This window comes from Myotis yumanensis, unplaced genomic scaffold (assembly GCF_028538775.1).
Source record: "Myotis yumanensis isolate MYYU_CA2020_CCGP unplaced genomic scaffold, mMyoYum1.0.hap1 SCAF_4, whole genome shotgun sequence".
Classification (NCBI taxonomy): Eukaryota; Metazoa; Chordata; class Mammalia; order Chiroptera; family Vespertilionidae; genus Myotis; species Myotis yumanensis.
In genome coordinates this window covers 9,891,913-9,949,667 of record NW_027223755.1, presented here as the reverse complement: position 1 = coordinate 9,949,667, position 57,755 = coordinate 9,891,913, and the positions used below count along the sequence as shown (strand labels likewise).

Here is a 57,755-nt window from a genome sequence, read left to right as displayed (position 1 = left end):
GCTGCCTCCGACAACAACTTCAAAAATACAACTAAAAGACAGAACGGTCATCATCCAGAACCACAGGAAGGCTGGCTGAGTGGAAATTCTACAACTAGAAGGAAAGAGAAGAGCACACAGACTCAGAGGAGCTACGAAAGTAAAGTGCAGAGGTACGGAGGCTCTGGCGCGTGGGGAAAGGGGCTGGCACCTGAGGACGCGGCTGTCTTTTTGAATCGGGAGGGAGTCACAAGCTCCCGACTGCTCTGAACTCCGGTTCCGGGAAATCTCTGGGGTCCCAGGGCTCATACGGGGAGAAACTGGACGGTCTGGCAGCAGGCAGAACTCAGAACTTGAGGGCGGCTTTCCCTCAGAGGTGCTGGCAGCAATTACCGGGACACTGAGACTCGCAGCCCCTTAGGGCAGGGCTGAGAATCAGCCATAGCTGCTTGCTCCGCCCTGTTGATTCTGAGACCCCGCCCTATCCAGGCTGCTGCAAAGCCTTTTGCATATGAATGCCTGGGTCCTTTGCAACCTGAAAATTACCTAACAAATTGCAGCTGGGCCAGACAGACCCAGAACTTCCAAGAGAAGGCCCAAGGCCCCACAGCAGCTTGCATTGCTTCACAGCTGGGCCTCATCTGGGCACCCCCAAACCCCATAAAAAGGAAGGGGAATCTGCATATCTCTTTGTAGCTCCTGCTGGGTAACCTCAGGAAGAGGCTTAATTAGCACCTCCTTAGATCCAAGAGCCAGTGTACCCAGTGGTCAGAGTGGGACCATCCAGATTACAACTCCTCAGATTCATAAGGGACACACTCAGGGGGCAGACTCAGCACCAAAGCCCCACTGAAGCAAGTCTTGCCCCAGAAGGGTGTCTTCAGCACAGAAGTTCTCCCACTGCAGACACAGCTGATTCTCACAGCCAATTGGCCTGGAGGTCAATTCCTCCCAGTGACACCTAAAACAAGGCATAACTACAAGACTGTGCACAAAGCCCACAAGGGGGTGCACCAAGAGTGTCCACCTCAGGTAACTGGGGAGGCTGAGCCACTGGGCCCTGTAGGACACCTAGCACACAAAACCACTCCACCAACACAGGGAAGCAGACAAAATGCGAAGACAAGTCACAAATGACAGAAATGGAGGAAAGCAAATGACTGGATATAGAATTCAAAACCATGTTTCTAAGATTTTTCAAGAATTTTATGGAAACCGCCGATAAATGTAGTGAGATCCTCAAGAAATCTAGTGATACCCTCAATGTTGTGATAAAGGACCAACTACAAATTAAGCATACACTGACTGAAATAAAGAATATTATACAGACTCCCAACAGCAGACCAGAGGATCGCAAGAATCAAGTCAAAGATTTGAAATACGAAGAAGCAAAAAACACCCAACTGGAAAAGCAAAATGAAAAAAGAATCCAAAAATACGAAGATAGTGTAAGGAGCCTCTGGGACAACTTCAAGCGTACCAACATCAGAATTATAAGGGTACCAGAAGAAGAGAGAGGGCAAGATATTGAAAACCTATTTGAAGAAATAATGACAGAAAACTTCCCCCACCTGGTGAAAGAAATAGACTTCCAAGTCCAGGAAGCGCAGAGAACCCCAAACAAAAGGAATCCAAAGAGGACCACACCAAGACACATCATAATTAAAATGCCAAGAGCAAAAGACAAAGAGAGAATCTTAAAAGCAGCAAGAGAAAAAAAGTCAGTTACCTACAAGGGAGTACCCATACGACTGTCAGCTGATTTCTCAACAGAAAACATACAGGCCAGAAGAGAGTGGCAAGAAATATTCAAAGTGATGAATAGCAAGAACCTACAACCAAGATTACTTTATCCAGCAAAGCTATCATTCAGAATTGAAGGTCAGATAAAGAGCTTCACAGATAAGAAAAAGCTAAAGGAGTTCATCACCACCAAACCAGCATTATATGAAATGCTGAAAGGTATTCTTTAAGAATAGGAAGAAGAAAAAGGAACTCTTACCATTTGCCACAGCATGGATGGAACTAGAGAGCATTATGCTAAGTCAAATAAGCCAGTCAGAGAAGGATAAATACCACATGATCAGCCGAAACCAGTTTGGCTCAGTGGATAGAGCGTCAGCCTGCGGACTAGAAGGTCCCAGGTTCGATTCCGGTCAGGGGCATGTACCTGGGTTGTGGGCACATCCCCAGTAGGGGGTGTGCAGGAGGCAGCTGATTGATGTTTCTCTCTCATCGATGTTTCTAGCTCTCTATCTCTCTCCCTTCCTCTCTGTAAAAAACAAAACAAAAACAAAAACAAAATAAATACCACATGATCTCACTCATTTGTGGAATATAATGAACATCATAAACTGATGAACAGGGACTGATCCAGAGACGGAGAGGCATTGATTGGACTGTCGGGCCTTGGAGGGAAGGTAGGGGAGGGTGGGGGTAAGGGGAAAAGATCAACCAAAGGACTTACATGCAAGCATATAGGTCTAACCAATGGACACGGACAACAGGGGGGGGGGGGGGCGGTGAGGGCATGAGCGCGGGGGGGGGGGGGGAGTAGGGGGTAATGTGGGTATAAGGACACATATGTAATATCTTAATAAAAAATATATTAAAAATGCCGAAACCGGTTTGGCTCGGTGGATAGAGCATCGGCTTGCGGACTGAGGGGTCCCGGGTTCGATTCCGGTCAGGGGCATGTACCTGGGTTGCGGGCACATCCCCAGTAGGAGATGTGCAGGAGGCAGCTGATCGATGTTTCTCTCCCATCGATGTTTCTGACTCTCTGTCTCTCTCCCTTCCTCTCTGTAAAGAATCAATAAAATATATTTAAAAAAAAAAAATATATATATATATATATATATTAAAAATAAATAAAATAAAATTTAAAAAAATCTTATTGGGGGACAGATAGGTATAGGTTAAATTGTAATTTGTTCCTTAAAAATAGTCACATTTAGCAAGAGAGGAGGATGCTTGGCTTGGTATGAAAGTGAGAAGTCCAGGATGGAAGGACTGAAATTTGGCTCAAACTGAAGAAAAAAAGAAAAGCCCTGCTGTTAACCAGGCTGGGAGGGCAGACACAGAGTTAGCAGAAATGCTGTCTCTCCCAAGGTCATGCAACAACGATGAAATGTCATGACCCCTTCTTTCTTTGTGTGACCTCTGTTACGTTGACAATGACACCTCCAGACTTAGTAGCTACCCGCACCCACCTATTACTGAGGACTGCAGTTGCTAAACTGCCCTCGCTCATGAGAATATCCAGCCTCCTCTTAGTCCTGCTGCAGAAACCGCATCCAGCCCACAACTGGTCTCCCTCAGAGCTGCTCAGCATCCTGCAGCAGGAACCCAGACCTCACCCAGAGGTGGAGTGCTAATCATGGCTCCTTTAGAGCGAGCCCTTGCTTGCAAGTCAGTCAATATGATTTTGTCAAACTGCAGGCTTGAGCCTAGGGGTCTTTGGCTGACTTTAGCAGATGTAAATAATTTAAGGTCATGTACACTACTGCCATTCGCATCAGCCTGGCAAGACGCCAAACCTGGATGAACCCTACACTGTGATGAGGCAGACAGCTGGAGGTCATATTTCTGGTAGGTTTGTACCCCTGTAAACTCACAGTCATGGGCTATCAGCACTGCCATTATCTTACTGTTACTCCTCTTTTCAACCCTCTCCACTCGATCCGCCCCTAACTGATGACTTGCTTCACAGGGAAAAAAAGCACAAATACATAAATACCTGTTTTTAACTCCTACCCTCCCCCTCAAACACTCATTCAATCATTACCAAGATTATATAGTTTATCTAAACATTTCTTGGAGCTGTGATCTCCATTCTTACTGCCCAGTCTGAATTTTCATCCCTTGTTTGTTTTTCAAAAGCGTTCTCTTGGGTTCCCACATATGCTCTTGCATCCTACAATCCATTCTTCACTCAGCAGTTCCAGGAATATTTCTAAAGTACAAATGGCATCACAAACCCCTCCGTTGTAAGCAATTCATATATGGGAGTTTCTAAGATAACGGAGAGGGAAAAGGTGGAAGAGGGATAGGACCTATTAGCCCCGTGTAATACAAACCGAAGTCACAGATCAATGAAAACAGGATTGTCTAAGGATGCCCTTGTTATACTTTACATAAGGCAGAGGTCAGTTTGCATATCAGTCTTTTAAAAATGGAGATGAATTTAAGGAGTTAGATTTCTCATCCCTTGGTCCTGCCAACTTTGCTCAAAGCCCTTAGAATAGTTTACTGTTGCTTTTAACATAAAGTCCATCATCCATAAATTCCTACTGATCTTGCCGCTGCCTACCTCCTAGCTGCATTTCAGGCTTCTCTGCCCTGAAGGCCTCTCTTTTCTCTCTCAACATCCTTAAACCAAACTGGTGTTCTGGCCTCAGAGCCTTAACACAGGCTGTTACCTCAGCTTGGAACACTGTTCTCCACCTGGCTAGTACTGAACGGGTTAGCTCGCTAGTTTAACTAGGCAGGTTTAGAAAGTTTTAGGAATAAGAAGGGGTCTATGGGGGAAGGAATACATAATGGAGACTTGAAGACACCAGGGTGTGTATCTTGTATAGAGAGTAGAGAAATGGAATAGGCAAATAGAAATATATCCTAAACCAAAAGGCATCGCGGGCCTGAGCCAATAAAGTGACCATAAGTTAGGCCCAAAGTAGCCCTGACCTGAGTTGCTTGGCGGGCCATGAGAGAGGCCTTCTCTCCACACAACTGGCAGAGCTGAGAGATGCATCAAAGGGACTCCAGCCAACAGGGGAAGAGGGGACGGGGGGGGGGGGGGGGGGGGGGGGGGCACGTGGGCTCTGAGCTCGGAACTAACTGTAGCACCATGACCAGTAAGAAGGGGTCGGGTTCAGACGAAGAGCTGCAGCCTATTTAATGCCAAAGACAGAGAGCAGCGGTCACCCTTCCCAGGGGCCTCTGTCCGTGCAGCGGGGACGGAGTCTCCGGCTCCGAACTTAGAATCGGGGTTTGGAGGCAGTGTCTGCCAGCAACAAAGCGTCTGTGCTTTTCACCGACCACCTTTCGCTCGTGGCTTCCTGCTTCGAAACCATCGAGACAAGAACCGGGAATCCAGGGCGGTCCAGTTCCACGTTCGCGTTTCAGTACCTACTTATCCTTTGTATGTCAGCGGGAGTATTTCCTCCGCCCAGGCTGGGTCTACCCATTATCCGCGGTCAGACCTCCGCGTTTTATTTCAGGAACACTTACCACCACTTGATCAAGTTATTGTCGGGTCGCCTCCTGCCGTTACTCTAGTTGCCATCCTCGACCTGGCTCCGTCCCGCCTCCCCCCCGCGCGCCTCGCACCAGCCCGTCGCTGGGGACCCTACCACCCGTGTAGTGACATAAATGGGCAGTCCAGTCTACTCGCTGTTAGATAAAGGCGCTGAGACAAATTCCCTGACACCAACTTAGAAGGAAAGGCCTCCGCCTTTGACCAGGTTCTTCCTCAACAGCTGCACTGAGGTGTAACTGTCGTTCAATGACTTAAACAAGCGTCACTGCGCCAACACCCCCGCGCGGGGAACTCGCCGGACCCTCACGACGCTCGAGCCACGGGTTTCACCACAGCCGGTCGGGCCGGGTCTGTGTCGGGCACCGGAAGTAAACTCGAAAGAAGAGAGGACCAGATTCTGGGTCGGGACCCTCTCCCCCTAAACGCCTTCCCCACTTCCGGTTCCTCCCTTCTCCGAGAGCGGCAGGGGCGGGACTTCCGGCCTGGCTGGTCCCGCGGGGGCGGGAAGGTTTGAATCGCTGTTGTTTGCCTGTGTTTTCCTCCGGGGTCTTCGCTGGCGCTCCCCGTGCTCAGCTACTGAGACCCGGGTCCTCATGGGCCTGCGGTTGTGATTGTTTTCCATCGAGCAGCTTCACTTGTTAAAATTAAGAACAATTCCTCGAGAAGCAGTCGTGGGCAGGCGCAGCGCTGCGGTTCGAGCCACTTGGCAAATCAAAGCGCAAGGGCGGTTGATAGGCCTCGTTTCCACGACTTTTCAGCTCAGAACTGCTGTGAGTTCAAACGTTGGTTGCTTTGGTGAATTTGTTATTGCAACTAGATACGGCATTTTGGAAAAGTCAGGTTCCCGCTGATGTCAAGAACAGACTTAAGGCTTTTTGATCGTTAAACAGACATAATGTGCTGAGTGTTGAAAACAAACAGTAAGACAGTTGTGGCTGGGAAAGTGGACTGGGGCGATTTTTGATGTGTCAGAAACTTTATACATTCTACTGTCTCTTGTGTATGCTTTTAATTTTTTTTAAAAAATCACACCTGATTAAGCTGTTGATAAAAAATAAATAAATAACTAGGCCAAAAATAGAGACATTTTCCCAGTTGTTACCAGAAAATGTTTTCTTCCTTTTTTATAAGCATCTGTTTATTTGGTTTTTTGTTTCCTGAAATAGCAAGTAGACATCATATATATAGGGTGTCCCCCCAAAAAATGTATACACACCTTAACCGCTGATGGCTCACTTTTGAAACTGAAATGTATTTTAATAAGCACTGCCTTTATAATCATTCAGTGTTTGTGTACATGCTGGGGGACACCCTATATATGGCTATGAATATTTATTGCCATTTAACAAGTATGTAGACAAGCGATGTAAAGTGGTTGGTATGGGCTGGGTTGTGAAAGTTACCTATGAGAGCAATACTAGAAATGGATTGGAGGGGGAAAAGGCTGGAAAAAAAGGTCCCAGATAGTTACAGGAATTGAGGGGAGAGTTGATGGCCTGAAGCAGAAAACGAGGAGCCAGGTTCATGAGAGACGAAATCAACAGGACTTGTTACAAGAGTGTAGAGGGAAAGAGAGTGAGATATCAAATATTGCTAACATTGAGATACCATTCACTCAAACTGCACATTCAAGAAAAGCAAGATTTCTAAAATTTACTTATTCTTTCATCATTAAGTAAATCTTTGTTCCGCCCTTATTATTTGCCAAGTATATATGCCAGGGGTACAACTGTGAATCAAACAAAGTCTCTGTTCTGATGTAAGTTTATATCCTAGTGGGAAAAGACCAAAAAAAAAATAATAATAATAAATAAATAAAATCAGTTCTGACAGCGGTTAGATGCCATGAAGGAAGAAGATGACATGGATAAAAAATGACTGGGAGCTCTAACCGGTTTGGCTCAATGGATAGAGCGTCCGCCTGCGGACTCAAGGGTCCCAGGTTCGATTCCAGTCAGGGGCATGTACCTTGGTTGCAGGCACATCCCCAGTGGGGAATGTGCAGGAGGCAGCTGATCAATGTTTCTCATCAATGTTTCTGACTCTCTATCCCTCTCCCTTTCTCTCTGTAAAAAAAAACAATAAAACATATATATATATTTTAAAAGTGACGGGGAGATGGTTGGGAGCAACTTTTATTGAAATTCTACAAAGTTACATTCATAATACTAGGTAGTGTCATATGTGTTGTCTCATTTGATCCTTACAGCAATCCTGTCACTATTCCCATTTTACAGATAAGGAAACAAAGGACCTAGCTTATAGCTAGTAAATGGTGGGTATGAATGGAACCCATCCTCTAATTCCATTTCCATCATACCTACATGGAAAGCATAGCTGAAGACACAGAGTCACTTTAGAAGTGGAGGAGAGGAAATTGAAATGAGTGAGATGAGGGTGAAACTAAGACCTGGGAGGTTAATTAGCGTTTTCAGTAGTGACATGACGATACTTCTTTTTAAAAATATATATATTTTTATTGATTTCAGAGAGGAAGGAAGAGGGAGAGAGAGAGAGAGAAATATCAATGATGAGAGAGAATCATCGATCAGCTGCCTCCTGCACACCCCCTACTGGGGATGGAGCCCATAACCCGGGCATGTGCCCTTGACCAGAATCGAACCTGGGACCCTTCAATCTGCAGGCCCACGCTCTTTCCACTGAGCCAAACCGGCTAGGGCTGGCCCTAACCGGTTTGGCTCAGTGGATAGAGCGTCGGCCTGCGGACTCAAGGGTCCCAGGTTCGATTCCGGTCAAGGGCATGTACCTTGGTTGCGGGCGCATCCATCCCCAGTGGGGAGTGTGCAGGAGGCAGCTGATCGATGTTTCTCTCTCATCGATGTTTCTAGCTCGCTATCCCTCTCCCTTCCTCTCTGTAAAAAAATCAATAAAATATATTAAAAAAAAAAAAAACTGGCTAGGGCTGAAGATACTTCTTTAATGCCGGGCTAGGGACAAGAATCCAGATATGTATGCTTTTCTTTTAGACCTAATCGTTACTTTTGGTCTGCCCTTTCCATGTATTACAAGTGATTTGCTGTATTCTTATTTCAAAGGTGGAATTTGCTTGTTATTTGAAATGAGATACTAAAGATAATTTTCTGACATTGAACCTCAGGAGAAGTAAAGCCACAGGCAGTTATAACTTGGACTGTCTTCTACCTCTCTGTTATGTTTCCACCCTGGAGTAAAAGCCTTAGGGGTTCCTCAAGGCACTCTGTCAGGAATGTTAATTTCAAATCATTTAAGTGTGTCCAGTAAGATACATTTTCCTCCAACAAAAGTAAATGCAATGGCAGTATGTTTTACTTATGTTCTCAGAAAACACACCAGCTTATTTGGGTAGAACTTTTGTACGTTAAGAGAACTATCGGTGCTGCTGTTCCCTGTTTCCGTCAGTCTTTGCCTTGGGAGGACATTACCCATCGTCATCGTGATGGCGGCTGAAGTGCGAATGGTGCTTTATGAAGACGATTCTGTGCAGGTACAGTACGCTGATGGCTCCAGACTGCAGCTTTCTCCCTGTGGCTCTGAATTTTCATTTGAGAAGGCACCTCCTGTTTCAGCACATCCTTTAGAACAACCGGAAAGAATTCGTCAGAGGACACACTTTGCTATTAGCACTTACCGAGTAAGTAAAGAGGACGCAAACATTGCTCGTTCAGTGTTGGGGGGGGGGGGGGAGGGCGGAATATGGAAGTCATTAGCATGCAGGATTGCTTCATACTAAATGGATTTTCAGTCATTTTCCTAAAATTACATTCGTATCTTTTTGTAGGAGCAACTACAGAGAGCCCTAGATTTTCGAAACGCTTTCGCCACTTGCCCTTTTTTATCTGAAAGCATTATACCTCCTGAAAGAAAAAAGGTAATTTTTTTAAAAAAATAATTTTTGTGAGTAAGATTTGAGGGCAAGCAATTAGAAATAGGTCATTTAATAATTGGCCTTTTTCTTCATGACACTTGGGAATAGACATGTTGCTGTAGAATGAATGCATAGTCACTCAGCATTCACCACACTAGAGTTCTCATGTTTTGTATATATTGACTGAGACACAGAAGTTACATAATTCATTACCCTGTCTTTTTCTTTGTAGCCAAAGATTCTATGTAGAGCTTTTCAGGTTGGTGACTTTTTGATTTTTGGAGGTGTGAAAATGAAGAGATTATATGGATATTTTTAGTAGCTTATGTATATTTATCTGTTAATGTGTAATAGAGATATGCAATTACTTATGGGTATGCAAATTTTATTCTTTTTGCTTTCACTCTATTTTGAACTTTTAGGAATAATAATCACTATCATTTATTGAGGGTTTACTGTGTGCCACGAACGGGGAGTGATATTAAAAATATTTGCTAGCACCAGCATGCCTTGAGTCCCTGGTGGTCAAAATGGGAGTCTGACCAGTCAGAAAAGGCATATTGGCTGGATACGCTCCTTTTGACAGGAACTAACTTGTCCATAGAAAGTTTCTTAGTGGCAAAGTCAGGATTTGAACCCAGTCTGTGTGTCTATTAACCACTTTCTGCTACTGTCATGATGCTTGCCTGCCTGTGGAGTGGTTTTCTATTTTACATTGTCTCATGACAAAGAAGCCTTGAAAAATTGTAAGCTGGGACTTGGTCTACAAGGCTGTTTTCCCACTGTATCTATTGGAGTGACTATTCATTGAAAATGGGTATTTTGTTGGATTATCAGACAGTCTAGTTCTAGAAGATGGAACTTTTTGAACCATCATCCTTATAGACCAGCTTGACCATTAATGAATAATGCCCTTAACTTTAGTGTACTGACATAGCACTATAAATTTAAGAGGCTTTCCGACAATGGTTTTTATAAATTTCAAGTTTTATATAAATGGAAGTTGAAATGGATAGCTGTTGGCAAGATTAACTAATTACAAGACTTTCGTGATACCTGTTGTTTCTACCTTACATGAAAAGATGCATGAGGCACGGTTACTGTTACACGTCTGTTTGCTATTGATCATCCATTTACCTTTGAGTAATTCAGTTTTTTAAAAAGTTACTCTTGCCCAGCCCATGTGGCTTAGTGGGTGAGCGTCAGCCTATGAACCAGGAGGTCATGGTTTGATTCCCTATCAGGGCACATGCCTGTGTTGTGGGCTCGATCCCCAGTATGGGGCGTGCAGGAGGCAGTCAGTCAATGATTCTCTTTCATCATTGATGTTTCTCTCTCTCCCTTCCTTTCTGAAATCAAAAAATATATATATTTTAACAAGTTACTCTTTAAGTCACATGATATTTATTTTAGGGTCTGATGTATCTAGGACAGGTACTTTAGTCCAGGTCATAACCCTTTGAGAGAACATATCCCTAGTGCTGTTCAATCATTCAGTACCATTTCTTAAATAACTCTCTCCTCCCCCTTGTTTTGAAACCTTATGTTGTCACATGTAACATTTTAAGATATATTGAGTCTGTTTCTGTAATCTCTGGGTGGTTCTGTCAATGATTTTTATGCTAGTTTCATACCATTTGAGTTAATACATGCATTATAGTGCTATAGACGTCGATAGCCTTTTTGAGAGTAGAATTTTGGGAGGGACTCAAAATCTAATTATCTCTGATTCATTGTACATTAAAAAAATATGTCTAACACTAGATATAATCAGGATGATTTTTTTTTCTCATTTTTTTTCAGTGTGTGTGTGTGTGTGTGTGTGTGTGTGTGTTTGTTTTATCTCTCTAAAGAGATAATCTTAACAATATCAAATATTCTCTGAAAAGCCATATATTAGGCTGACACCTGACTCTGTCTTTTTCATTCTGTCTAGGTAGTAAAATATAAAACTTTAAGAGCATTCTTACACAATATGTAGGTATCAGATGTATGGAAAATTTGGTCTGTTAACAGAAAATACTGACCATCTCTTTTCCCTCCCCTCAACTCAGCGTATCCTCATTGACATCCCAGAGGTGAGATGGCCCAGTCTTGATACTGATGGTGGCATGATATGCATGCAGAGCGGCGCCGTGAAGGTACCATCTGTAGATGGTCATGCATACCTCTGTCTGCCCAAGTCTCAGCAGGAATTTACAGTACATTTTTTGTGTAAAGTGAGCCAGAAGCCAGGCTCATCTGTAGTATTGTCAGAAAAAAATAATCAGGCCCCAAAAGAACAAGTAGGAAAAATGGACAAAACCCGTGCACATGGAAGTTTACCAGGACAGAGACGGAAGAATAAAGAAAACGAACTTCACTGTCAGATCGTGAAACCCAAAGGACCTTCAGAGAAGAAGCCTTGTGGGAACAGAACTGAGGGGGAGGAGGCACTGCCTTTGCCTGGTCCCAAGCACAGCTGTGTCCACGCGTGGGTAGAGCAGCGCTGCTCTGTGGCCTCCTGTCCAGAGGAATGGAAATACCCTCTGTCTTTAGCACTTCGCTTTCATAATAAAATCAGCAATATGTCTGGAACTGATGGGACTATCCCCCAGAGTACAATGTTAACGTCTGCTGCTGCAGAGGAGAGAGGAAAAGAGGTTTCTGTTCTTCCCAGGGCCCTGCTGCTCAGCTGTCCTGTCCCACACCTGCACAGGTAATGGAAGAACGACCTTCTTGTCAGAACCAGTCCTCCTATAGATAATGTGTCTTTCTAAGTCATCTGATACCAGTCATAAGGAAAGTTCATTCGGTTCATCCAAACCTTGTTTAAAACGGATAGTAAATAATTTGCCTAGCAAATGTGTTGCTTGTTTCTTAACTCTGTGTCCATGGAATGAATGTTTATGGGAGGCCGACTGTACTAGATACATCGTTAAGCACAGAGACTACAGAGATGACTGAGACACAGTCCCTGCTTTCTAGGAGCTTAGAGTCTAGTGAGGGTCACTGTTACTGAAAAGATGATTATTAAAGTGTGGTAAGGGATGGCCCAGGCACCTGTACAGACCCCTGGGGAGCATCTGCTGCCACTCAGTGGAGCCTGTTACCATGGTTGCTGGAGTGTAGATCTGACAAGTTTATGATCATGGGTTCTTTCTTTCACGCTTGGCCTCCGAGGCCGTCTCTATCTTTGGTTGACGTAAATATGTCCATGGTCAAAGGGGTAGGCATGGATGGCTAGGTAAAAACCTTTGACCTCCACTAACAGATGAATAACCTAATGATGATAGATTTGTAACAGGAACTTTGCATAAGTAGTGCAATAATAACAATAATAGCTAACGCCAAGCATTCAGTATGTGCTAGGCATGCTGTTTCATCCCCATAGTAACCCATGAGGTAAGTACTGTCTCTTATCTTCCCATTTTGTGGAGGAACTTGAGCCACAGAGATGTTAAATAACCTGAGCAAAGTCTCACACTTGTACTTGGAGAATTAGGGTCTGATCCCAGGTAGTCTCTAAGTACATACCTGTTACTCAAATAAAATATGGGAATGGTTTTCAGGCGTGTCATGATTATCTGTTTAAGATAGGAAAATCCAGTATTATAAGTATGCATCAAAAGAGATTGATGCTTCTAAATCAACAATTTTTCAATAACTTGCCACTGGCTTTAGATTGAAATCCATTACCCTTAAACATGGCTTAACAGGCCTTGCATTTTCTGGTCCCTTCCCATGTCTGCAGTCCTCCCCTCACCACTCTACTCTTGCCGGCCCTGGAAAGTTTGCCCAAGCTATCATTTGCCACCGCGCCCGCTCTGTCTTCTGCCAGGAGCACTCCTGCTAACTCATGTTCATGTCCAGGTCTCCGAGTCAGCCTTCCTTCCTGAGAACAGTGATCCCCAAGTCCCTAGACAGGATGAGGTTCTTACACAATCCTATAGTGTTCAGCAAGTCCCCTTTCTTTATGTCAACGTTTACTGTCTAACATCACAGTGACCATGTTTGCTTTTTTTGGGTGTTATATCCCCAGTGTATTTACAGTGCCTGGCCACCATAGGAACATTAGTAAATATTTGTTGTTCAAATCCTAAATTTTAAAGATTACTCAATTGTTAATTTAGGTAATTCTGCTGAGATTCAATAGTGAGATTATTGAAAATGCATGGAAAATAAGACTCATTTTAAAATGTAATGTACTTTCATATTTTTACTTTTTTGATCTAATTAATTAAGCAAGGAATAAATCTTACTACAGTCACACTATTTTGTTGACTTCTCAAGGTAATTTTGTTGAGCAACCAGAATCCATAACTTGTATTTTATCCTTCACAGGTGGACTTTCTGTGATTCACTTTCACAGGGGCAGTCTGATGAAGAAGAATATTCCTACTCTGAACTAGTGAAAGTGGTCTGGCACAAGGGTATTACGTACAGGTAAGGCACCTGTGTTGGAGTTGGAGCTGTGAAGTGATGTCACAGGGGACGGGACTAGCCTTGCAGATAAAGTACAAGAGAATACAGTTTTGCAGCGCCACCATGCTCCTGTGCTTGGCTGTGAGGTTTCAGGTCTCAACACCCTAATTATATTTGGACACACAGGGTTCTTGTTACTAATTCACATTAATCATATTCGCAAGATTTTTGTGACAGCTCCAAAGCCATCGAGGGATTAGTTTTGCTAGTGAATGAGAGACGCATGGCAGCTATTTAAGCCACGCCTTCCAAGCATGGGGGATCTAGTTGTCTGTATTAGTCACATCAGAAGGTGTGCCTGGTGAGCATGGAATCGAGACATTAGATTCCTAAGGGAGATTTCAGCCTGCATTCACTCAGCAGATATTAGCCGAGCGGCTGCTCTGTGCTGCACTATTCCATGGAATAGCCCTACCTCTCTAGGGACTGGAATACTGGTGCTGGCCAGATGAGAGGTTCACTCTGTACACAGTGCTGACGAGTACTGGGAACTTTGTTCTTGGGCTCTCCTTTTCCTGCACGAGGACCCACTTGTTACTGACAACATACTAGTATTTTCCATACATGTTTCAATAAAATTGACTTGGCTTATATCTTTATTCATTATATACCCAATACCTTGATTGTACGTGGCTACTCAGGTACAACGAGTAACCTCCTCTTAGGGATAGCTCCTTCTACACATGGCTAATCTCATCATCAGGTATTAATTCTGCTAGTTTTATTATTAAAGAATAATCTTATTTTCAGGTTGTAGAGTTGTTATATTTAACTCTTATGCAATGAGTACTGCTTTGGTGACCATTATAGACCAGCCACTGTGATTGGCTGGGCGGATACCAGGGTAATAAGGGAAGATGCCTCACTTCTAGAAGCTGAGCTTAGTTACTGAAGCAGAGAGATCCACCAATTCTGGGTGTTCTATTCATTTTATTGCCAAAAAATAATAATTTAGCTGGCTGGAGGAACAGAGTATGAAATTATCCATTTGCTAGATAGGTTAAAAAATTATACTTCTTTGCCTTTTTTTCTTTCTGTTCTTGTATTTTTTTTCCATAGACTTACCCATAAAAATGTGAACTCAATAGAGATTTATCCTGGAGATGGATCTGTTTTCAAATCAGAAGGAGCTTATTTTGGGAACTATTTTACATACTATTCCATTCGAGAAGGATCAGAAGAGGTAGGCGGACAATGAGATCTCCACTCAAGATTTTTGGTCTATAGCTGTTTCTAAATAATTGTGAATATATATATATTTTTTTAAATATATTTTATTGATTTTTCACAGAGAGGAAGGGAGAGAGACAGAGAGTTAGAAACATCGATGAGAGAAACATCGATCAGCTGCCTCCCGCACATCCCCCACTGGGGATGTGCCTGCAACCCAGGTACATGCCCTTGACCGGAATCGAACCTGGGACCCTTCAGTCCGCAGGCCGACGCTCTATCCACTGAGCCAAACCGGTTTCGGCAATTGTGAATATATTTGGAAAATTTGATCTCTGTATAACATTGCTTGCTATTACTTAGTCTGAACAATCAGTATAACCTTACTGCCAGGATTGGCACAATAACTATTAACCACCTTATTTTTACTGTATTATCATCCTGTATTCTGTCTTCCATTCACCTAAGCAATTATGTTTAAATCAGAAGTTACATTTCTTCTGTCATAGAATGTGTCAATAAGAAATACTAAAACCAGCAGCATTACTTTGAATCAATATACTTCTTTGAATTAATATTTGTCAATTAAAAAGCACATTCTTTTTTCTCTAGCATGTATTTATTGTTTGCATATTTTAAATACCTCCTAACTCCTAAATCTTTATATTCAACTAAAAAGTTGAACAAGATTGTTTTCTGGTGTTGAAAATAGTGAAACATAACATTTAACATATCATATCAAAATGTAATAATGTGGATAATTTGTTAATAACTCTTAATTTGCTCAGTCTGACATTTGCCATCACCCATTCAAAGGCATCACCATAGTATCACGTGGCTTTGCTTTGCAGGATGAAATACAATAAAAGCGTTGTCTTTCTCTATTACAGAGTAGGGCATGTAAGTGATAAGATTATCAGAGATACTATGGCCTGGGGTGAATGTGGAATATTGAAAGTAATGAAAGTGCTATTGTTCAGTAGTTAGAACAGAAATAGAAAATCGGGAGGGGGTGTGTCCAGATTGGGACCTATCGGGGAGCCGGCCAGCAGGGGAGAAGGGACCACGGGAAGTTGACCAGCTAGGGGGAGGGACCACAGAATGTTTGCTGTGAGAGTGCACTGACCACCAGGGGGCAGCTCCTGCGTCGAGCGTCTGCCCCCTGGTGGTCAGTGCGTCGTCATAGCAACTGGTCATTCGGTCGACCAGTCGTAATGGTTGCTTAGGCTTTTATATATATAGATAGACTAGAGGCCCAGTGCACAAATTCATGCACAGGGGAGGTTCCTCGGCCTGGCCAGCAATTGGGGCTGATCAAGGCAGGCTGGCTGGGGGGAGGGGCCCGGGAGGTTGGCTGTGGGAGCGCACTGACCACCAGGGAGCAGCTCCTGCGTCGAGTGTCTACCCCCTGGTGGTCAGTGTGTCGTATAGCAACCAGTCATTCGGTCGACCGGTCATAATGGTTGTTTAGGCTTTTATATATATAGACTAGAGGCCTGGTGCAACAGTGGGGTCCTTCGGCCTGGCCTGTGCCCTCTTGTAATCCGGTCCCTCGGGGGATGTCGGAGAGCCAGTTCAAGCTGGGGGACCACCAGGTCAGGCTGGGGGACCACCAGTGCACGAGTCCGTGCACCGGACCTCTAGTAGTGATTATAAGACACTCTTAATTATAAGATGATTCCAAATTTCAGAGAGATTAAATTGTAAAAATAAGTATTTTAGAACTGATGCAATAGTTAGGATAGCTGAAAGAGAAGAACACTTAGGGAACTCAGTGTCCAGTAGAGAAAGACATAAATAATTAAAATGTGATATTTTGAGTGCCTGCCATGTGCTAAGCACTCTACTAACAAATGCTGGGGATACTAAGGTAAGCAAAACAAATACAATCCCTACCTTCATGAAGCTATCTCTATTCTGGAAGGGAAGACAGACATGAAATAAAAACTAAATGAAAACCAAGAAACAGGAGAGCGGGCACTGTGCTTATGGACATAACTAGGGGATTTCACCCTGTCTGTGGGACCTCCACATGGCTTTCCTGAGACTGAAGGGAAAGTAGGAGTTAGTCAGACACAAGGAGTTCATGGAGGAGGGAACCGAGTAGAGGGAACAGCATGTGATAATTGACATACCAGAGGTAGATACAATGTAGAGAAGAAAATGCAAATTTTGAAATGAAGATAATTCCATTTCTGACTTGTTAAAATTGAGATGTCTGTGATATTCAAGTACACAGTCCAGGATAAAAGGATAAAGATTACTTTTGAGTACCTGCTATACACTAAATTGTGATGGTAAAGTATGGGCTGTTCTCTCTTGTGGTTCAAAACAGATCTCTGCTACTTTTTAGCCCTCAAGCCTTATTTTCCTCATCTAAAAATAGGCACCTAGCACAGATCTATTCAATAAATATTAGCCATTGCTATTATAATTATTATGAAGGAGCTTTGAACCTTGTGGAAATAACCCAAGAAGAAATCAGGAAGTCAGAGGAGAAGGCTGAAGACAGAGTCCTGGCAAACACTGGCATTACAGAGTCTGAGAAAGACGAAATGCAGAAAGGATAAGTTTTTAAAATTCAAGAAACCAAGACAATAAATAATATCTTCCATAAATTGTAGTAATAGTTATTCCATTGGTAAAGTATAACAAAATGATAGATTCATTCAAGTAAAATAATTTTTTGATGTTTAGGTTTTGGGTTTTTTTGGTCAAAAAGGAAAAGCTTATGTGATGTTTCCTGATAATAAGTAGGAAAATTCATTTGTAACCATGTTAATTTTTAAAAATATATTTTTATTGATTTCAGAGAGGAAGGAAGAAGGAAAGATAGAAACATTAGTGATGAGAGAGAATCACTGCTCCCAGACCCCCTACTGGGGATTAAGCCTGCAACCCGGACATGTGCCCTGACTGGGAATTGAACTGTGATCTCCTGGTTCCTAGGTTGACACTCAAGCACTGAGCCACACCAGCTGAGCTTATAACCATGTTAGTTCAAGTATACCAAGATTTAAATTGGACAGTCAGTTATAGGCTGTAAGAAAGTGACTGTTGAATAGAGAGGAAAAATGGAAAAGCATCATGAAATACCTTTAGATTATACCTATTACGGCCTTTAAGTTAAAATAACTGCTTCCTTTGTCGCTATGTAAATATGTAAATACAAAATAGCTGAGTAATAATGGCCAATGTTTATTATTAATGAGATTTTTCACTTTAAACTAATTTTCAGAGGGAAGAGAAAATGTATTCAGTAAATAATCTGCCTCCAGAGAGACCGGGATGTCTGTTCTCTGTGTGTTCTCTATTTAAACAGGCCACCAGGTAAGTCCTTCACATTCAACTGAATCAAGTGTTATGTCTGAGAACCTTGATACCTTTTCTGATGGTTAGGATAAGATTAAGACTTTGTAATTAAAAGAATACTCCCATCTTTGAAACGTAAAATGAAATATGGAGAAACATTTCTATGTGGCAAGCAAGTGCTGGAAATAGGTGACTTCTCTGGGTAAATTTCGCATCATTATTGCTCCCTGGAATCAAGTTGAGGATTTGATGATACATTTAAAATTTTCATACTTCTTTATTATCTTCACAGTAATAAAGGTTTCTGCATGTGTACAGAAGAGAAGTGTTGTTTGGTTCCTTGGTTCCTATGTTTTTTAGTTCTCCTAGCTAATTAATCTGTAGCACTCAGAAGAATGAAAGTGAATGGTTGGAGTCAATGATTTATTTGTATAAACTATGTCTAAGCCAGTTCCAAAGTAGATTTGAAGGAGCAGATCGGTAATATGATTTCTAGGACAGTTTATTTACAACCCACTACTTAGACTATGCTAACCCTTTGAGGCACTGTGAATCGATCACCTCATAAAAAGGAGCACCTGAAAATTCTATTTGGAGTCATTTCATTGCCACAAATTAGAGAAATAACCTTAAGTGGGTAAGATTAGCCAAAGGGAAACAGTAGTAGTTCCCTTGTAAGGGCTTACTATTTTCTGGAAGGAAATAGGTCTGGACATATTTCAGTGGAAATGAACTTCTTGGCTGAGATGTCGTACAGCAGTTAGGATGGTTGCTAGAATTGGAAAATGCCATAATAATTTGCAAATGTTTAAGTTGTGTATTTCATGTTCACAGGATTCTTCAGCACTGTGCCAAGATGAGGCTTTCTTTAAGCCATAACTATCGTATATGCTGCTGGAAAATGGTATCTTAAAATTCTTTCAAAAGCAAGATAATTTTGTCTATATTCCTAAATTCAAATTACTTTCATCTAAGTCATGCAAGAAATTCTTTGTAACATTAATTTATTCAGAAAAATATCCACTTAATAGATAAATGCTGCAAAATGAGGCTTTTATTTATATTTTATTGTATATAGTTTGGTTTAGCTTCTTTTTTAAAAAATATATTTTATTGATTTTTTACAGAGAGGAAGGGAGAGGGATAGAGAGTTAGAAACATCAATGAGAGAGAAACATCGATCAGCTGCCTCCTGCACACCCTCCACTGGGGATGTGCCTGCAACCAAGGTACAGGCCCTTGACCGAAATCGAACCTGGGACCCTTCAGTCTGCAGGCCAACGCTCTATCCACTGAGCCAAACTGGTCAGGGCTACTTCTTTTAAATGGAATGGGAAGGCCATAGGAATTAGTTGAATTTGTATATAAAAACATAGTTATTGTAAACACTGCAGTCTTCTCTCTTTCCATACTGTAAAAGTACATTCTTTAATGCTGACTTGGAGGAAGTTATTCTCAGACTTTGATTTCTGTATCTGTACTAATTTGGTTATAAATTTATATGTTGCTGTAGTTCCTAAGTCTTGTCAGTGTTCTTTGTAAAGTTCAGAGCAAATGGGGGTTTAATCTGCTTGTAATCGACTGTTTTGGGCATCCACTTGTGGAAAAGTTAAACATACATAAGGATTCTACAATATTCGACTTCTGCATAGGAATCTGAAAGTTTCCTCAGAGTTCATTAATCATTTAAATCTTATGAATGGATAACTCTACTTCCTGCTATTTTTACTTAACTTGGTTTTAGGTACCTGGGATAAAAGAGAATATGCTGCCTTTGCTTTTGAGAGAATCGTTCATACCCAGTGTGGGAAGATTTCTTGCTTATTCTGATGACAAAGTACATGTCATCTTTATAGATGGCGTTACTCTAACCCTAAATTGGAATTTTGGCTCTTTTAATGAAAAAAGACAGGTGAGTATACTTCAGGCTAAAATCTATTTTGTATTGTTTTTTGTTTTATCTATGGAAATACTGTGGCACTTTTTTTGTTGTCGTTCTATCTCAATTTCTTTTTTTTAATCCTCACCTATGGACAGAGAGAGAGAGAGAAACATCAATCTATGTATCTATACTAATTTGGTTATAAATTTATATGTTGCCTATTATATGTGCCCTGACCGGGAATCAAATCGACAACCCTTCGGGGCAAGGATGACGATCAACCTACTGAGCCACCCAGCCAGGTCCATTTGTTTTTTGAAGTATGACATCTTTCAAGAGGCTTATTGATCTCGTTAGATTTCCTAGAAAAAGTGAAATAGGTGTGGCAAATATTTATTTTTATTAAGTAACTCACTACAGAGAGAGGGACTAGTATTTTTTAAATTGTTAAGTTAGAAGAGGGTTTTGTTTGGGTTTTGGGAGTGGTTTTGTGTTGTTGTTGTTTTAGTTTTGGAATGATAAAACTTAACTTTCCTCCATGTTTCTTAAGATAAATCAAGGTCTCAACTTAGGTTGGTGTAAGTTAACTTTTCCTGATGGACACGATCAGTTAATTCAGATTGAACACCCCGGACCATATGAAAGGTACTGAAAAGCAATTTAAAAATTATTTTCATTTTAGTAAAAAACTTTTAATTGACAGAGCAGAAACATAAACAGTATCTGCATATTTTGTTTTAGTTTTTACATGTGGATGTGAATGAAGTCATTTCAACAGGTTTCAGAGTTTACTGTTATATTGGCATCTAGAATAACAAAAAAGATGAAGTCAGCTTTAATCATTTCCATTTGTATTAAAGTGATTTTTCGCCAAAATGAATATGTTAGATCTAACTGGCTTGCTGGAGAAGTTATTGTCAGATGTGTTAACCAATTAATCCCCTAACCAATTTGAAGTAAGATTGGCAACCACAAATAAGTACACTTCTGGATATTTCTATAAAATAGAAAAAATAAACTAATGATTATTCTTAAAATGGAGATTCTTGAAATCAGGTTTTTATGACTGTGCTTTCTTTTGGTTTATGTAATACATTTTGTTATAATCGTTGTATTTGGGATGTTCTTAACATTTTAGTGATTTTACTTTGAGAATGTTCACAAAAGAATTGCTTTGTTTTAGCTCAAATTTATTTTTCTGTTGAGCTTTATTGCATTTTATTCTAAATGCTCCAACACTCATTGCTGGTTTGAATAATTTGCCTCAAAAAGACAGAGTGTATTTAGCAAACATTGCTATTTGTTTTAGCCAGTCACTTCAGAATAATCATTTTATTAAACTTGATACTTGTTTTGCATATTCAGGGAGTTAATATGTAATTATACATATAGGTGTGTGTGTGTGTGTATACATTAATGGGTGTTTTCTAGTTTAAATTTTAAAAAGCAGATGCTCACTTAGTCTTATATGTAAACACATTCACATGATAAAATTTAATGAAATTCATTTTTCTTTGAATATCTAAAAGGAGAATTTAGACATTTGAATTTGAACTTTGTTCTGACTCTTAAATCTCATCATTATTAATCATGAATGTGAGCAAATCATTTTCTCCTTGATGAATAATGAAAAAAGTGCTTATTTCCAATGAAGCCCTAGCTGGTTTGGCTCAGTGGATAGAGCATTGGCCTGTGGACTGAAGGCTCCTTGGTTCGATTCTAGTCCAGGGCACATGCCCAGGTTTCGGGCTTGATCCCCAGTAGGGGGCCTGCAGAAGGTTTTCTCTCATTGATGTTTCTCTGTCTCCCTCTCCCTTCCTCTCAGAAATCAATAAAAAAAATTTTTTTGAATAAAAAAGATTCAGAGAATTTCCCAGTAAATGCCTTACTTTAAAATATTCTCTTTGCCCTTTTTCCCAAATTGCCTTGATTTTTCAGTCATTTTTGAAATTTTTATAAATAGAATACAAGTTCATTTTTTAAATATTTCTTTTAATGTATTTAATCTAGATATGTATCAACAGTAATATCATGGTGCAGAAGACTGACACAGACTAGTCAGAGAGAGATGCCCACTTGTTCTGTTCTTGAAGAAAATTGGTATGTGTATTTCTTTTAAGTTTAATCTGTGTAGAAGAGCCAACTAATACTCAAAATTAAAATGTCAAATGGTAAGGGAGAAAGGAGGGGGGAATAAAACATTTCCCCTTTTGATTAAAAAATAAATAAAACTGGGGGGAAAAAAGTCAAATGGTTAACTCTAAGACTTTTTTCCCCAAGAAAATCTTTTCTTAGTTAAATATATTTAACTCTATGTTTTTGATAGCTTACGATTAAAAATAATTTTTCTGTAATTAGATATCTAATTTATTAGGTTTTTTTGTTTAAAATTCTAACCTTTGCGAAAACAGTCAAGTATGCTTATTTGAAATATTGTGTATAAAAAAGAATCAGATAACTAGCATGAACTTACTTTTCTTTTCCCCACAGGTGTGTGGCTTCTGAACTTGAAAAGATACAGAAGTTTAACTGTATCCTTTAAACATAATGTATTGTCCTACATAATTACTTCCTTTCCATTCTAGGTTTAATTCATGACCCTATAGATTATATTAATCCACACCTATATTGTGGAGCTTCAATGAATACTTAAGATATTTGAGAAGTAGCTTCTCTGTAGAAGGTACATGACACTGAATATTTTTGCATGTTCATTGGCGATATTGACATGTATTTTTGTTTTCTTGTAGTGTCTTTGTCTGGTTATGGTTGTCAGGGTAATGCTGGCCTTATACTTTGAAAGTGTTCCCTCCTTGTATTTTTTGAAAGAGTTTGAGAAGGATTGGTATTAATTCCTCTTTAAATATTTGGTATAATTCACCATTAAAACTGTCTGATCCAGGGCTCTTGTTTGTTGGGAGGTTTTGATTCCTGACTCAGTCTCCTTCTTACTAGTATTCCATCTGTTCAGGCTTTGTTTGATTTAGTCTTGGTAGATTGTATGTTTTTGGAATTTATCCATTTCTTCTAGATTGTCCAATATATTGGTATATAATTATAATAGTCTCTTACGATCCTTTGTATTGTGTTGTATCAGTTGTCATTTCCTCTTTCATTTATAATTTTATTTATTTGACTTCTCTTTTTTTCTTGGTAAATCCGGCTTCAAGTTTTACTGAGATTTTTATTTCCTCCCTTTCACCAAACCTCCATCCAAACACACACCTACATACTCTTCCCCTCCCCCTTTTACTCTGGTTTCTTCATCTATGAGGAACAGACTTGGTAAGTTCTGAAGTACCAACTCTATTATGAATCCAAAAGATCTTCCTCCCAATGGAGAAATCCTATTTTAATATGAAGTCAGGCTTTCTGAAATTAAAAACACTTGTATAATGAAAAATGTGGGCAAAACTCCTTGACTAAGCAACTTAGTGTTACTGGAGAATAGTGGTGTCCTAAACCAGATTTCTAACAAGAAAAATGAACAGTCTTTTGATTGTAAACCAAACTATTCAGAAAGCTTACTAGAAGAAGTTAATGATAAGAGAGTATCAGTGGCATTGAAAAGAACCTCTGAAATTATTCAGGATATTGATTGTCTTCTATCAAGCTCTAAAAAGTGAAAAATGAAATTATTACAATATATTATTAAATCTTAAGGATGTTTCAAATCACTGGTATAAAATTACTAGAAAACAAAAGAATTGTATATATGACTTCTGTACAGTAATCTGAGAAGTGACATTTAACTTTGGATGTATTTTACCTAACATGTAAATTTAAAATGTGTATTTATAAAATGCTTTATTAATAAAGAACTATTTTTGAAATTTTGAACTGTTTCTTATTTCAGGTTTATGAGAAAAAATTATAAACATAGTTTTATCTTGTGAAGCATTGACTATTAATCAAGGATTTTTTTTAAAAAATGCAGTATTGTGTGCATTTGTCATTTGCTATTTAGTCTCTCTATTCCAAACATTTTTTCAAAAGAACTATGAGAAGAGAATTAGATCTTAAAAAAGAAAAGTAGGTAATATTGCTCCAAGCTAAGAACCAAGTACTTCGGCAATGACTAAATTTCATCTGAACTGTTGTGAACCAGATGTGTTCATTTCTTTTGAACAGCTGAAAAGACTTATTTTACTAAGTGTGTGAAACTAAATGAGAAATAAGCTCACCAAAAGTGATATTATTATACCTTTTCTATTGGGAAAGAATAAAATCATACATCTAAAAAGACTTCAAGAGCCTGGCCAGTGTGGTACAATGGATAGTGTCCACCTATGAACCAGGAGGTCATGGTTCAATTCCTGTCAGGTCATATGCCCAGGTTGCAGGCTCAATCAATCCCCAATAGGGAGTGTGCAAGAGGCAGCCAATTAATGATTCTCTCTCACCATTGATGTTTATCCCTCTCCCTTCCTCTCTGAGATCAATAAAAACATTAAATAAAACTAAAAAGACTTCAAGATTATACCAAATATAACTAGAAATGCTCTACTTCCCATTTCTAGAAAAAAAAAAAAACCACGAGCCTTTTCACATAAAAGGGGAAAAATAACAGAGAAAACAAGGAGAAATGTAGAGAGCGAAACAAGGCAAACAGAGGGAAGTGCATTAGGAGTGGTAACGTCAGCGACATGAATGGGCACAATGCTCTCTCCTTAGGTTCTTTCTTGCTGGGTTCCTTGCCACCTTCAGGTCTCATCCCAAATATTTCAGAGGGGCCTTCCGGTTACTCTATTACATCTCCCTAGTCATTTCCTTTACAGCATATACTGTACTTCAGTTGTCCAATTTCTTTGTGGTGTCTACCCTCTGCTAGAATTTGAAAAGTTATTCTGTAACCAGGCATAGTTCCTGGCATATTGAGAGCACTCAAGTCTGTTTTGTGCAAATGAATCAGTGCCTTTGGGCAGTAGACTGACTACAGGAAAGAGCTATGGGTCCTGTTTTGGAAACGGGGAGCCATCTATGTTGTTCCTCAGCTCTAGAAAGCCTAGGCTACAGTAAGAAATGTACCATGCTAGCCCTAGCTGGTTTGGCTCAGTGGATAGAGCGTCGGCCTGCGGACTGAAGGGTCCCAGGTTTGATTCCAGTCAAGGGCACATGCCTGGGTTGTGGGTTCGATCCCCAGTAGGGGGTGTGCAGGAGGCAACCAATCAATGATTCTCATCATTGATGTTTCTCTCTCTCCCTCTCCCTTCCTCTCTGAAATCAATAAAAAAAAATACATTAAAAAAAAAGAAATGTCCCTTGCTAAATTGATACTGTATTCAGACAGAAAAAACTTGAGTGCATCTGTCATTTGCTCAAAGCACTCACTATTGTGGTTAATGGGTTTGGTGTTGAGGGATGTTTAATGAACTGAAGACACAGAGGTAAGACGAGCACACAGGATGATTGATGCCGGACAGAGGGCTACAGCTCACTCAGGCATGTAGCAAACTCTGCACTCTCACCATCGCTTTTATTGGGGTTTGGTACACGGTTAGTGTGTCAGCAGTTAATCAACTAAATCTTGTTTTGTTCGATATTATTACAATAGCGTATTAAAGACAACTTGCAGCTGTGCTCTCCCTTTCTGCTCTACACCCACGACTATTTAATCTTATCCTTTCTCAGGGAGGTAAATGTTCTGAGAACTCAAGATTGTGTGCAATTTTTTTTTCCTCTAATGAACACAGCTTTATTATTTTCATTATAAACATAATATAAGCTTATTCCTAAAAATTAAACCGTAAGAGACGTGTAATAGAAAAAGTGCATATTCTATTATACAAAGGCAGTCCCCTGTTAAGATTTTGGCAGTAGTTTAAAAATATGGAACGCTTCACGAATTTGCGTGTCATCCTTGCGCAGGGGCCATGCTAATCTTCTCTGTATCGTTCCAATTTGAGTATATGTGCTGCTGAAGCAAGCACTTGTGTGCAATCTTGACCCAGCGTGACTCGCAAGTCACGCGGTGCTCCTGATAGAACATTCACTTCTTCTTGGCAGGACTTCAGATCCTTGTTTACAAATGTCCAGCTACAAATCCCTTTTTTCTTGCTTCATTTGATGGAGCATTAGAGATAACACAGCTGCTTTTCTATTAGCTAGTTGCTTGGTTTTCCTGAGTCTTCGGCAGACTAAATATAAAATGATACAGAGACAGATTATTAATCATAGTATTCCAGTAGAAGCTCCTAAAGCGGCTTGTAAATGGGGTATAGGATTTAATTGTTGCAATCCCCCAACCATATCTTTTAACACATTTTGCCCAGTTAATCTATGCAGTTCCTTCTGAAATGTTTCTTGTATATGAGATTGTAAATCTAGAATTTCTTTTGTTAGATTCTTATGATTGAACAAATGTTTTTCAACCTTTTCCTATGGAAGCAAACTTTTATTATAAGGTACAGGGGTAATGCAAAATGTTGAATAATTCCAGTCACATTTCATATGCATTTGTCTTTGCAGACTTACAATTTGACCTCCTATCATTAATACAGCTTGTTGCAGATCAGCAATTTCTGCATGCATTTCGGTATCGATTTGTCTTTGGACGGACCATAATTGTTCTGACTCCTTATGCCAACCAGCTACAAAATCAGTAGTCTGACTCCTGCAACAACTGCACTGGCTGTAATCGCTATATGTCCCAAAATTACTGTAATTAACATTCCAATAAACCTTTTTCCTCTTTTAAGCAAATCTTCTGCAATATACTGTAACATAGCAGTAGCTGGAGAATCCTGCCATCTATGATGCATTTGTACTGGCAGCCATACTCCAGGTCTCGCTTTCAAAACATAAATGCTGTCAGATGATTGGTTAAATGCAATAGAACAATTTAGACAAGTATAGAAAGCCTTTCATTAATAAAAATGGTAATTGAACACAGGCTTGCACAAAGGCAGTTTTGTTAACATAAAATTGTAAGGTGTAATTCCCAGAGTTATTTTTATAGAAGCCAGTCCATGCTTTCAAAGAGTGTAAGGCAGATCCCAATTTCCATAAGTCAGATTGAACAGGATGTCCTTCTTGATGAGGTGTTGGGGGGCAAATCCTCCACCATGCCACACGATGCTTGCATTCGCTTGTGTGGACATGGACTTGTTCTCTCCTCTACGTCATCGTCATCGTAGATCAGCTCCATTGGCTTTGGGACGGGCAGAACCTGAAGGGCTCCAATCAATGATGCTTCCATAGGAAGTATTAGATAAAACCCGAACCGTCTCTCCTCGACAGGATTCCCAATGGACCCAATTGGACATGTGCGTAAACGTAGGAACATGACATGGTGGCAGTAATGGAAGTGTACTATTGTTATCCCAACTAACATTTTTAAAGCCATGGGCACTCAGAAGAAACAAACGCCTGTTTTTTGTTGCAGTAGTAGTGTTTTCTAAAATGCTCAGCCAGGTTTGTGCCTGTATTGTTAAACAATGGTCTCCTTGACCTAAGCATATTGGCACTCCCTGAGTTCCAGTGGTATAATTTTCTATGACTCTACCTTCCTCTTCTGGTTTCAATGGACCTTGATCATCATAAGGTCCAGGTAACCAATTTGAGTCATTAACATAAATTCGAACCTTTGAATCCAACCAAGAAACACCTCTATTCAGTGGGGCATTAGGAATGTAAGCCCAGTATATATGATTCTCAGCATTTACCTGAGTGGTTATTAGTGCAAGCATAGCAAGGAACAAAGTAGATGGCGTCACTTCAATATATATATATATATTATTGATTTTTTACAGAGAGGAAGGGAAAGCAATAGAGAGTTAGAAACATCGATGAGAGAGAAACATCAATCAGCTGCCTCCTGCACACTCCCTACTGGGGATGTGCCCGCAACCAAGGTACATGCCCTTGACCGGAATCAAACCTGGGACCCTTGAGTCCGCAGGCTGACGCTCTATCCACTGAGCCAAACCGGTTAGGGCATGGCGTCACTTCTTTACCATGACGCTGAACAAGTTGTTCTCCCTCTTCGGTAAGCTTCTTCACCTGACCCCAGGTTGGTACAGATGAATGTTGCGTTGACCGTAGAGCTTTGCGGATAGGAGGCCCCGTCAACGTCATCTCTGAGAAATCCTTGGTCAGGTCACTTAAGTAGAACTTCCTTTTGGTTCCCATGTCTCAGCTTAAGACGCCTCTCAGGAACCCAGAACTTTTCTTTACCTTTGGAAATATAAGCATAACCTCGCCCCCATCGTAGGACCCATGCAGGATCCCACGATTGAGAGGACTCATTATGATAAAACACAGGTTGATTCAATTCTTGTGAAACCTCCTTTACCCAATGTCGCTGAGCAGCAGTGCTGTCAGTCTCATCTTGATTTAAAAAATTTAAAGTAAATAGAGCAGTTAATAGTCTTCGTTTAGGGGATTCGCCCCCTTTTTGTTTTTTGAGAATTTCCTTTAAGGTGCGATTTTGTCTTTCAATAATAGCTTGTCCTGTACTGTTACCAGGGATGCCAATGATGTGAGTGATATGATGAAATTGAAAAAATGTTTGACATTTTGTAGATAGATATGCAGAACCATTATCAGTCTTAATATTTTGAGGTATTCCCATTACTGCAAAAGCTTCCATTAAGTGAGTAATTACTGCATCTGCTTTCTTAGACATTGCTGCAGTAGGGGTTAAAACATGGGGACTATCTAATTCAGATGGCCCCTCTAGGATTTGAAATAAATTAGCCAATTGATAAGTAGGTATACCAAGGCTGGGTCTCAACCAATTAATGTCTCCTAATAACTTTTGAAAATCGTTTAGAGTCTTTAAACTGTCTCTTCTAATTTGAACCTTCTGTGGAATAATGGAGACATCTGTTAATTTTTGCCTAAGATATTTCTATGGCTCCTGCCATTGTACCTTTTCTGGAGCTACTTCTAATCCATAGTCTTGGAGTTTTTCAAGGAGGTATTGGTAAATCTCCTGTAATTGTGATTGAATTTCAGAAGCTACTAAAATATCATCTATATAATGATAAATTAGAGCATTAGGAAATCTTTTTCTGACTATTTCTAAAAGTTGATGCACATATGACTGACACATAGTGGGACTGTTTAACATTCCTTATTCTTAGAAACCTTAATCCTTTAATGATTACTATAAATAACAGCCAGTATTTCTTAGATTCAGTCTAATTTAGTATTGGAAGGGTTAAAGAGAACAAAACGGGGCAGAGGAAAACTTGTTGTGCTTAGTAGCAGCTTGCGGCCTTGAGTCTAGCATAGTTCAGATAAGAAACTATCTCTCCCTGCTTTCCCTGCCGACAGCCGCCCCCCCTTTTCTGCATTAACCATTTGGATATTGGGGATATTGTTGCAGATCCAGTGGCATTCGCTGCCACTGTATCAGAAATGCAAGGAAATCATCATCTCTTCTCCATGTGGGAGGAACAACCTCATCCCTAGGTTCTAAATCTAATAATATTTTGTTTATTTCAGTAGGCAAGGGCAGTTGGAATTGCCGATCTGCCCCTGTGGAATAATGTGGTGGGTCTGGAGGAGGAGCCGTGGGAATTACTCCGGGCTCCTCCGACAGTGGCTGTTGAACTGGAAAAGCATTTTTTATTAATTCCTGTAACTTATTAGTGGGTTTAACATGAGGTGGTGGGATACCACATATTAAAGCCTTTATATGAATCAGCAAATCTTTTAATAACTCTTGTTCATCATCCCTTGTTTTGCTTTTCCTTTTTAATAATCTCTTCCGTTCGCTACCACTAGAATGAATGCTACTAGTTTCACTTTCTGAGAAATCCTGGATGCCCTCTTTATCTGTCCCTTCTATATCTTCATATCCCTCCAACTTCTGTTCAAAATCTTTCCTTTTTTGCTCCGTATTATTTTCATGAGGCAAAGAAGGTAATGGTCTATTAGGCATGTCTTTTTTTTTAATTTTTAAAATTGTTTTATTGCTTAAAGTATTACAAGGAGTAGTACATATGTCTCCTTCCCCCCCCCCCTTGACCTTCCCCTGGCCTCCCCTACCCCCCCAGTGTCTTGTGTCCATGGGTTATGCTTATATGCATGCATACAAGTCCTTCGGTTGATCTCTTACCACCACCACCACCACCACCACCACCACCCTCCACAATCCTCCCTGGCCTTCCCCCCATAGTTTGACAGTCTGTTCGATACTGCTCTGCCTCTGTATCTATTTTTGTTCATCAGTTTATAATGGTCTTTATTATCCATAAATGAGTGAGTGTATTAGAAACCTGTGGTACATATACACAATGGAATACTATGCTGCTGTAAAAAGGAAGGAATTCTTAACATTTGCAACAGCATGGATGGAACTGGAGAGCATTATGCTAAGTGAAATAAGCCAGTCAATGAAAGAAAAATACCACATGATCTCACTCGCTCCGCATTCTTGGTGCTAAGAGAGCACCTGGAAGCACGGAGACTGGCGCATCGAGCCCACAGCTGCCTCTTGTCGGCCTCCCTCATTAGGGTCACGCTAGCCAGAGGGGGGCGGGACATTCACTTTGAAAGGAGCATTTGGCTACGCTGTCCACTCATAACGAATCCAGGTTTGACAGAAGGAACCGATAGGCACTGGTCACTTCTCACATGGTCACTTCTCTCCTGCCCGCAGAAGCTCCTCCCTCTCCTCCCTTCTCTCCTCCCCAAAAGCTCATCCCTCACCTCCCCTTATCCTCTCCCCTCCGCCCCCAAAAGCTCCTCTCTCTCTCTCTCTCTCTCTTTCTCTCTCCTCTACTATTCTCTCTCTTCTCCAGAGGTGCTGCTCCTGTTCTCGTGCTTCCCTCCCTCCCTCCCTGGCCACTGGGGAGGAGGGAGGGAGGACAAGAGGCAAAAATCTCTCTCTCTCTCTCTCTCTCTCTCTCTCCCCCCTCCCCAGTCCCCTCGCTCATGCCCTCACCCCCCTGTTGTCTGTGTCCATTGGTTGTGTTTATATGCATGCATACAAGTCCTTTGGTTGATCTCTCCCCCTTACCCCCACCCTCCCCTACCTTCCCTCTGAGGTTTGATGGTCTGATCAATGCTTCTCTGTCTCTGGATCTGTTTTTGTTCATCAGTTTATGTTGTTCATTATATTCCACAAATGAGTGAAATCATGTGGTATTTATCTTTCTCTCACTGGCTTATTTCACTTAGCATAGTGCTTTTCAAGTCACTAATTATCTGAGAGATGCAAATCAAAACGACAATGCGGTACCATCTCACACCTGTCAGAATGGCTATCATCAACAAATCAACAAACGACAAGTGCTGGCGAGGATGCGGAGAAAAAGGAACCCTCGTGCACTGCTGGTGGGAATGCAGACTGGTGCAGCCACTGTGGAGAACAGTATGGAGTTTCCTCAAAAAACTAAAAATGGAACTCCCATTTGACCCAGTGATCCCACTTCTACGAATATATCCCAAGAAACTAGAAACACCAATCAGAAAGGATATATGCACCCCCATGTTCATAGCGGCACAATTCACCATAGCTAAGATTTGGAAACAGCCTAAGTGCCCATCAATAGATGAGTGGATTAAAAACTGTGGTACATCTACACAATGGAATACTACGCTGCTGTGAAAAAGGAGTTCTTACCATTTGCAACAGCATGAATAATTTGCTTCTAGTGAGTAATGTGGAAGAGTGATGAGGTATGACTTCCAAGACTAGGCCATAAAAGACATTGCTATTTCTGCCTTACTCTTTTTTGGCTTTTTTGGGAGAAGCGGATGTTCCAGCCCCAGTCAAGCCTCCTGGTGATTGTAGCCTGATTGATATCTTGATTACAACCTCATGAGGAACCCTGAGCCAGAAACTACAGCTAAGCTGGCTCATAGAAACTGACCCACAAAAACTGTTTATTGCTGGTAAAGTCACTAAATTTGGGGGTAATTCAACACATAGCAATAAGTAACTAATACAATAAGTATTCTCCAATAATCTGAAGCAATGAAGATCTCTGTTGTGTTAGAAGAGCTCTTCAAACTTTTTGTGTTGATTCGTGATTTTGATGATGTGTCTCTATTCTGAACACTGGCTCTGGGTCAGAATCAGACGAGTGCCTTTTATGAATTAACTGCAGCCTCAGCCTTAGGCACAATATCTGTGAACTGGCTGTCCCATAACCTGAGGGCTGCTGGATTTCTTCTAAGTTCCTGTATCCCCGCTCTTCATGTGGCATCAAGAAATATAAACGCCCATGAGGTATTCTTATTGAAAGTGCAATCACATGTGAGCCAGTGAGTTTAGATATCAGAGGTCACATCCCAATATCTTACTATACTCAAAGTAAGTTTTTATTCACCTTTGTGAAAAAAGTGAAAGGGCAAAATAGCAGTACGTCTGAGAAACTTCCAAAAGGCAAACAAGAAAGAAAAACTCATCATCTCGAGTAGAAAATGTGGGGGTTCATTCAAGAGTGTCATTTGGGAATAGTTTTGCCTGTAAATTCCATTAATGAAGTTTAGTCCTGCTGAACCTCTTTGTGACCCTAGTACTGAAAAAAAAGTATTCTGTATGCTTGTCTGGCAGGAGTTCCCAAGGTTGTATCATATGTGAAAATTCAGCAAACTGTGCGCTTAGGATGAAAGCACTTTATGCACTTTAGTGGATGTGTTTTAACCTCAATAAAGAAGGAAAAAAAGAAATCACAAGGACATGGCTGCAACTGTAGGTGTTATAATTCTCCTTCAGGACTTAACTCTCAAATGCAAATGTAACTGCTTGTGCATCTGACAGGAGTCATCCAGGTCACAAGGACAAACTTACCAGCCAGACTCTAATTGCGGTGAACAAGAGTGCTGCTTTCTACCTGTACCACTACCCATCTGACCCCCCTTCCCCCTCTGTCCTTGTCCTCACCCCCTTGCCATTATTTTCTTCTTTCAACTTTATCCTCTGCTGCCACTGCTATCTTCTTCCTGTCACTGTCACTAAAGCTATTATTCCAAATGTAAATAAGCAGTGCCTATCTCTGCTGTCTACACCATTCTTTAATGGGACCTACCTATTAATATCTATCTGTTCTCCACTTTTTTATCATTTAAAAAATTACCTTAATCCAGAAAGTACTTGGGTGACATCATTGGATATTTTTCTCCAATAAATATAAGCATATTATAAACCAAATTTTACTTACTATTTATTTATTTTTAATTTTTTTTGCTTTACTTACTATATAAATTAAAGTTGCAATCTGTCACTTGTTTGATGCATAACATCTGCCCCTCAGAGATGACAAAATCAATTTGAATTTAAATGAAAGCAAATTTTCACTCAACCCTGGTGTGTATTCTGTGGTCCACAGCAGGACACAAATACAATTCTGGAGACAGCTATTCAGCATTTGTAACTTAGATCCAAACTGTACCTTTGAACAACTAATCAATAAATCAGAGCTTTACATTCATTTCAGAGTGTGATGGCCGACTGCTGACCTATTCTTATGCCATGTATTCAACAAATACGTATTGAGCAAAATACATGTTGTTGGAAAGTATTGTGGATTACTACTCTGTATTCATTCTTTCCTCGGGCAAGAACTCGAGGTACCCAGCCTCTCCACCAGAGGGCATCCGAACCCCGGCTCCGGGCGGCTCCAATGGGCGCCGTATCCCGTCGTGCTCTGGGCGGCGCGCGGGCTGGAGCCGCTCTGGCCGCGCCGGCATCTCTATGGTCCCGGCGAAGGGGGGGCGGGGGCAGGGGGCGGGTCCTCCATTGAAGCGGCCGCTTCTGCCGCGAGAGCCGAGGGTGGGTGCGGCGCGGGGCCGGTGGGGCGGGGGTTGCGAGGGACGCGGCGAAGCTACGTCCTCCAGTGGGAGGCCGAGGCGGGGACCCCCTGAGCCCGAAGTGTGGGCGGTCCCGGTTCCAGACGGGGAGGGCGTGCAGGTGCGGCGGGCGCGGGACCCGGCAGCCCGCGGGGTGGCCGCCGTCCGGGGCCGGGACCTGCGCCCAGCGCCCTCCGGCTTCGTCGCCGCTTCTCCATCAGCCGGGAGCCCACCCCTCGCCTAGGCTCCGCCCCGGCGTTCCCCTGGCCCCGGGCGGGGAGCGGGGGTCCCGGGGTCGGATGGCGCTGCCCATCGCCTCGGTACCGCGGCGGAGCCCCTGGGCGCCCCGGGTCGGTCCTTGGAGGCGGGAACGCGACGCGGGTGACACGGTCCCTTCCCTGCAGACGCCGCGGCTTCCTCCCTGTTTCTTCGTCGACATGTTAGCGATTCTTGCCTCGCACCCACCTGATGAAAGTATGACTTTGGGAATTTGCGGGGACTCGAAACATCAAGTTGAAATACGGAATTGCGTGTTTTATTCGTCAGGGTCCCGGGATCTAAGCATCTCATAGGCGGGCTGTCCAAGTTTCCGTGCAAGGGAGCGCGCTTTGTTTCCTCGCTTTGCAAAGTAGCTGCGTTAGGTTTGGCGTCTCTTTAGGGTGTTGTCGCATGAAAGAAATATAAGCTTCGCAGCGACTCCGGTTCGGTGAAGAGGACTTACTTGAAAAGCATCATAAAGGCAGTTTTCCCATTTTAGATCGCGCTTTTACTCGGGGCTTTTGTAAATGTGATTGGGGAGAGGAAGACGGGGAAGCGGAAGATGACATTCACTTTGGGAATTTGGGAGCTCTGATTTGTTTTGGCAGAAATATGTCTAAGAGGTTATTGACAATGCATAATAGTGTATAATTAAAGTAACTGCTAATTATGTGTTTGTGGAGTTGAGGGAAGGGAAGATGACTCCTATATGGTATACTTTGAGGGCCCCATCATTGATGGCATTTTACTCTAATGGGGATGAGGTGTGGCCGTTTGGCCATTGCAGAAAGTGGCTCCTGCAAGTCAGAGAGAGAAATGTGTGATGTGGAAACTGGCTATTACGGCAGAGAAGTCACATCCGATTAATATCTTTAGTTGTAGGCTGAGGACTGCTTACCTGCTGATCCCTTTTATTAGTATAAAAATAAAATATGTATTAAGCACCTGAACACATTAGATTTTATGCATGACAGGTTGAAAAGAAAATTGTAACTACTATTCTTATGGAACCTGCCCCCCCCAAAAGTGAGTATGTAAAATAAACAGAAGGCTCTTTTGCAGGAGGCTCCTGGAATCCATTTTATTTGTAGGGAGAGGAGCAGGAATTAGAAAAGGGTAAGAATAAAAATGGGTCACTTAGGTGTCCTGTTCAGAGACAGTAAGAGGAAGTACACTTATTAAATTGATCTATCTCATACTGAGAATCTAAATATCTGCACCAATAGTTGGAGAGGAATAGATGTCAGAATTGTGTGTTTCTGGGACCGTAAGTATACCTTTTTAAAAATATATATATATTTTATTGATTTTTTACAGAGAAGAAGGGAGAGGGATAGAGAGCTAGAAACCTCCATGAGAGAGAAACACCGATCAGCTGCCTCCTGCACACCCCCCACTGGGGATGCACCCGCAACCAAGGTACATGTCCTTGACCAGAATCGAACTTGGGACCTTTCAGTCTGCAGGCCGACGCTCTATCCACTGAGCCAAACCAGTTAGGGCCATAATTATACCTTTTTAAAAATAGCAACTTTTTGTTATTTACTGCTGCATAATGAATTACTCTGAAACTTAGAGGCTTAAAACAGAAGATATTTCCTTTTGTCTCCATCTGCCCCCCCCCCTCTTTTTAAATTGATTTCAAAGAGGAGAGAGCAAAATATATATATCGATTTATTGTTCCATTGACTGGTACATTCATTGGTTGCTTCTTGTATGTGCCCTGACCTGGGATCCAACCAACAACCTTGGCATATTGGGACAATACTCTAACCAACTGAGCTACCCGGCCAGGGCTCAATCTGTCTCTTACTAGAGAAATTTAACACATTCACATTTATTGTGGTATTTGTGTTTGATATGTTTGGTTCTGATTGCTTTTCTTTTTTTTAAATATATTTTATTGAGTTTTTACAGAGAGGAAGGGAGAGGGATAGAGAGCTAGAAACATCAATGATGAGAGAAACATCGATCAGCTGCCTCCTGCACACCCCCTACTGGGGATGTGCCCGCAACCAAGGTACATGCCCTTGACCGGAATTGAACCTGGGACCCTTCAGTCCGCAGGCCGACTCTCTATCCACTGAGCCAAACCAGTTAGGGCCTGATTGCTTTTCTTTGATGGGGATGGTAAAATTTTCTTTTTTGCTTTTTTCCCTTTTCTGTTTTGCTGTATTAATCAAGTTTTCTTTTTCCCTCTCCCCTCCCCTTAGAAATTTAGAAGTCCTATTCCTCAATTATTTATCCCCAAGAAATTGTACCTAGGTATTACAATTTCTAAGGGAAAACTCAAAATTCATGTTTGTGACATAATTCCCATAATTTAGTTATGTTTAGAATCCTACAGTAATGATCCTTTTCTCCCAGAACTCTGTACCCCACAATATTTTGGTATTGTTGATGTTAATTGCATCCTCTTTTGCAGATAACCTTGGCAGGGGTAGGGGGGACTTAAATACTCTTAAAGGGTTTTGTCTTTATTTTTTAAATTTATTTTTCAATACCCAACTCAAGCTTTGGGAAAATTCTTTGAAAATGTTCATATTCACTTGTAGTTTTTGAAGCACTCATTTAATATGCGTTGCTTCTATTAACCTTTTAGTTGGGCAGTCAGGCTTTTCATCTTCATGATCTCTTTCTTGTTTTCAATTTGTTCCTTTTACATGAAAGTCTGCTGTTATTTTTGGCAGTAAAATATCGTGATGAGCAGTTTTGCCCAAAGGAAGGGGCTGTTATCAGAAAAGGTATGGAAGGTAGTTGCTGGGTTCATAGACAATGGATGCCCACTACCGTATAGTAAACATTCCTGAGAGATAGATGACCTCAAAATAACGCATTACAGTCAGTGGGCTTCCTTAAATTTCCCATGCTACACATTACCACCTCACCTGCTTCTCCTACAAAACTATCATCTTTGGGCCACGAAGCTTATTATATGTAATGTAACCTTTAATGCTCTCACCACACATAAGAAAAGTTGACTATGTGAGCTGATGGGTGTGTTAACTAACCTTATTGTGGTAGTCACTTCTCATTACATTGTACGCCTTAAACTTACGCAGTGTACTAGATTGATTATATCTCAATAAAGCTAGAAGAAATAAAATTACAGTAATTAAAAAAAGAAATACCAGTTTTTACAACTTGGTTTTATATTTATAAAATTGTTGCTGATGATGTTTTGTTTAGATACTGTATGGCAGCCCATAACATGCATTTGTATTTTTTTTCTCCTTTCTATGTTAGGGTGACTGGGAATGTCCACAAGAAGCAGCGGCTCGGTTCCTGATGGCTTTTCACGTGCGCTGACACATGGTCTGTGATGGCATCCGAGACTGAGAAGACCCAGGCTTTGCTCCAGTCTTGCAGCACTCAGTCTCTTCTTTCCAGCCTCGGTCTGGGGATATTCTGCCTCGTAGCTGACAGACTTCTGCAGTTTTCCATAATTCAGCAAAATAACTGGCTTCGCGCCCTCTCCGATAATGCAGTGCATGGTGTGATTGGCATGTGGTCCTGGGCAGTAGTCATCGGAATCAAGAAGAAGACTGACTTGCGAGAAATCTTTCTAGCTGGATTTTTAGCCTCTGTTATTGACGTAGACCACTTTCTACTAGCTAGATCCCTGTCTTTAAAGGTAAGGAGCATATCTGTTTAATTTTCCTTTGATTTTGTTTGCACCATTACTAGTATATCCAACTTTACAGCATCGCTTTAGTTAGAACTAGAGAAGATTGACCTTGCTTTAAAATAAGAAAGCCCAGCCCTGGCCGAGTGGTTCAGTTGGTTAGAGTGTCATCCAAAAGGTGGCAGGTTCGATTCCTGGTCAGGACACATACCTATGTTGCATGTTCAATCCCCAGTCCAGGCATGTACAGGAGGCAACTTATCACTGCTCTCCCTCCTCCCTCCTCCTTTCTCCCTTCTCTCTAAAAAGTCAATAAAAACATATCCTCTGGTGAGGATTAAAATTTGTAAAATAAGAAAGCCCATTAATCCAACTTTTTTGACCACTACATACTTCTTGACGGTGTGCACAGACCATGGGGTCCTTCTCAGGGCTGCCCCATCTCTTTCTGTGCTGGTGTGTTCTGTCTTCAGGACCATACTTACATTTCCCCCATATTCTTCATGTTTTATCGTTTAGCATGCAGACCTGCATGCTCCCAGCGGTCGCCAGCCTGTGGTCTGCGGACCACTGGTGGCCCGTGAGGTCGGAAAGGTTGGCGACCGCTGGTTTACCGCTGCTCCATAGCAGTTGAGCGGCTTGAAGATGATTCCAGGATCTCCGTTGGGCATGCAGGAGGCAGCTGCGCTCTCGCAATGAGATGTTTCTCTCTTCTCCCTCCCTCTTTCTCTAAAACCCGGTAAACGATTTAAAAAACAAAGGTGATTCCATCCCTGGGGAATGACTTTAATGGATTCATTCCCCGAGTCCCTCTTGGAGGCAAAGGCGAGCATTTCATTGGGCTGATTAGGGCACAGTCCCTTGTGGAGAAATGGAGGCATTTCATTCAGGCGTCTGGGGTTTAGCCAGACGGTGACTATTAGTCTTGCAAATGAACTAAACTTAAACTAGCAGTTCAGATCGTATTTTCTCAGTGTCAACAGATTCGCCTACCGTTTACATGTTTATGATCTGTAAACATGTCAAGGAAAGAAATACAAACTCATAGAGAAAGGACTTTGCTTGGCTCCCCCTGGCTTAGAACAGTTCCTGGCTTACCTCCTAAGTGTTCAGCAGGTATCTGTCGAGCAAAGGATAACTGATTGCTTCTTCCTGTGATGTGTCAAGAACTGTACCAGGTATTTCTTAGAGGTCGTCTTACTTGTTTAGAGACTTAACCAGTACAGAATCAGTAATTCCCAGTTAAAGACTAATTTTAACTTTTTTGCTGTAAGCAGAAGCAGCATAAGATTGGGGTCAGAAGACCCGAGTTTGAATCCTAGGATGTAATGTTAGCACACCTTTACTTCTCTAAGTCGCAATTTCCCCATCTGTAAAATGTGGATTATAATGTTAATTGTATCAGAGGGTTGTTGTGAGGATTAAATGAGCATGTTAAATGACATACCTTAGCAAATAGTTAACAATAATTGTTAGAGATTATTATAGATAATTGTTAGAGATTATTATTATAATTGGGATAAGCTATGAAGCATTATGAAAAGTATGGGTCATAAATGCATTCATTGAGAATTTAACTACTTTATTGTAATTTTTAAGATATTTGGGCCTTACGCTGAATTTATTCTTTGGTTCATTTAGAAGGCGTAGTGTTAAGAATACAAGCCTTGCCCTAACCGGTTTGGCTCAGTGGATAGAGTGTTGGCCTGCGGACTGAAGGGTCCCAGGTTCAATTCTGGTCAAGGGCATGTACCTTGGTTGCAGGCACATCCCCAGTAGGGGGTGTGCAGGAGGCAGCTGATCGATGTTTCTCTCTCATCGATGTTTCTAACTCTCTACCCCTCTCCCTTCCTCCTGTAAAAAATCAATAAAATATATTTTAAAAAAAGAAAAAAAGAATACAAGCCAGAGGGTGGGGCAGACCTAGTCTCAACCCCAGCTCTGCCACCAAATCCACAACATGGGGAGGTTACTTAGCCTCCTAAGTCTCCATTTCCTCTTTGTAAAATAACCCCAACTCATGGGATTGTTAGAAGAATTAAATGAAATAGCGCCTGTAAAGTATAGCATCGTGCTGATATTGATCCTTTTTGTTTTAATCAATACATTTATTTTTTATTGATTTTATTGGCGTGACAAAACCATACAGGTTTCAAGTATACAACAAAATATCATCTGCACTCTGCTGGTGCACCTGTCGCCCAAAGCAGTCTCTTGCCATCCCCATTTATCCTCCCTTTGCCCTCCCCTCACCCCCTGTCCCCCTGGCTATCACCATACTGTTGTCTGTGTCTATGTGTTATTTATATATATTTTTAATCCCTTCACCTGTTTTATCACCCAGCCCCCTTATTGAACCTTATTTTTGAGTGAAGTATTAAAATGCTTTCACATTCACCATAAGATTGTATATGATCATCAGTAAATAAATATCAAAACAGAATAAATATTTATGATACTCATTTTTGGTATCTATTTTTACTTCTATTTTTAAGTGATCTATTTTTACTTCAATAATTTCATGATTATGTCCTTTTCTTCTTTCATTAGACATTGTAGACATTGTTTTTCTATGAGTAAAAAATCTGCATTGATATTTTAATAATCAGCCAAGCAACAGAAATCTCCCATTTCTTCTTCAGCATCTGTTAGTGTAAACAGACTTCACAGAATGTGCGGAGGGATCCTGCTCTGCACACAGGGAGCCTCAGCGCCGGGCAGCTCCGCCTCAGGGTCCGCTTTCTTCCCGGCAGCGACTGCCAGAGGCCTCCTCGTCCCCCTGCTGTTGGGGAGCATGATATTCTGTGCATGGAGAGCTTACAAACGAAGGTGGAGACAAAAATCGAATAATCATGCAGAAAAGTTATGTGATCTGACAAATTAGAAATACAATAACCAAAAACGTGGAGGGGAAGGGAGAAGGAAGAGGAATGTAGAGTAAACTCTGTGCTATTCAGTCGGTAGGTCAGGGTTAAAGAAATCTGTTTTAAGCAGGGGGTTGCACGGTTCCCAGTTTCTAGGGAGTCTGATTTGGCAGTGTGACAGGTACAGTCTCTTTAATGGATGACTTTATTTTTTAATGTGGGGGAGGGTTGTGTCCTCTAATTTTTTTATAGATATTTAAATATTTTTCTTTGCTATTTTCTCCCTCTTACCCCCCTGCCCCCCCCCCCCCCCCCCCCAATCTCTAATGAGTACCTCTCCCTTTCTTGTCACCATCTTCATCCCCAGAACCAATGCCTTTCAAAGCCTCGAATCATGCACACTTTTCAATCCTTTCTCTGTGGTCAGTGCTCGGACCAACGGGACCCTTTTCAGTATTTTTATACATAGGCTGTGCTTTCTCTTTGTAGTGGTAATTTTATTTTTTTGTTTTTGTTGTTAATCCTCACCTGAAGATATTTTCCCATTGATTTTTAGAGAGAGTGGAAGGGAGGGGGCGGGACAGAGAATCATCAACGTGGGAGAGACACATTGATTGGTTGCCTCCTGCACATGCCCCACCAGGGCCAGGGATTGAGCCTGAAACCAAGGTACCTGTCCTTGACTGGAATAGAATCTGGGACCCTTCAGTCCACAGGCCGACACTCTATCCACTGAGCCAAACCAGCTAGAGCTGTAGTGTCAATTTTATTTTTTATTATTATTATTTTTATTTTTTTATTTTTTAAGAATATGGAACGCTTCACGAATTTGCATGTCATCCTTGCGCAGGGGCCATGCTAATCTTCCCTGTATCATTCCAATTTTTTAGTATATGTGCTGCCAAAGCGAGCACTGTAGTGTCAATTTCAGATCAGTCTCCTGTTTCTCCTCATCTTTCTTCAATCAGTCTTTCCTGGCTTGTGGTGGGAGTATGAGAGAGAGAGCTCACGATTTGGTGTTTAATACTTTAGAGTAGTTGAAGTTAGAGCATTCTCTGACTTCTGTGTGTGCTGAGTGAGGTTTTATGTATCCTGTTCTGTAATGTTTTTGAGGATGTGTGGTTGATTCAGATTTAGGCAATCTTTTCTAGTTGAAAATTAGCCTTTAGACTGTGTGGGAACAAAGCCTTACTCAGGGCTCATTCAGGGGTTGAGTCTGAATTTTTCATTTGATTAGATATTTTTGTTACCTTTTTTTTTTGCAATGGTTTAGAAATTTCACTAAAGTTTATTTAATTCAACTTTAGAATACTTATTTAAAATAATATAATCTTTCTAAATGTTGTAAATAAATTCTGAAAGTATTCAAAGCTAATATAAAGTGATTACTACAAAAATATTCCCCTTTTGTGCCTTTATTAATTGAAGAACATTTTATTTGGTTGTGAGATTTTTTTTTCAACACTCTAAGAGGACAATTCTTTGAAACTCCAAAATTACTCAAACCTTATACATTTAGGATTTAATATGGTTTTATTGGTTTTTAGAGAGAGAGGAAGGGAGAGGGATAGAGAGAAATGTCTATGAGAGGGAAGCATCATTGATCGGCTGCCTCCTGCACGCCCCCTACTAGGCATACAACCTGGGCATGTACCCTGACCGGGAATCGAACTGGTGACATCCTGGTTCATAGGTTGACACTCAACCACTGTGCCACCCTGTCCAGGCAGGAACATATTTTAGAGTATTAAGAAGCATGTATAACTGCTGTAACCGGTTTGGCTCAGTGGATGGAGCGTCGGCCTGCAGACTGAAGGGTCCCGGGTTCGATTCCGGTCAAGGGCATGTACCTTGGTTGCAGGCACATCCCCAGTGGGGGGTGTGCAGGAGGCAGCTGGTCGATGTTTCTCTCTCATCGATGTTTCTGACTCTCTGTCCCTCTCCCTTCTTCTCTGTAAAAAATCAATAAAATATATTTAAAAAAAAAAAAAAGAAGCATGTATAACATGTTGTTTGCCAAGAAGGAAATGATAGAGGTATTGCTTCCCCGCCCTCCCCACAGGCTGCTTTGACTCTTCCACGAAGACCCTTCCTTCACTGTTCTACTGTGATACCCGCCGTGGTTCTGACCCTCAAGTGTACCATGCACCTCTTCAAACTCAAAGACTCCTGGTGCTTCCTTCCCTGGATGGTCTTCATATCCTGGACCTCACACCATATCCGAGATGGCCTTCGTCACGGCCTGTGGATATGCCCCTTTGGGAAAACTCCTCCCCTGCCACTCTGGCTCTATGTAGTAAGCACAGCATCCTTACCTCACATCTGTTCCTTGGTCATGTACTTAACAGGGACCAGACAGGTGATGTCTTCAAAACACGGAATTCATATCGATGTCTGAGGTAACCATGCAGCAGCCTCAGAGAAGCAAATGGTTTGGACAATGATAATTAAGGATGCCCAACACTAAAGTGAATTTTAGAAAACATATTAGGTACTTATATTAATTATTATAATTCCTGAATCCTCTTGCTCAGGAGGCATGTACAACTTTTTTTAAATGATATGTTTGTTGTAATTCTGTTTTTCTCTCCGTAACAGTTTCATGCAGTATTAGAGTTCCATTTATTCCATTTCTGTTTTTATTGTTTCTTCTGTGTATCTGGCTTTACTAATAGCTCGATTAGATTAGCATCCAGTTAAGTTTTCTGGAAGTAGATTTTTAAGGTAGTTGATTTCCTGATGAAAAATAGTTCAGATTTTAGGGTGAATAGTTTGTGGAAGGTTAGCTTGATGTTTGGATCCTCATTTTCCTGAGATACTGAAACAGTGAAAAGGCCAAAGTTAATGAGACCGCGAGTAAGATGTATAGTGAATGCTAACACTTCCTTCTGCCCATCTGTGTGGACCCCGACGGGAGTGGAATTGCCAGGTGCTTTAGTGAGTTGTGGTTACTGGCAGAATCAGCACCAGTGCAGTTGTGCTGAAATGATCATAACATTCATAAAAGGCAGTAACTAACATTAGATCTAGGTTATTGTCTCAGAAATCACTTTAGGAAATTACTGCAATATGTTGGCTATAGTAGTATCTTCCTGAAGTATTATTATGTCAGTATCTTTGCCCAAAAATCTCATGTGTTAGGGTTTTAACTGTTTTGAAAAACGTAACTAAATTTAACAAATTATTTGCTAAGAATTAACATGAACAAAGCATTGCTACTTGGCTCATAACATAGAATTTGAATTCATGCACAAAAAAGAACTTACCAGTAATGTCGTTTTGAATGTGAGCTCCTGGATGTGCCATTAAAATTGTTTTAGTTGCTGTCAATTTGTTTATACACTCCTCTAAAATATTATACCAGTTAAACAGTTTTTTAAAAAATCTGCCCGATACTGAGAGACGAAACAGCTTTTCTGAAAATAAGTGTTTTAGAAAATTTGATTTTTCCTTTTTTTCTTTTAGATTGAATGTCTGTTAAAAGTGGTCAGCCTGTATTAAAGAAGGGAATTGGGTTGCTGTGAGTTTTACATCTGCACAGTGTAATGTTACTTTGATATAAAAGCCAGGGCCCAGAGGAACCGCTTTTGTTTGCACATGTGCACCATCTGCTGTCTTGGTGTTTGCTTACACATTTTGTGATTTTTCTTGCTAGTGACTTGCCTTCCTCTCTGAAAAATGATGCAGCAATGCCTTACTGATCCAGCAGGTTTTTCTCTATAAGTTAAACAGTTCTGTCAATTGATATCACAGTTCAAGCTCTGTAGTGCAAGCATGTCAAACTCGCGGCCGTTGGGCCGCATGACAAGGCATATGGCCCGCCGGCCGCGAGTTTGATATGCTTGCTGTAGTGTTTGTTGTTAAAACCAATTGACTGCATTCTATTATATTTTACAATCTTTTAGACCTTATAATCTGTTATTATCTTTTGAGAGCAATTATTGTGGCAGTTTGGTTGGTTTAATGGCAAATATTATATTGTGGGGGTAAATTTGAATAAGGTCAAGATTTTTAAAAAGTATATGATTTCAGAAACCCATGGACATAAAGCATATATCTTGTACGACTTTTTTTGACTAAATTATAAAATTCTGTTTTTTTTTCTTTCTCCGTGTTAGGCAAAGGAATATCTTTAAAACATAGGGCCTTACTTAAGAATGCAACACCGGCCTTTGGGGTTGTTCTGCCCTTCTGTTAGAATGGGAGTTCACTTTGACCACGACTCTTTGCTTCTACAGTAACTGCAGATTTTAAGTGTGGGTTAATCTCTGTTCTTACCTCTGCCATCAGAAATGTTTCTTGTCCTGAAAGCTGTGGTTGCAACTTCTAGAAATATTAACAACCAAATTCCCATTCCCAGCTGCCATCGTGTTCCTTTTCTTAGTGAAGGAGTTTGTGTCAATACATGAGCTGGAATGTTGGCTTGTTTCTCGTTTGTGTTTTTTTTCCCAGGGTTTCTCCTCTGGACTCAAATCATGAAGCCATAGCCCATAGGAGTTTCTTTTTCTAATTACCGATTCCCTCTTCTCATTATGTGACTCACTGAACACAAAATTGTACCATGACAGGACCTCAGAGAAATCTAGTTATTATTTTGCCTTGATGCAGATTACCTTATAAGTCATTCCGCAATGATGAATGTTCTTAGTCTTAGGTTCTCCTGAGAAACGCTGTTTGCCACTTCTCTTCAAAAACGGTTACTATATTTTTAATGTCTGTTTCATGTGATAAAGGACATACTGTATTTAATTCTAGTGAAATACGTTAGAATGTGGTAAGGGGAGGATTTTGATTTAGTTTTGTTATGAATTTACAGATATTATTTTGTTATTAGGGTAATTTTTGCCTCTCAGAGACATCAAGAAATGTTTATTTCTAATAATTGCAAGTTATTGTAACTATGTTATAGAAATAAAGCTTTATTTAAATGTAAACCCCAAAGCATTGAATCTAATTAAAATGTAAGAGAAAACAGCAATGAGTTGTTTTGATTCTCAGTTTGGCAAACTTTAGAAAGATTGATAACGTTCAGTGTTGGCAGAGTGTAAGCATATGGGCATTGTTGGCATGACAACAAACTCATACTTCCTTGCAGAGGGAATTTGGTAATGTGTTTTTAAGCCATTTTACCCAGAAATTCCAAATTCCAACTCTAGGAATTTATTCTAAAGAACTAAACAGGTACATATACAAAGGAAAAACACTTTTTTTGGCTGCTTAAAATGAAAAAACAAAACAACAACAACAACAAAAACCTACACCTAAAAACCACTTGAAAGTCTTTAACTAGAGAGTTAGCACCTAACTGATGGTACAAGCAGTGGAATACAAATGGGTGAAGTAGCCCCCTGAAATGGTATGCAAAATTATCTGCATGGAACAGTATGGGTCCATATTTGTAAAGTAGGTATTTCCAATTTTCTATCGTAAGTGCAGTCCTTGCCCCACTGGTATGGCTCAGTGAGCACCAACCTATGAACCAGGAAGTCACGGTTCGATTCTGTGGGCTCCATCCCCAGTAGGGGGCGTGCAGGAGGCAGCCGATCAATGATTCTCCCTCTCCCTTCCTCTCTAAAATCACTGAAAATATATATATATTTTTTTTATTTATTTATTTTTTTTTTCGCTTAAAGTATTACAAAGGGTATTACATAAGTGTCCTTTTTTCCCCCCCGCCCTTGACAATCCCCTGCCCTCCCTTACCCGCCAGTGTCTTATGTCCATTAGTTATGGTTATATGGGTGCATACAAGTCCTTCGGTTGATCTCTTAATCCCCTCTCTCCTCCCCCCCAACCCTCCCTGGCCTTCCCACTGCAGTTTGACAATCAGTTTGAGGCAGCTCTGCCTCTGTATCTATTATTGTTCAAAAGTTTGTAATGGTCTTTATTATCCATGAATGAGTGAGATCATGTGGTATTTTTCCTTCATTGACTGGCTTGTTTCACTTAGCATAATGCTCTCCAGTTCCATCCATGCTGTTGCAAATGTCTTTTTAACAACAGCGTAGTATTCCATCGTGTAGATGTACCACAGTTTTCTAATCCATTCATCTACTGATGGGCACTTGGGCTGTTTCCAGATCTTCTTAGCTATGGTGAATTGTGCTGCTATGAACATCTGGGTACATATATCCTTTCTGATTGGTGTTTCTGGTTTCTTGGGATATATTCCTAGAAGTGGGATCACAGGGTCAAATGGGAGTTCCATTTCCAATTTTTTGAGGAACCTCCATACTGCCTTCCATAGTGGCTGCACCAGTCTGCATTCCCCCAGCAGTGCACAAGTGTTCCTTTTTCTCCACATCCTCTCCAGCACTTGTCGTTTGTTGATTTGTTGATGATGGCCATTCTGACAGGTGTGAGATGGTACCTCATTGTTGTTTTGATTTGCATCTCTCGGATGATTAGTGACTTTGAGCATGTTTTCATATGACTCTTGGCTTTCTGAATGTCCTCTTTTGAAAGGTGTCTATTTAGATCCTTTGCCCATTTTTTGATTGGATTGTTTATCTTCTTTTTGTTAAGTTGTATGAGTTCCCTATAAATTTTGGAGATTAAGCCCTTATCAGATATGACGTTGGCAAATATGTTTTCCCACGAGGTGGGTTTTCTTGTTGTTTTGTTGATGGTTTCTTTTGCTGTGCAGAAGCTTTTTATTTTGATGTAGTCCCATTTGTTCAGTTTCTCTTTAGTTTCAACTGCCCTAGGAGCTGTATCAGTGAAGAAATTGTTTTGGCATATGTCTGAGATTTTGTTGCCTTTGTATTCTTCTAGAATTTTTATGGTTTCCTGTCGTACATTTAAGTCCTTTATCCATTTTGAGTTTATTCTTGTGTATGGTGTAAGTTGGTGGTCTAGTTTCATTTTCTTGCATATGTCTGTCCAATTTTCCCAACACCATTTATTGAAGAGACTATCTTGGCTCCATTGTATGTTCATGCCTCCTTTGTCAAAAATTAATTGAGCATATTGGTTCGGGCTAATTTCTGGACTCTCTATTCTATTCCACTGATCTATATGTCTGTTCTTGTGCCAGTACCAGGCAGTTTTGAGAACAGTGGCTTTGTAATACAGCTTGATATCTGGCATTGAGATCCCACCTACTTTGTTCTTTCTCAGGATCGTTGCAGCTATTCGGGGTCTTTTTTTATTCCAGATGAATTTTTGGAGAGTTCGTTCTAGATCTTTGAAGAAGGCCATTGGTATTTTAATGGGAAGTGCGTTGAATGTATAGATTGCTTTGGGTAGTATGGACATTTTAATGATGTTGATTCTACCAATCCAAGAACATGGTATGTTCTTCCATCTGTTTATGTCTTCCTCTATCTCTTTTTTCAACGTCCTGTAGTTTTCTGAGTAGAGGTCTTTAACCTCTTAAGTTTATTCCTAGGTATCTTAATTTTTTTGGTGCGATGGTAAATGGGATTGTTTTTCTAATCTCTCTTTCTGAAAGTTCACTATTGGTGTATAGAAATGCCTCAGATTTCTTGGGGTTAATTTTGTATCCTGCTACATTGCCAAATTCATGTATTAAGTCTAGTAGCTTTTGGATGGAGTCTCTTGGGTTTTGTATGTATAATATCATGTCATCTGCAAATAAGGACAGTTTTATTTCCTCTTTTCCAATTTGGATGCCTTTTATTTCTTCTTCTTGCCTAATTGCAATGGCTAATACTTCCAGTACTATGTTGAACAGGAGTGGTGAGAGTGGGCATCCCTGTCTTGTTCCTGTTCTTAGGGGAAATGGTGTTAGTTTTTGCCCATTGAGTATGATGTTGGCTGTGGGCCTGTCATATATGGCTTTTATTATGTTGAGGTATGATCCTTCTATTCCCACCTTTCTGAGAGTTTTTATCAAAAATGGGTGTTGGATTTTGTCCAATGCTTTTTCTGCATCAATTGATATGACCATGTGGTTTTTTTCTTTCAATTTGTTTATGTGATGTATCACATTTATTGATTTACGGATGTTGTACCATCCTTGCATCTCTGGGATAAATCCTACTTGGTCATGGTGTATGATCCTTCTGATGTACTGCTGGATCCGATTTGCTAAGATTTTGTTGAGGATTTTGGCATCTATGTTCATGAGGGATATTGGCCTGTAGTTCTCTTTCATTGTGATGTCTTTACCTGGTTTTGGTATTGGGGTGATGCTGGCTTCATAGAATGAGCTTGGAAGTGTTCCTTCCTCTTGAATTTTTTGTAGTAGTCTGAGGAGGGTAGGTTTTAGTTCTTCCTTGAATGTTTGGTAGAACTCCCCTGTGAAGCCGTCTGGCCCTGGGCTTTTGTTTGCTGGAAGCTTTCTGATGACTGCTTCAATTTCTTCCATAGTTATTGGCCTATTGAGGTTTTTAGATTCTTCCTGATTGAGTTTTGGAATGTTGTATTTTTCTAGGAATTTGTCCATTTCCTCCAGGTTGTCTAGTTTGTTGGAGTAGAGTTGCCCGTAGTATTGTTTAACAATCATTTGTATTTCTGTGGGGTCTGTTGTTATTTCGCCTCTATCATTTCTGATTTGGTTTATTTGGGACCTCTCTCTTTGCTTCTTGGTGAGCCTGGCTAGGGGTTTGTCAATCTTGTTTATCCTTTCAAAGAACCAGCTCTTGGTTTCATTGATTTTCTGTATTGTTTTTTTGGTCTCTATTTCATTGATTTCTGCTCTAATCTTTATTATCTCCTTCCTTCTGCTCACTCTGGGGTTTTCTTGTTGCTCTCTTTCTAATTCTTTGAGTTGTAGAGTTAGATGGTTAACTACCATTTTTTCTTGTTTTTTGAGATAGGCCTGTAGAGCTATAAACTTCCCTCTCAGTACTGCTTTCATTGTGTCCCAGAGGTTTTGGATTGTTGTGTTTTCATTGTCATTAGTGTCCAGGATGTTTTTAATTTCTTCTTTGATGTCATCGGTAACCCAATCAATATTTAATAACATGCTATTCAGCTTCCAAGTGTTTGAGTATTTTGGGTTGTTTTTATTGTAGTTTATTTCTAACAATATGCCATCGTGGTCTGAGAAGATGCTTTTTATGATTTCAATCTTCTTGAATTTGTGGAGACTTTGCTTGTGACCCAATATGTGGTCTATTTTTGAATATGTCCCATGAGCACCTGAGAGGAATGTATATTCCGCAGCTGTGGGGTGAAGTGTTCTGAAGATGTCAATTAAGTCCATCTGATCTAGTGAGTCATTTAGGATTGCTGTTTCTTTGCTGATTGTTTGTCTAGCGGATTTATCCAGTGATGTCAGTGGTGTATTAAAGTCCCCTACTATGATTGTATTATTGTCGATCTCTCCCCTGATATCTTCCAGAAGTTTTCTTATGTATGTGGGTGCTCCTGCATTGGGTGCATATATGTTTACCAGGGTTATATCTTCTTGTTGTATTAATCCCTTTAGTATTATGAAGTGGCCTTCCTTATCTCTGGTTATGGCCTACTGAAAATATATTTTAAAAAAATAAGTGCAGTCCTCAGGCTGCGGGCAGGTCTGGTCTGACCTGAGCAGCTGACTGACACTCACTGTTCCCCAGAGGCCTGTACATGGCCTCTGGGGCTGACTGTCCCAGTGGGTCTGCCAGCTGTTGACCTGCTTCTCTGTTTCCACTTGGGATTCACCACCTCCATTAGACCCACATCTTGAACTGTTACGTAACTTTATTTCCCCAGACTCCAGGAATATTCCAAGACCCGTATTCGATCCAAGCCCCAGCAGGAGGCTCACAGCCTTCCCTGATCTGAAGAGTCCTGTGAATAATCATTCTCCACAGTTACTTTGTACTTTGCATAAATCCAAGGCATTGCCACACGTGTCCCCTTGACATTTGTTTATGTACCAGGAATAACGATAATAAAGGGTTTCTGAAGCATTGGACCCTTTTGACTGACCTCGCAAGGAGTTGCTGATACTCTTTAATGTTGCTTCAGAGGTCTGGGTAGCCTTCTAACCCCATCGGCTCCATAATCACCTGAACACATACTCTGATCTTCCTCAGACATCTATGTGTTTTCAAAGAAAACACCCCCTGAATTCACACACCTGTACTCACCTAATACTGATTTGATTTCATCCAGGTCAGTGATACCACCCAATCACATAGAGCGAAGGCAGGGAGAAAATTTTCCCTAAATGTTCGGGTGACGCTAAATAGTGTATAAAACGCGGATAGTGTGACATAACAGAGAGGGTAAGGTCTGTAAATGTCAGTGGTCCTACCCGGTTCCTGCAGCCATTGCACACAACCACAGGGAGTGGCTGGAGCTTTTTCAAGTATCCTGAGCCCCTGCTGTGAGGACGTTGTAGGCCGTGAGGCTGTGGAGAGCCATGAGTAAATGCCTCACTTCCCTCTTCCTTGACCTCAGGCTGTTTGCCCGGCTATAACAATGGCCTCAGTGTCCGGCCTGGTTTCTTGGCTGACGTTTCCCTGGATTCTGAGTGGGTTGGCACAGGGCTGCTGTTGGTCAATCCGGCCTCACGAAGAGTGGCACGCTCCCGGGGCCAGTCCTGGAAAGGGCTCTGCCACTCCTAGGGCCCGAGCCTCAGGCTCCCATCCCGACACATCCATCCAAGTGAAATGGGATTAAAATAACCGCAGGGGAGCTTCAAACAGGCCAACATACTACAAAAGAGTGAGAAGAAAGGATGGAAGGGAGAGGGGAAGCTGTTTGGCCCGCTTCGAGGTTACAGTGTGTGTGTGTGTGTCCTGTATCACCCTGCTTTTACTGCTGTAACAAATCACCATAAACTCAGTGGTTTAAAACAAGACACATGTATTATCTTTATATTTGAAATCCAACACGGGTCTCAGTGGGTCAGAATCAGGCATCAGCAGGGCTGGTTCCAGGGCAGAGTGTCTCTCAGCTTCCAGAGGCCCCTGCATTCCTGGGTGTGTGGCCCCTCATCCCACCTTCAGAGCCAGCAGTGCTCAGGTCTGCTTCCTTTCACACGGCATCTCCCTGGTCCTCCTGCCGTAGCCCGTCTCCCGCCGACCACCGCCGGGGAAGGTTCTCTGACTGAAGAACCCTGTGATTGGTTGGGCTCACCTGGACAACCAGGATAAAGGCCGCATCTCCAGGTTCCTAGCCACAGTGACAAAGCCGCTGTTGCTCCGTGAGGCCACACACCCACAGGTTCCAGGGACCGGGGTGTGTAGATCTTTGGGGGCCATTATTCTGTTTACCCTTGTTTTTACTTTTTATTTTGTTGTTGGTGGTTTTGTTTGTTTAATATGAGCTGGCAAGCCACCCCTCACCCCACATACCCAAGACTGCTCTGCAGACTCCTGTGCACTGGACCGGAATCTAGCCCAGGTGTCTGGACAAGTCACTCACCCTTTCTGAGCTGATGAGAAATAGAGCAGATGTTGCCCAAGATTCCCTTCCCACTCTCACTTCCTAGAATCCCTGCTCCTGGTCCCAGTAATGGTGGGCTCCTCGGATTCCTGGCAATGACCCCCAACTCACCTTGTCAGAGTTGAGTTTAATGTTGGGATCTTAATGTCCTTCTTCCCCTGTGCTATTAACACATATAGTTGTATTTCTCTTCTATCTTCTCCATGTAGAACTATTGAATCTTTATACAAACCCTTTTTCTATTCTCCATAAAAAAATAAAAATTTAAATTCATAAAACATTGTCAATTAAACATTCATAGTTCCTTTGGATGAAAATGAATATAATACTCGCCCTCACCTAACACTGGCTCAGTCAGCCACTGAACAAATGTTTAATGTGTTCCTATGTAGCAGGCCTCCTATTAAAGGGTGGACAAGACTCTGGGTCGCTCTACCTTTCCCTTCAAGACCCAACTCCAGTATGTGCTGTCCCAGCCCAGTCTCCAGGGAAGAGTGAGGGCTCCCGCCGTGCAGCCTTCCGCAGCCTCCGGTCTGTGGTCCCACAGTGTGATGTGGGGCAGGGCTAAACACTTTTCCCTTCCCATCCTCATTCAGCTCCTTCAGCCCAACCCTGTCACAGGCCGGCGGAAGCCTCACAGTTAGAACACCTCTGGGCATTTACCACTTATCATGAGTTCATGTGGAATGCTCAGTGCTATTTTAGCACAGCAGCCCCAGAATATTAGTTACCAAGAAGCCAGTGCAAAGAGATGTTAGTGAGCAGACAGGGCTTTCTCTTCTCACCAGGGATGCAAATGGAAATTAATCTTGGGGTGTTGAGCTGACCACAGCCTCCCCAACATCTCCACCTGGTGCTGAGCAGCCATAACTGGGCAGAGGGGGAAAGGACAGGGATGCAAAATCCTCCCAGAGGCCTGGGGAGGACTGAGAATGATTTCCCCAGGGAGGTGCCAGACCCCGGGGGAGGGAGCACTGAGCCTGGAGTGGTGGGCGAGAGGCTGTAGGGAGAGAGGGGATCCGGTGCCCACCCTAGGGTGCCCTCTGCAGCCCCCTGAGAAATCCCTGCAGGAGGCCCAGGTGATAAGGCCTTGCCCAGAGGAAGAAGGACTCAAACTGTGTGTGTTGCCTTTGGGGAGAAAGCCATAAGGAAGTGTCAGGAAAACTGATAGATGAGGTACTGCAGAGGTTCCCAAACGTTTGGCTGACAGTTGGTGTTCTTAATGTCTCAGTGATTTTTCACGGCCCCACGCCGCCAAAAGAAATAGCAGCTAATTCCTGTTATCTAGTTAGATCCAGATGACCTACTGGGAGTAGCTGTGTGGTGTCCAACACCTGTCCCTGTGTTTCCCTCACTCATTTAGACTAGGCCACAGCCCCCTAGCAGTTCGTTTTGGAGACCTGGGGTTCCTCGGCACACAGCTTGGGAACTGCCTTCCTAATTTTAATGCAATGGAAGCCTGCAATTTGAGGCCTTGGGTGCTAGGAAGCCTCAATCCCAGGCAAGACAAAGACCCGGCTAAGGACCTGAAGGAGTGGTTTTGGTTTTCCTCACTTCCAGAGAGTAATCAGACTCACCGGAGGAACACAGAGGGTGGAACCTACCACAGGGATTAACATTGAAATGGTTGGTTCTCTTTCTCTTCCCCTGCACCAGCCTGGGTTCCTGAAGAGCAGGGACATCCTCTCTGTCTCTTACTCTGTCTCCAGTGCAGGGTGGGGACTCAGTACATTTTTGCTGAATGAATGAATGGCTGCATGGTTACGTCCATTTTTTTAGAAGATAAGAGCTGATCAACAGCTCTACCTCCCACACCTGCTCTAGGCTCCTTCCTCACAGGCCCCGCCCCCAGGCAAGAGGCCCCTGGACCTGTGCTAACTTTCTCCTAAAGCTTCACTGGAAAAGCAATTTGGCTGCAAACCAAGACCAGAGTGGGGTTGAATTGTTTCGTATCTTTCCACCAGATAATGGTGTGTTTTTTTTATGACTTGTCACCCTTGTCCCCAGAAACTTAGTTTCAACGAGCAATTTAAAAACAGATTTCTTTATGCAATGGTTCTCCTTGGAGGTGTCCCTCAGAATCACCTCGGGAGCTTTCTAAAATTCAAATTCCTGGCCTCCTGCTCCCAAGTTCTGATGCATAGGTCCATGGAGGAGTTTTTGCAGATAGCTATTTTATTTTATTTTTTAATTGTTTCCAGGTGACTGGCCCACACCCGCAACTCGCAATAACCTCACCAGCTGTCAGATGGCCACTGACCTCGCCTGAGCCCAGCAGTGGGAAACAGGCCTGGTCTTAAAAAGGAGCCTGGTGGCCAGGAAAGAAACCTGAGAAATAGGTTCCCCAGCACCTCCCTGGGCGGGGCCTCCTGGCTTCCTTTTCCTTCTGCTGGTTCTCTGCACCCAAGGACACCTTTAGCCTCATTTCCTGACTTTACAGCCTCACCTGCGGTGCTGCCTGAGCAGGGGACAGGCAGGAATGCAGCGGACGGGACTCGCTCTCCTCGCCTTGGCTGCCTGGGCTGCTCTTCGCCCCTCCGCAGGTAAGTGGGGTGCCTGCTTCCAAGCCTCCAGTGGAAGGGGGGTGCCTCCCAGAATAGAGGGGCTGCCTGCAATTTGGAGCAGGCATTTCTGTCTTCAGCTAGGAATTTCCAGTGATCTACAAGAGATTTGGTATTTTCCTGATCAATTCCCGATCTCCAAGAATGTTCAGGAAGGAACCTCATGTGAACAGGAGTGTTAGTGATTTGCTTACCTGGTAGATGAGGTCAACTTTGAGCTGCGTTTTCTTTTCTGAGGAGAGAGTCTTAGAAAATCCCCAGGGAGAGGCTGGGGGCAGAGCCCCTCTTATTCATCCGTCGCCCCCTCACCCTAACCTGCTACACTGTCTGCGTGCAAGGTGCATGTTCCTGGAAGAAGACAGACTCTTTAGGGTTTGGGAAGTTGCAAGTTTTCTGGACATAGTCAGCTCTGTAGATGCTGAAAACCAAAACTTCAATCGGACCTTAAAAAGGGATGCAGGCCCTAGCTGGTTTGGCTCAGTGGATAGAGCATCAGCCTGTGGACTGAAGAGTCCGAGGTTCAATTCCAGTCAAGGGCACATGCTCAGGTTGCGGGCTCAACCCCCAGTAGGGGGCGTGCAAGAGGCAGCCAATCAATGATTCTCATAATTGATGTTTCAATCTCTCTTTCCCTCTCCCCTTTTCTCTGAAATCAATAAAAAATGTTTTTTTAAAAGCGGGGGGGGGGGGGGGGGAATGTGGGAGACTGACCTATACAAATTATAACCAAGAGAACTTAAGCAGTGAGCTGCTGACACATAGATGGAGAAGATAACTGCGTTTGGACTGGAGGCGATCTTTTCTACTGTGTTTAGGAAACCCGAACACAGGTGCTTAAAGCTTGACTGAGCTCTTGCTTTTGTTCCCATCTCCTTCTCTGAAACTTTACCCTGCAAAGATTCTCTAAATCCAGACCAGACGTGAAGTATGAGTTTTATTTGACCTGCTTTTGAAAATGTAAAAGCCAACAGACCAATTTCACACCCACTCCTCACACATACAGGTATGCAAATTGGATTTTAAATCTCCTCTTGAACAATCAGATCTGGCCACAATGCACTGCTGCTTCCTGGTGGCCTGTGTCCAGGGACTCCAGTGAGGTGCACTGTGCTCTGGATGTATGTTACCGAGCACAGGAAAAATCCGATCAATCTCTTCTTCATTCCTATCAGTCTATTTTATCAAGACAAAGACAAATGGTTTTCATATGTTTCTGTAAAATTTTTCAGAAAAATTCACCATTGAAATTTCAGGGCTCCCTTTCACTGTTTCTCAAAGGTCTGCCTGCTGAGGCTTTATCTAAACTAGTGCGTTTTGGCAAATGTTTATTCACATAAGTATCTCCCTTCAGCCTCCTGACCGGGTTCCAGCTGTCCCCACAGCAGCAGGGGCTGAACCGCCTGCAGGACCGGGGAGGGAGGGCAGGCGGAGAGCACAGGGCAATGAGAAGCCCTGCCAGGCCCAAGGCTCAGGGTCCCAGGGACTGAGTCCTGCCAGAGAGGGGGGACAGGAGCACACAGAGGTGTTTGAAAAGGAACAGTGGTGCCCGGCCAGCATGGCTCAGTGGTTGAGTGTCGACCTATGAACCAAGAGGTCATGGTTCCATTCCCGGTCGGGTTGTGGGCTCGATCCCCAGTGTGAGGTGTGCAGGAGGCAGCCGGTCAATGATTCTCTCTTGTCATTGATGTTTCCATCTCTCCCTACCTCTCTTAAATCAATAAGAATTTTTTTAAAATTTTTTATTACATGTACTTATTATTTTTTAAAATATATTTTTATTGTTGTTTTTTTTTTACAGAGAGTAAGGAGAGGGATAGAGCATTAGAAACATCGATGAAAGAGAAACATCGATCAGCTGCCTCCTGCACACTCCCCACTGGGGATGTGCCGGCAACCAAGGTACATGCCCTTGACCAGAATTGAACCTGGGACCCTTCAGTCCGCAGGCCGACGCTCTATCCACTGAGCCAAACCAGTTAGGGCAAATTTACTTATTTTTTAAAGCAAAGGAATAGTGGTGATGAAAGAAAGAAAGGGAGCCGAGGAGACACGACAGTAGTTTCTTGGGTTAATCTCAGGGCTTTCACTAAGGCCGTTTGGGTCGAGGAAAATCACATTGTCTGAGAAGCCCTCACCTCTGCCCTTTCAAAGTAAGTGATGGGTTAAAATATGGAGGGAAGGCCCGAGACCAGCTGTGGAACTGAGAGGGGCAGCCCCACTGCTTCTCGTGGCCAACGTCAGTGTCTGTGTCGCAGGTGCCCTGTGGAGGCCGGTGGGGATTCACTGGGCAGGCCCGGGAAGGCCCAGGAGGGAGCGGGGGAAGGAGGGAGGGACACTGAGTGGCCTTGGCCATTGTCCAGGCTGGGGGAGGGAAGAGGGAAGTGGCCTGCGCCAGTTTGGGACACAGGGAAATACATGTTGTTCCTCTAGGCATTAACTGTTCCCTTATCTTAATGGTCCCTTTAATGGCCACTCTGGTGTGATGGCCCAGTGATTGGCATTCCCAAAGTGTTCGGCATTTGATCTACAAACAAAGGTGTCCTTTGCTGCCACCAAACACCTTTGTTTGATCGGCATCAATCAGGAAACAGCCGACTTGCCCACAGTTAAAAGCCTTGGATTCCACCCAAAGACAAGAGGGCATACTCCACACCCGCTGACACAGCTACCGGCTCCCAGAACTCAATATTGAGCCCATAAAAATGTCTCTCGTGCACTCTCTGGCCCTGAGCCAGATTACTTAGAGCCACGGTCTCAGGCTTTGTGGGCCTGGCTGTGTCCACCAGGTGCAGGCTGGGGATTCCTTCTGACTGGCAATCCGCTGCCTCAGGTTAGGATGGCTCCTCACTGCACAGATACTGGCTGGAGACTGCGCTGTTTGCATCCTTAAAGAAAAGTAGCTTTTGTTTGTTTTAACCACAGGAGACTCACTAGGGAGGGTTCCCAAGAATACACGTTTGTGCTCAGAAGTTGTTCTGCACAGTTTTCAAGGGAGGGATCCTGCACCCTTTAGCTTACCGACATGGCTCACCTTAAGGTGAAAAAAAATCACTTGGTCAGCCCTCCAGTTTGCAGGGGGAAGTTTTTCCCACGGAGTTGTCTCAGTGGAGGCGCTCGGCTCCGAAGCCACCGGGAGGGGGCGCTGCTGGCTGCTGTGCTCTCCAGAGCCTGGTGCTAGAGAAGTGCCCTTGCTTGAGCCAGGAAAACTCTCTCCCTGCAATGTCTCTCTAGCGCCCTCTACCGTCAAAGTGCAACGGCACGACAGCTGGCGAAGGAAATGTCTTTCAGGGGCCCATCTTCATTTTAATTTCACAGAATTGGCCAGTAGGATGACTTTGAAGTGGAGGGGCAATACATCGACACATCCCACAGGCACCGAGTAGACACCGGGTGCCTACTGTGGGGCAGGGACTGTGCTGC

General features: G+C 42.1%; 3 protein-coding genes and 2 non-coding genes across 5 annotated transcripts in view; 3 read left to right on the top strand and 2 right to left on the bottom strand.

Annotated features, from left to right (window-relative positions):
* The first annotated feature begins 5,821 nt into the window (after positions 1–5,821).
* On the top strand, positions 5,822–23,652 carry CUNH5orf34 (chromosome unknown C5orf34 homolog). The gene is made up of 13 exons (XM_070411422.1): positions 5,822–6,009; positions 8,639–8,870; positions 9,018–9,107; positions 11,159–11,802; positions 13,428–13,529; positions 14,628–14,751; positions 17,977–18,068; positions 18,885–18,954; positions 19,795–19,962; positions 20,483–20,577; positions 21,943–22,032; positions 22,423–22,463; positions 23,368–23,652. The coding sequence occupies exons 2-13, from the start codon at positions 8,676–8,678 to the stop codon at positions 23,556–23,558; spliced, it is 1,902 nt and encodes a 633-aa protein (XP_070267523.1). The 5' UTR covers positions 5,822–6,009; positions 8,639–8,675; the 3' UTR covers positions 23,559–23,652.
* Positions 23,653–25,755: 2,103 nt separating this feature from the next.
* Positions 25,756–25,862, bottom strand: LOC139009714 (U6 spliceosomal RNA). Its single transcript, XR_011471416.1, has one exon. It is a non-coding gene; the product is annotated as a U6 spliceosomal RNA (small nuclear RNA).
* Positions 25,863–33,738: 7,876 nt separating this feature from the next.
* On the top strand, positions 33,739–45,384 carry TMEM267 (transmembrane protein 267). Its single transcript, XM_070411879.1, has 3 exons — positions 33,739–34,152; positions 37,183–37,570; positions 42,488–45,384. Exons 2-3 carry the CDS (start codon positions 37,259–37,261, stop codon positions 42,821–42,823), a joined length of 648 nt encoding a protein of 215 aa, XP_070267980.1. The 5' UTR covers positions 33,739–34,152; positions 37,183–37,258; the 3' UTR covers positions 42,824–45,384.
* Positions 41,231–41,339, bottom strand: LOC139009732 (U6 spliceosomal RNA). Its single transcript, XR_011471432.1, has one exon. It is a non-coding gene; the product is annotated as a U6 spliceosomal RNA (small nuclear RNA).
* An 11,082-nt stretch (positions 45,385–56,466) lies between the features above and the next one.
* The window catches only part of CCL28 (C-C motif chemokine ligand 28), a 12,178-nt gene continuing 10,889 nt past the window's right edge, over positions 56,467–57,755 (top strand). The window contains exon 1 of the mRNA XM_070411880.1: positions 56,467–56,485. The gene's annotated coding sequence lies outside the window, so the exon portion shown is untranslated. The remainder of the gene's footprint in view (positions 56,486–57,755) is intronic.

Excerpts from the sequence above, each read along its gene's own strand:
- CUNH5orf34 (XM_070411422.1), top strand. The coding sequence starts at position 8,676 with ATGGCGGCTGAAGTGCGAATGGTGCTTTATGAAGACGATTCTGTGCAG. Across the intron at positions 18,955-19,794 it reads GTATATGCTGCTGGAAAATG|GTACCTGGGATAAAAGAGAA; the intron begins GTATCTTAAAAT and ends ACTTGGTTTTAG. Across the intron at positions 20,578-21,942 it reads CACCCCGGACCATATGAAAG|ATATGTATCAACAGTAATAT; the intron begins GTACTGAAAAGC and ends TATTTAATCTAG.
- TMEM267 (XM_070411879.1), top strand. The coding sequence starts at position 37,259 with ATGGCATCCGAGACTGAGAAGACCCAGGCTTTGCTCCAGTCTTGCAGC. Across the intron at positions 37,571-42,487 it reads CTAGATCCCTGTCTTTAAAG|GCTGCTTTGACTCTTCCACG; the intron begins GTAAGGAGCATA and ends CCCTCCCCACAG.